This window comes from Triticum urartu, chromosome 1A (genome assembly GCF_056163025.1).
Source record: "Triticum urartu cultivar PI428250 chromosome 1A, HENAU_Tu73, whole genome shotgun sequence".
NCBI lineage: Eukaryota > Viridiplantae > Streptophyta > Magnoliopsida > Poales > Poaceae > Triticum > Triticum urartu.
The window spans coordinates 254,127,831-254,199,919 of record NC_141873.1 but is presented as its reverse complement, the minus strand read 5'-3'; the positions used below and the strand labels follow the sequence as shown (position 1 = coordinate 254,199,919).

The window sequence follows — 72,089 nt, the reverse complement described above, 5'->3', positions numbered from 1 at the left end:
TTGTGCGAAGAAAAAATAGTTTTCAAAACTGCTCTTAAACCGCTTATATTTTGCCAAAAATTTAAGTTGGGTCATGATATTGGGGTCCATAGCTTTCCAACGGTATATCGCAAACCCCATTTGGGCAATGTTGGCGGAAGTTCAACCTAGTTCACAGGGAAGTTCAACGTACTACTAGCGGGGCAGGCCAGGTTGTGATCAGAATATTGTTCTGATCCCATGATCAGAATAGTGTTTATGTATATATATATATATATCCAATTGGATGTAAGGCATCATGAACTATTATTGTTGACATTACCCTTGAGGTAAAAGGTTGGGAGGCGAATCTATAAGACCCTATCTTTCTCTGTATCTGATTAAAACTTTGAACCCATAAATATTGCGTGAGTGTTAGCAATTGTGAAAGACTAAATGATAGTTGAGTATGTGAAGTTTGCTGAATCAAAGCTCTGACATAGACTCTTCCTGGAAATAAGATGAATTGTAATTGTTTGATGACTAATAACACGGTTTGTTAGTTCTCAAGAAACTTTATGATCTATACTTTAACATGTGAATAGTTTGTTACTTGATCATGAGAAGCTTTATGACATGAGCTATTGTTATGACATATAATGATGCTAGAAAAGGTGATTGAAATTATCATTGATCAAACTTGTGCACCTGCTAGCATTCACACTTCATAAACTATTTCTTTTATCATTTACCTACTCGAGGACGAGTAGGAATTAAGCTTGGGGATGCTGATACGTCTCCAACGTATCTATAATTTATGAAGTATTCATGATATTATATTATCTGTTTTGGATGTTTATGGGCTTTACTAAAAACTTTTATATTATTTTTGGGACTAACCTATTAACCAGAGGCCCAGCCCAAATTATTGTTTTCTTGCCTATTTCAGTGTTTCGAAGAAAAGGAATATCAAACGGAGTCCAAACGGAATGAAACCTTCGGGAGAGTTATTTTTGGAACGGAAGCAATCCAGGAGACTTGGAGTAGACGTCAGGGAAGCTTCAAGGAAGCCACGAGGCAGGGAGGCGTGCCCTACCCCCCTGGGCGCGCCCCACCCTCGTGGGTCCCTCGTGGCTCCCCTGACCGACTTCTATCGCCTATATATGTCCATATACCCTAAAAACATCAGAGAACACAATAGATCAGGAGTTCCACTGCCGCAAGCCTCTGTAGCCACCGAAAACCAATCTAGACCCGTTCCGGCACCCTGCCGGAGGGGAGAATCCCTCTCCGATGGCCATCTTCATCATCCTGGCACTCTCCATGACAAGGAAGGGGTACTTCACCCTCGGGGCTGAGGGTATGTACCAGTAGCTATGTGTTTGATCTCTCTCTCTCTCTCTCTCGTGTTCTTGAGTTGGCACGATCTTGATGTATCGCGAGCTTTGCTATTATAGTTGGATCTTATGATGTTTCTCCCCCTCTACTCTCTTGTGATGAATTGATTTTTCCCTTTGAAGTTATCTTATCGGATTGAGTCTTTAAGGATTTGAGAACACTTGATGTATGTCTTGCATGTGCTTATCTGTGGTGACAATGGGATATCACGTGATCTATTTGATGTATGTTTTGGTGATCAACTTGCGAGTTCCGTGACGTTGTGAACTTATGCATAGGGGTTGACACACGTTTTCGTCTTGACTCTTCGGTAGAAACTTTGGGGCACTCTTTGAAGTTCTTTGTGTTGGTTGAATAGATGAATCTGAGATTGTGTGATGCATATCGTATAATCATACCCACGAATACTTTAGGTGACATTGGAGTATCTAGGTGACATTAGGGTTTTGGTTGATTTGTATCTTAAGGTGTTATTCTAGTACGAACTCTATGATAGATCGAACAGAAAGAATAGCTTCATGTTATTTTACTACGGACTCTTGAATAGATCGATCAGAAAGGATAACTTTGAGGTGGTTTCGTACCCTACCATAATCTCTTCGTTTGTTCTCCGCTATTAGTGGCTTGGAGTGACTCTTTGTTGCATGTTGAGGGATAGTTATATGATCCAATTACGTTATTATTGTTGAGAGAACATGCACTAGTGAAAGTATGAACTCTAGGCCTTGTTTCCTAGCATTGCAATACCGTTTACGCTCACTTTTATTACTTGTTAACTTGCTGTTTTTATAGTTTCAGATTACAAAAACCTATATCTACCATCCATATTGCACTTGTATCACCATCTCTTCGCCGAACTAGTGCACCTATACAATTTACCATTGTATTGGGTGTGTTGGGGACACAAGAGACTCTTTGTTATTTGGTTGAAGGGTTTTTTGAGAGAGACCATCTTCAACCTACGCCTCCCACGGATTGATAAACCTTAGGTCATCCACTTGAGGGAAATTTTCTCCTATCCTACAAACCTCTGTACTTGGAGGCCCAACAACGTCTACAAGAAGAAGGTTGCGTACTAGACATCAAGGTGCTTTTGTACCCTACAAACAATTTCTATCTTTTGTTCTCCACTAATAGGAACTCAGCAGTGATTCTTTGTTGCACTTTGAGGGACGGTTATATGATCCAATTATATTAGCATTATTGAGAGATTGCACTAGCGAAAGTACGGACCCTAGGCCTCATTTTTAAGCATTGCAATACCATTTTTGTGCCCGTTTACTATTTGCTACATTACTGTTTTTATTTATTCATATTATAAAAAAAATATTTCTACCATCAATATTACACTTTTGTCACCATTCTTTACCGAACTAGTGCACCTATACAAATTACCATTGTATTTGGTGTGTTGGGGACACAAGAGACTTTTTATTATTTGGTTGCAGGGTTGTTTGAGAGAGACCATCTTCATCCTACACCTCCCACGGATTGATAAACGTTAGGTCATCCACTTGAGGGAAAATTGCTACTGTCCTACAAAACTCTGCGCTTGGAGGCCCAACATGTGTCTACAAGAATAAATTGCATAGTAGACATCAAGCTCTTTATTGGCGCCGTTCCGAGGAGGTGAGTGCTTGAAGGTATATCTTTAGATCTTGTAATCGAATCTTTTAGTTTCTTGTTTTATCGCTAGTTTGGTTTATAAAAAGAAACTACAAAAATAAATGGAATGAGGTTGCATCATATTGTTCATCTTTATAATGTCTTTCGTGAAAATGATGGAAACGAAAATTGTGCTCAATTGTTAGAAGAAGAATGCTATAAAATGTTTGGCATAGAATCCATGAACGATGAGCATGATTGCAATGGTGTTGGTATGAACTCTTTGAATATCCATGATGCTAAGAATATGCAAAGCCATAAGCTTGGGGATGCTATGTTTGATGAAGATGATATTTTTAGTCCCCCAAGATTTGATGTGCAAATTTGTTATAATGATAGCATGCCTCCTATTTATGATGTTTATATTGATGAAAGTGGATTTGGAGAGGTCATGACTTTATTTAATGATGAATCTACTATTTTGGAAGAGGTTGCACTTGATTATGACAACAAAGTTCCTATATATGATGATTATGGCGATGACATATATGTTATAGAGAATAATTATAAGCATGAAACTTGTCATCCTGATTCTTATTTTCAATCCCATGATAGTTATTTTGTTGAGTTTGCTCCCACTACTATTCATGAGAATAAATTTGCTTATGTGGAGAGTAATAAAATTTCTATGCTTGTGGATCATGAAAATAATGCATTATGTGATAGTTATATCGTGGAATTCATTCATGATGCTACTGAAAATTATTATGAGAGAGGAATATATGCTTCTACATATTTCAACAATATCAAGTTTCCTCTCTATGTGTTGAAAATCTTGAAGTTGTACTTGTTTTGCCTTCCTATGCTAGTTGATTCTTGCTCCCAAAAGTTATTTGCTCACAAAATCCCTATGCATAGGAAGTGGGTTAGACTTAAATGTGCTTGCCATGTGTTTCATGATGCTCTTGTTATGTTTCAATTCTTATCTTATCTTTTATGCGAGCATCATTGAAATCATCATGCCTAGCTAAAAAGGCATTAAAGAAAAGCGCTTGTTGGGAGACAACCCAACACTTTTACCTACTGTTTTTGTGTGTTCACATGATTATGCTACTGTAGTACTCATGTTCTATTGCTTTTTTTGACAGAAAGACTGTAATGGAACCCCTTACAGTATAATTGGTGCAACAAACCCAAATTGCAAGTACCATGCCTTGAACCTGGGTGGGTGGGAAGGCATCAGCCCCTTCCCAACACTAGGCTATGCCTTAGTCTGCAAGTATCATGTTCTATTGCTTTTGTTTCAATAAAGTGCCAAGTAAGACCTTTGGGATGGCTTACAGTGATAGTTGATTTGATCTTACTGAAAAATAGAAACTTTTACACTTAGGAAAAAAATTCTCATTTTTAATAGAAGCGCGATAAAATGCTGATTCTTTTTGAACAAGATTAATAGACAAATTACCCAGGTTTTCCTATTTGTTCATAATTTTGGAGTAGAAGAAGTATGGTTGGAGTACAGATTACTACAGACTGTTCTGTTTTTGACAGATTCTATTTTCAATGCATAGTTTGCTTGTTTTCTAGTTTCTATGGATTATATTGCTCAATATAAATTGTGGAAATGATATGCTACATTAGGAATTGTGTGAGAAAAATTATTAATATTGTCTTTGACAGTACCAAAGTGAAATGGTTTGCTCTTTATCATACTAACCTCTCTCACGAAGTTCCGTTAAGTTTTGTGTGATTGAAGTTTTCAGGTTTTGGGTGAGATGTCGATATGAGGAGAATAAGAAGTGACAAGACCCTAAGCTCAGGGATGACCAAGGCACCCCAAGGTAATATTCAAGGAAGATCCAATCAACTAAGCTTGGGGATGTACCAGAAGGCATCCCCTCTTTCGTCTCCAACATTATCGGTAACCTCACTTGGAGCTATGTTTTCATTTGTCACATGATATGAGTTTTGCATGGAGCGTCAATTTATGTTGCTAGGATTTTATTTCTATTATTTATAATAATGTTTTATATCTTTTAAGTGGCAATGATAGCCTTTTCCATGCTTATTTTGCAAGTATACATGTTGCTGTTTGAAAACAGAAAGTTTACCGTTGTTGCAAAAATCCCTATAAAAGTCAGAATGCGATAAAATGTTGAAACGTTTTGCAAAATAAGCTCTGATAAATTTCCTACAGTATGGTAAATTTTCATAATTTTTGGAATTGGGGAAGTATTGATGCTCTCGCATTCTTTACAGACTGTACTGTTTTGGCAGATTGCTGTTATGTTTGCATTGTTTGCATATGTTTGCTTATTTAATGGTTATATTTGAGGATAGGAGTATTAAATATGAAGGGGCATTTAGTATGCACTGTTAATAATAATTTTAGTGATTTTCTACAGTACATAATGATAAGGTTTTTGCATTTGTTTATACTAACTTATCTCACGAGTTCTTGTTGAGTTTTGTGTGGATGAAGCTTTTGAGATTTAGGAAAACCGTGATATGAGAAGAATTAAGGAGATACAAAAGCTCAAGCTTGGGAATGCCCAAGGCATCCCAAGATAATATTTCAAGAAGTCTCAAGCATCTAAGCTTGGGGATGCCCCGATAGGCATCCCACCTTTCCTCTTCAACAATTATCGGTTAGTATCGGTTGAGCCTAAGTTTTTGCTTCTTCACTTGAGTTGTACTATTCTTAGAATGTCATTTTATTTTCATTTTTCTTTCTATTTTAATAAAATACTTAGACATGAAAGTTTTTAAATAAAATAGAGCCCTCAAATAGTTGCTAGGGAGGCTAAGTAAGCGGCATTCACATCCCATCAACGAAGCTCTTTTCTATGGAATTGTTCTAGTGCTTCACTTATATATTTTTAAGCACGGTGTGCTTTAGTATTTTTGAAGAAATTCTCTCTTGCTTCACTTAAATTAATCTGAGAGAAATAAATATTATGCTCATGATCTTCATTTATATCTTTTTGGAGTAGCTTGTCATTTACTCTTGTGCTTCACTTATATCCTATGAGTAAATTGTTGAATAAATTGAATGTCATGAAGTTAAAATCATATCATGCCTAGTGGTAGCTTCACATTGGGTTTAGAAACTGAAATCTTTTGAGGATTAACAATCACAATATTGGTCATAGAAGCAATTCACGAATAATTAGTATAAGGAAGAGAACTTTCACATGCAAATACAATATCATGTAAATCTTTAGTGATTATGAGCCCCCACTAGTGCGTGTAGGTGCTATACAAATGGTTTTTAACCCCTTTCCGCGACGACATTTGGGACCATCGCCAAGTGAGTGTGTCCGATAGGGTGTCCTTCCCACATGACCCAGAAACCATCAGGGATATGGAGCAGTGATCTAGAGGCCTTCCAAAATGTAATCATGTGCGATGCAGCACACACTAAATTCTTTCGCATGTGTGGTATCGGTGATTAAGCGTTTCTAATGACACAGTGAAACCATACGGTCTGTCGTAAAGAACCGTTTGAGAAACAGTATGTAAGGCACACGGGCCAACATATGAACTGTGTGCGATTTGTGCCCCATCGCACACGACTTTTCTGCGTAACCCGTCTGCCATGCTAGACTCCATCGCACACATTTGCCAACAATTACCATCTGTGATAATGTTCTATCACAAATGGTTCAGGAGCCCCTTTGCACACATACAAGTCCTGCAGACCGTTTGTGATTTGTTGGGTATCACCGACGGTTGCTGCAAGAGTGACATGTGCTTTTTGTTTGGGATCCCACACGTTTCCTGAAAAAATTACGACTGGGATTGTATTTTGCATTGGGCACGGTTTACTCCCAGTTCTCATGTGCGATAACGCAATATCACAAATGGTTCCGGAGACCCTACGCACACGTAGTAGCTCTGCAAATCGTTTACGATCTGTTGTGTATCACCGATGGTTCCGCTATGTTTGACGTGTGCTTTCCGATGTGGATTGCACACACTCATTTAGTTGAACCGTGTGTGGAGCAATTGCCAGGTTAAAACAAAAATATCCCATTTTGAATCGGCATGCAAAAAGAAAACTTGCCACAATATTCAATTGAACAAATAAACAAAAATATCCCATTTTGAATCGGCACGCAAAAAGAAAATTCGCCACAATATTCAATTGAACAAATAGTGTCCAGAGGAAGAACATTCATCAGATTTTGCAATAATTGCAATTGAACATATGGTAGCTAAATTCCAATGATTTGTCCACACATATATGCATTACATAATTAATCATAGTGTACGAAATACGAAGACCTCATCAGATGGAAAACAATGGATCCATGCGTTATATGTTTAGCGGCTAACTCTTACTCAATGTTTCAGGAGAACGCATGATGAAATCTTCATTATCACTAGTGGGATTGATGTAGTGATCCTGGAAGAAGTCGCTGATAAATCTCCGAACCATCAGCAATTCACCAGCCGGGAGCGGTTCAGGGGTCCTCGGTTTTAAGATGAGCTGCAGTATTTTTAAGATCAGAATGTGCCATATGCGTGGAGTAGAAGATATTAATTAAGATAGACTTACTCATACTAATTCACGAGGATTGTCACAACTATCAGCAGATTTGCAGATGGAGATCATGTGTCTGCAAACATAGTATCCATAAAGGTTGGTCCCTGCTTCTTGCTGAGGACACTGAAATTTTTTGTACAAAATTAGTCATGTATTTCTCCTATTAGGAACAACCTAACCGGTGTTAGATGTATTATTTTTTATTTGGACAAAATAGAAAGAGGTTTATTTAGAAGCTTGAACATTTGACTAGCGTAAGGAAAGGTATTTGCAGACTCTTGGATAAATTTTCCAAAAATAATGGATTTCGGTGTGTTACCGGAGAAACGATCTCGTGCTGCAGAGGTTGTTCCGCATGTTCCCTGGTTTAGTTTTCCACAATGCGAGCACACTGCAAATGACGATGAATTTTGACAACATTAATTATTGAACCAAATATGAATGCAAATTAATTTCAACATCATGGAATTGAATACATATCCAAGAATTGCTGAACATGTGTCAAATCCTGAGCATTTGTTGACTCTCTGAGAGAATCGATGTAGTAAACTATGTTCTTCTTTGGAACAATGAATACCAATGTCCAGTGATTGCTACATATTAAGAAAGCCATGAACTTACGAATGATGTCGAAATCTGAAAGACAATCAGTGTATGCATGGTTGTTTACTTGACTTACCGTTCATGATATGGCCAGAGAAATGATTGTGCATGGGACGTGTTTTCAAAGATACGGACGAGCATGTTAATGGCCCAGTCTCGTCGGTCCTTACCATCTAATGTTGTGCCATTAGCTAATGCAGGATCTATGAAATACACACTCTCCCTTTCTCTTCTCTGCGTGTTCAATCCCCTGCAAGGAATAAAATGAAGTTAGCTATTTATCATTTACAACCTTGTCTGGAGAAGTTGATCAGAGTTTGTTAAGTACTTACAAAATCAGGCATCTAATAAGAGTGGCATCGAGCACGTTGAAGTTGAAGAAGAGACATAAGTCCTCGAAACTCACATTGATGGAACCAACATTGTGTTGGAAATGATCTCTTTTGTAGTGGACTAGAAAACCATGATGACCTTCTAACATTTGATCCATGCAATATTCATGTAACTCGCGGCAACTGGAGCTGCACTCATCAAAGTATTCACCAACAAGAAATGGCTGGCCATGGACGTACTTGCGTGCTTGAAGTACGGCTGCTTTACTTTTAGCAAGCAACACTTCTACTTCTTCATCATCCATGGCGTCAGAAATAACATTACTCCCCGATTCGAACAAGCTGCTATTAATTTGGTTATGGACGATGAGTGCTTTAAGTAAGAGGCAATCGTTCTCTTTCCTCTTCACTCTCCCGCTGCGCTTCCTCGTGGGTGTAGCCTTTTTGGCCACTTCCTTCTTGGTACTTGAAGCATTTCTAGCAGAACATCTGGTTGGTTACAAGGTAGACTGCCGAGCAGACGGTGAAGCTTGGACGGACTACTTAGCAGACGGTTTATCTATGCCAGACCACTGAGCTAGCGATGCTGCTGTGACGGACCGCTGGGCTGTAAGAGCAGAGGCATCAGACTGCTGACCATGCATTGAAGCTATGTGGGGTTTCTGCATAGGTGGTGCCAACTTGTCGGTATGCTGAGGAGGTCGTGCCAACGCGTTGGTTTGCTGAGCAGGAAGTGCTGACGGACCGATGGACTGATGAGCAGTCGGTTCTGGACCTACAGACTGCTTAGCAGTCTGTTCCACCAGGTTGGTATGTTGAGCATGTGCTGCAGCTGGGTCTCCCCCCGCTGCTTCAGCGACCGGCATTTGAAGCGGTGGTGCGTCATCAGCAGTTGTAGGCCTTACCACTGGCTGCTTTGGGGCGGAGGATGACATGGCCTGTACACCACAAAGTCGGGCCGGTTGATCATAGATTGATGCATCAGCCTGTGAGAGCTGCTATGGCAAGGAGAGCGTCACCGGTTGAGGGTGGCAGTGGTTGCTATTGGCGGGGATTCAGGAATCTCAACGATGAACTCTATTTCCTTTCATGGCCACTGGATGTGATGTAACAATGTTTCTCCCAAGGTCCTTTGCTCATTGAAGTCTCCTAGGACATTCTTCAAGGCAAATTCATTGAATCCAGGCTTTACTTCAGTCACGTAGCACTTCACACAGCTCGCCTTCAATGGCACATTGTCCAAGAAGAGGCCATCTTCCAAGAAGGGTGGGCAAACCCAGGCTGTTCACATTTTAATGTACCTTCATAATGTGTAAGCACGTCCTTCAGTCTGTCTTTCATTCCAGATTGATCAGATATAGCATCATCACGAGTAGCTGCAGTCTCAATGTCGCTGGGGTCAGCTGATGCACAACTACTCTTGTGCAGTGTTGCCACGCAATAAGAAGCATCCTCCATGCCCGCCTCCCCTCCCATCTGCTGGCTATCTGTCAGTGTTAGAGTCTTCTGCATCATCATTGACTCCTAAACATCCTCTCGAACAGCCAGATAAATCTCCTTCTTCAACCTTTCATACAATGCATTCTGCTTCATTTCACTCCTCGCTTTTTTCATGCCAAGCCTCTCTTCTTTGCTGAGTGTGAAAGCCCTCTTGTGCGGGACATTAACACCTATACCCCTTGCATGGCCAGGGGGGTCTTTTGTGTACAGAGCAATGGACAGAGTGTTACATGGCCCTGAGTTCCTATAGAACCTTCTAGGGATCTTGGAAGCCTCTAACATCACTTCATACAGTTTGCCGTCACGCGCGTTTTCAAAGTAATAAGTTCCATCATCACGCCTCTTTGCACGTGCCCGCAAGTAGTCTCTGGCGTGTTCACCTATCATTTCACTAAAGGTCGGATTCCCACCCGCCGCTACTGCTTCTTTGTCCTCCTATTCCCATATCAGTTTCATGTCGTAGTATCCTGCCACACCCATACGGGTGGGGGTGTATGTTCTTCTTCTGAAGTTTCGATTGCTTGAAACTCTTCTCAATAAACTCTTTAGTTACCCTGACACTTTTTTATTCTTCCCAGTATGCCTTTGTAATTTGGGGGTATGCGGGTGAGGGAGTCCTGGATTAGGGGGTCCCCGGGCATCCAGGCTATGTGACATGGGACGGACTGGTGGGCCGTGAAGATACAAGATAGAAGGCTCCCCCCCCCCCCCCGTGTCCGGATGGGACTCTCCTTGGCGTGGAAGGACAGCTTGGCGTTCGGATATGAAGATTCCTTTGTTTGTAAACCGACTCTGTACAAACCCTAGCCCCCTCCGGTATCTATATAAACTGGAGGGTTTAGTCCGTAGAGGTAGTCATAATCATACAGGCTAGACATCTAGGGTTTAGCCATTACGATCTCGTGGTAGATCAACTCTTGTAACCCCTATACTCATCAAAGTCAATCAAGTAGGACGTAGGGTTTTACCTCCATCAAGAGGGCCCGAACCTGGGTAAACATTGTGTCCCCTGCCTCTAGTTACCTTCGATCCTTAGATGGACAGTTCGGGACCCCCTACCCGAGATCTGTCAGTTTTGACAGCGACGTTGGTGCTTTCATTGAGAGTTCCTCTATGTCGTCGACAAAGGATTCGATGGCTCGTTCGATCATCCACAATGATGCTGTTTCGGGGAAGATTTCCGCCCGGGCCAAATTTTCGTGTTCGGCGGCTTCGTGCTGCGAGCCAACTCGATTGATCACCTCGAGCAGATCGACAGCTATGCCCCTGGTCATCAGATCAGTTTCGGGAACCTAAACTATATTGTCAAGATCCGAGGAGATTTGATCCTCGAAGGGTTCACGACCCTAATTACCGCTCTGGCCTTAGATCCAGAGCAGGCCGTCAGGTCCGAAGACGGGAGTCTAGAGCCCATCGGACTCTCTGCACTTATGGAGCTTGCAACCGGAGAAGCGCCGGACACTCCGCCTGACTCTAAGTCCGAGCTCTCGAGGTCCATGCCAAGTGGGCACCGCCAGGAGGCTCTAACTCCGGACAACCCCACGGACTCTCACTTCTCTATCCAACCCTCGCCTATAAATGAGGCTCTGGACTTAATGCGATCACTCACCATTGCGGAAGGATCACTTCTGAATTATGCCCAGCCCAGAATAGGGGCTAAGAGCGGGGAATTTTACGTCCCACACACCACCCACTTCATAGCCACTGTCGAGGATCTAACCGACATGTTGCACTACGCCTCCGAAGACATCGAAGGTATGGACGACAACGCCGGAGACGAACAAGGCCAAAACCCTTCGTTTACCGGAGGATGGACGGCCACCTCCACATATGACGTGTACATGGTGGACACCCCCAAAGAGGATGGCGACGACAGGAAGGAAAATCCGGTTGAGGACAAGCCTGCCGAAGCACCTCAAAACATGAATGTCAGCGGTGCCTCTCAAAATCGCGTCGCCAAAAAGACATCAATACCGGCACCGAAGAGAATGACACTCCGGGGAACGCCAAAGACCCTGAAGCCCCTGTAGATCCAACATCTGAATAGGATGATTGGGAGGATGGGCAAGTAAACCCCAACAATCCTGTCGGGAATGAGGACTCGGAGGACAGTAACTACCTACCGAACTCCGAAGAGGATACGAGCCTCGGCAACGAAGATTTTATCGTGTCGAAGGAACCCCTCGAACAAGAGCGCTTTAAGTTCCGGCTAATCGCCACTTCAAGAAGCACGAAAAGGAAGCAGCAATAGCTTTAGGCTGATCAGGATTTGCTCAATGACAGATGGACTAACATCCTGGCAGCCGAGGAATACGACCTCGTACACCCAACAAAGAGCTACTCGAAACGTAAGTTGTTACCCCAATTCGACGATGAGGTACTGGAGCCCATACCGCCAACGCGTGACGCTGCTGACAGACCTGGCCGACCACTGCACGGTCGAGACAGAGTGGCAACTCAAGCCGAGCACCAGCCTGCACCACCTCACCATAAAAGCAGGGGAACGACGGCTCTAGAATACACATATGAACTACGATAGGACCTGGACAATAGAGCCGGTCAAAACGGATCAATCTATGGATCAAGGGGACGTGCCCCAGCGTGAGAAGATGGCCGTTAGTCCTGGCGCGACAAGCACAACCTCACTCGGGCCGAAAATCGCATACAGACTTCTTTCGAACTGCTTCACGACATTGCCTGATACAGAGGCGTTGCACACCCCCCTATGCTTCACCGATGAGGTCATGGAGCACCAATTCGCAGAAGGGTTTAAACCTATGAACATCGACTCATACGACGGCACGACGGACCCCATAGTCTGGGTTGAAAATTTTCTTCTCCACATACACATGGCTCGCGGTGACGACCTACATGCCATCAAATATCTCTCCTTGAAACTTAAGGGACCAGCACGTCACTGGTTAAACAGCCTCCCAGAAAATTCTATTGGCAGCTAGGAAGATTTGGAAGATGCCTTTAGAGACAACTTCCAAGGTACCTATGTACGGCCCCCGGACGCCGATGACCTCAGTCACATAGTCCAGCAACCCGGTGAGTCAGCCCGGCAACTCTGGACAAGGTTCCTAATAAAAAAGAACCAAATTGTTGACTGTCCGGACGCTGAAGCCCTCGCGGCCTTTAAATATAGCGTTCGCGACAAATGGCTCGCCTGACACCTCGGCCAAGAAAAACCAAAGTCCATGGCAGCCCTTACCGCACTAATGACCCTTTTTTGTGCGGGAGAAGATAGTTGGCTAGCCCACAGAAGCAATAGCACCAGCGACCCCGGCACCTCTGAAGCCAGGGATGACAATAGCAAACCACGACGCAACAAGCACAAGCGTCGAATCAACAACGAAAGTACCAAAGACACAACGGTCAACGCTGGATTCAGCGGCTCTAAATCCAGTCAACAGAAGAATCCATTCAAAGGAAATAGAGATGGTCCATCTAGTTTGGACAGAATACTTGATCGGCCTTGCCAGATTCACAGCACCCCCGATAAGCCTGCCAATCATACCAACAGAAACTGTTGGGTCTTTAAACAGGCCGGCAAGCTTAATGCCGAACATAAAGGGAAAGGACCGCCCAGCGAGGACGACGATGAAGAGCCTCGCCCACCGAACACGGGGGGACAGAAGAAGTTTCCCCCCAAGGTAAAAATGGTGAATATGATATATGCGACACACATCCCCAAGCGGGAGCACAAGCGCGCATTAAGGGACGTCTATGCTGTCGAGCCGGTCGCCCCAAAATTCAACCCATGGTCGGCTTGTCCGATCACCTTCAATCGAAAGGACCACCAAACCAGTATCCGTCATGGTGGTTCGGCAGCTTTGGTCCTCGATCCAATCATCGACAAATTCCAGCTTACGCGAGTCCTCATGGACGGCGGCAGCAGTCTCAACCTGCTTTATCAGGACACTCTCCACAAAATGGGCATTGATTCATCAAGAATCAAGCCCCACAAAAACTACCTTTAAAGGAGTAATATCTGGTGTAGAGGCCTAATGCATGGGCTCAATAACATTGGAAGTCATCTTCGGTTCACCAGATAACTTCTGAAGCAAAGACTTGGTCTTCGATATCGTACCCTTCCGTAGTGGATACCACGCATTACTCAGACGAACCGTTGTCGCCCGTTTTAACGCGGTTCCGCACTACGCTTATCTAAAGCTTAAGATGCCCGGCCCACGTGGCGTCATTACAATCAATGGAAACACAGAACACTCCCTCCGTACTAAGGAGCACACTACAGCCATCACGGCCGAAGTACAGAACGACCATGTCAAGCCGCACACCTCATCGGCCATCAAGCCGCCGGACTTCATAAACAAGACCGGTCGGTTCCGCCTGCCGATAGCTCGGTAATTCCAGAGCTGGACTAGCAGTTTCGCCTCCGTCGATCGCCACACACATCTGCGAAATTCGTACCACGTGTGCATAATTATGCACTCAAAATACGTTGGGCATCAGCGGAGGCACAATATGGACAGGCCCATAGTAAGGTTCAACCCTATATGGCCTTCCCCTTTTTCTTAATTATTTTTTCTCTCTTACCACAGGTGAATTAAAACCTATCCGTCCTACGGACCTACAAGGACTCTTATCGAGCCCGGTTTCAAATAGCCAAAGATGATTCCTCTCAAGGAATTTCTCTCTCAAAGGCAAAAGCGGCACATACATGCGGCAGGAGGTCCAAAGGATTTTGTAGACTAAAACTTTATTTAAGAACCTGTATAGAGCTTTTCCCCTTCTTCTCAGACCCCTGGCATGTAAAATGGCCTTGGTGATTATGGTGCCCTCTCTAAGATCATGTTTTGACATACCAATCAGCTTTCAGTGAAAACAATTTTTATTCGGTATCGCCTTTATTCATAGACTCTATATCGTCTCCTTAGTTGTCTCACTCACCTCGGCAAAAATTGCCAGGGGCTCTATATGGCCACACATGTGTTGCCAAACAAAATCCCGAATAGCTTTATAGCATAATTTGGTGTCCCGAGCTTGGCATTATATGCATCGACTCTGAATCAAGTCTTTGGTCAATAGTTGGGCTGCCGGGCTCCTGTGTTTGCTACCTTACGTTCCGTTTGTTCGGCTAGGGTAGTAAAGGGAGAACTACTGCGATTGTGTTTCTGGTTCGTCCGGTCAAGCACCTCAGTAGAGAAAGCCAAAAATTGACTGTCATGATGCGGCGAGAGCTGGTCAGCCACTCGGCGACTTATTAAAATCTTTAGCGATTGTTTCTGTATTAGATGAAGGACCGATGTTCCAGTAACATATGTAACGCATCCGCATCCGGATAGCCGCGTACATACCAGGGGCTATCTTCTAGCCTCATCATCAAACTCCTATGGCTAAGTGAGAGTGGTAAAGCCACATGGTCCGATTGCCTGGTTTGCCGCACTGACACCTCCTTCACGGACCAAGACGTTGGGTTAAGTGTGATCATGTGCTATTCTGAACACCCCCGTAGTATCTACATGGGGGCCGAAGCCGACGACTAGAAAACTCTCAGGAATACAAAAACAACCACACAGGAGGAAAGAACTTTCATACAAACGCACAAATATATGACAAAGCCTTCATATATAATAAAAAGTCTGGGTAATTCAGGTACATTTATTCAAACATAATGTCGTTTGAGCATTGACCCTCTATCAAGCGGGCACCCTCTAGGACGTCCTCTAAATAGCGCTCCGGCATGCAGTGGTTCTTGCCTCCGGGAGAGCCCTCGACAGCCACTTCGGCAGCCTTCATCTTCGCCTAGTGCATCTTGATGCGGGCGAAGGCCATCCGTGCACCTTCTATGCACACCAACCGCTTGATTGTGTCGATTCGGGGCACTGCATCGACGAGTCACCGTGCCAGGCCAAAATAGCTGCTCGGAATGGGTTTGGCTGGCCATAGCCGAACTATGACGTCCTTCATGGCCGCTTGGGACATCTTATGCAGCTCAGACCATTGCGCCATTTGGTCGTTCAGCAATGCTGGTCGCTCCCGCGCCGCGAACTATGACCAAAACAGCTTCTCCGTTGCATGTCCCTCCTGAGTCTGGAAGAATCGCGCGGCATCGGCGGCACTCTTCGAAAGATCCCCAAAAGCGTCTGGAGAACTCCATAGTCGATTAAGCAAGGCATAGCTCTGATCGTCAAACTTAGTCTATAAATGAAACGGCTTACCAACCGCTATCTGTCCGTCCTGTCGGATCTCCTCATGACCCGCCCTAGATTCGGATCGCGCCTCTTTGGCTTCCTGAAGGGCCTTGGCGAGCTCGGTCACCTTGGCTTTATTCTCCTCCTCGAGGGACTTGCACTTGCGGGCGGCATCCTTGATCTCTTGCTCTACTACAGATACCCGCTCCTCGACCTGGCGCCGGGCGGCCTGTTCGGCCTTCAAATCTGCAGATACTTTATCAGCGGCCACATTGTTCACTCTCGCCTGCTCCTTGGCCCAGGCAAGTTCACCCGTGAGGGTCTCGACCTCAGCAGCGCCATCTGCAATTTCACACATAACAAAGTCCAAGTTTCAACTTGGCATTCGCACATTCATATAGGCACAAATGGGATGTCCGCAGCATACCTTGTGCCTCGTCGAGCTGCTTGTTAATAAGGACGATGTCCTCATCGGCATGCTTCAGTTGCCGCTTCAGTTCGGAAACCTCCGCGGCCTGGGCGGTTGCCGCTAACAGTGAAGCCTGTTTTTCCAGCCAAATAAGTATGTTATTTCCTGCAGATATATATAGATCCTCTGTTCGCCCTTCTTCCTGGGCCGACCAGAGTCTCAGGGGTTACTATCCATATACAGGCATATTTTCCATATGGAAAGTGGCTAAAGACATTACATCGCATACCTCGAAGCATGTTAGCAGGCTCGTAAATGCTTCATGCAGCCCACTTTTAGCGGACCGAATCTTCGCAGCCACCGTACCCATCAAGGTGCGGTGCTCCTCCGAGATGGACGCACTCCGCAATCGTTCCCTCAGCATGTTCGGCGCCTCTAGATTCATGGAGGTCACCGCAAGAATAGGTGATCCCCCTCCATGGAAGGGGGCCGCTCACTCGACTCCGGATCCGTCTCCGGAGTGGTATTCGGCTGGGGGTCGAACAATACGGAGCCCCCATCCCCGGTCTTCACGGGGGTCGCATCCCCCGTGTCCTCAACGGACGAGGTATTACCTTCCGGTGTCGTATTGATGGTCCCCTGCACCTCTCGGCGATCCGGAGAAATCCTCTGCGATGACACCTCGATGTCATCATCCCTAGGGGGCGAGGACACTTGTGGAGGCGTCTCTCTCTACATCATCTCCGGCGGCAAATCCCCTGACGAGGAGGATTGTTGAGGGAGATCGCGGGCCAGACTGAAACACATGATTTAATGTTATTCTCACGATTCATAAAGGAGCGGATGTATGTAAAGCGTCCTTAGGTACTTACGATTCGGCAAGGGGCTTGGTCTGGGGGCGGGGCTTGGGGATATCCTCGGTGTCCGTATCCGAGTCATCCAAAAGGGATAACTTTCCCCTTTTGGATGCCCTCGCCTCCGGGTCTGTGGAGGCCACCCTCTTTTTTCCTTTGAGAGGAGGGTTATCTTCTTCTTCCTCCTCCTCGTCCCCATTTTGGTCACCCTCGTGAGAGGAGGGAGCCTCGGTCCCTCCGGACATAGCATCTGAGGTACCCTCATGGTGGAGGCCACTTTTGGCCTCCTTGTTCTTCTTCTTCTTGTCCTTTTTTACTGGCACCTGGTATGGTACTGGGACCAGCATCCTCATTAGGAGGAAATCGGCTGAGCCTTTGGGAAGGGGGGCCGGACACCTGATCCGCTCTGCCTTCTTTGTCCAGATCTGTTTAAAGGATGGGATAGTTAGTGTATCCCCTGGATTTACAAACCAAGCTATAGGCGGAAGCTTAGCCCTTACCGAGGGGGCAGATGGTTGCAGTCATGACTAACATCTTCAAACGTCTCCGACCATGACTTTTGAGATTTAAAGAGCAATTTCCAGATCTCTTTGTGCGTCGTGCCGAAGAATTGTCCCAGAGTTCGCATCCCTTCCGGATTAAACTCCCATAAACGGAGAGGCTGTCACTGGCAGGGAAGGGTTCGGCGGATGAGCATCACCTAAATCACGTCAGTGAGGCGGGTGTTCTTCTCTATGATACTTTTGATGTGCTTTTGCAGCATTAGCACCTCATCGGTCGATCCCCAGTCTAGATCCTTGTTGGTCCATGAAGCAAGTCGCAGGGGGGTCCGGATCTAAATGCGGGATTGGCCGCCCACTTGGTGCCACGGGGTTCGGTGATATAGAACCACTCCTGCTGCTATGTCTTAACGGTATCCACAAAGGCCCCTTTAGGCCAAATAGCGTGAGGAAGCTTGCTCACCATGGCTCCGCCGCAATCCGCGTGCTCCCCATCGACTACCTTCGGCTTCACGTTGAAGGTCTTGAGCCATAGGCCGAAGTGCGGAGGGATGCGGAGAAATGCCTCGCACATGACGATGAACGCCGAGATATGGAGGAAGGAGTTCGGGGCTAGATCGTAAAAATCTAGCCCGTAGTAGAACATGAGGCCGCGAACAAAGGGGTGAAGGGGAAACCCTAACCCGCAGAGGAAGTGGGGGATGAATACGACCCTTTCGCCAGGCTCTGGAATAGGTACGATTTGCCCCTTTGTTGGAAACCTGTGTAAGATTTCCGCAGTTAAATACCTCGCCTCCCGGAGTCCCTGGATATCCTTCTTCATCACGGAAGAGGCCACCCACTTGCCTTGAGAACCGGATCCGGACATGGTCGAAGCGCGTGGTGGCAATGGAGAAGGATTGGGACTTGGGCGTTGGAGATCAAAGATGGGAAGGCTGAGGAAGGAGAAGGCGCGGGGTAAAACAGGGGTCTGTATCCCTTTATAGAGGCAACGAATGTCAAGCGACCCTGCACGAGCCTTAAAATTTGCCTATTCCCAAGGGATCGAGCGGATGGCGCGGTTGGAGTACCCAACCCATCATTGATGAAAATCCCGCAATAAGGGGACACGATCTCTGCTTTGACAAGATGTGTCCATGAATACCGCGTGTCGAAACACGAAACGGGAGGCTGGAAAACGGTTCGAAATAATAATAAGGCCGGAACACAATACCTCGCCAAAAAAGTTTTCAGAATACATAACCTATTTTTGTTTAAAGTGTTTTGCTCTCATGGCCCAGGGTTGTAACTATTGTATAGAGCAGGATATAGTTCTTTTGATCATCTACTTTGGAGTATTCGGAGGAGGAACCCACCTTGCAATGCCGAAGACAATCTGCACGCCGGACACATCATCATTGAAGCCTGGTTTAGGGGCTACTGAGGGAGTCCTGGATTAGGGGGTCCCTAGGCGTCCGGGCTATGTGACGTGGGCCGGAGTGGTGGGCCATGAAGATACAAGATAGAAGGCTTCTCCCCGTGTCCGGATGGGACTCTCCTTGGTGTGGAAGCCAAGCTTGGCGTTCGGATATGAAGATTCCTTTCTCTGTAAACTGACTCTGTACAAACCCTAGCCCCCTCCAGTATCTATATAAACTGGAGGGTTTAGTCCATAGAGGCAGTCATAATCATACAGGCTAGACATCTAGGGTTTAGCCATTACGATCTCGTGGTAGATCAACTCTAGTAACCCCTATACTCATCAAAGTCAATCAAATAGGACGTAGGGTTTTACCTCCATCAAGAGGGCCCAAACCCGGGTAAACATTGTGTCCCCTGCCTCCTGTTACCTTCGATCCTTAGATGCACAGTTCGGGACCCCCTACCCAAGATCTGTCGGTTTTGACACCGACAGCGGGGATTGGGTCCTTTCCTTCACTCAAGTACTTCTTGTACATCACGTGCTTCGAGTTTCTCCAAGCATCCCTAGCCTTCTTCAGTGCAGCATGTTCCACCTGCATTCTCAATTGCTCTGGAACATTGAAGTGATCCATGATCTCCTGGACTATCCTTCGCCGTGTTTCTGTGTCAGCCTTCCGAAACCCCGGCAGATTAATGTTGAGCCTTACCCTACCAACAAATCCACACACACTCCTGAACCTCATGCGTGCTTTATCTGGTTTAGTTGGAGCCCAGGACTTTAAATCAATCTCGGTTACTTCATATACACCTTTAGGCTGGTGTGTGGGCTTCCTTCGAGCATTCCTCCGTGTCCTAACTGGAAGGGTAATTGCTGCAACTCTATCCCGTTCAAGACTACTCGATCCCTCACAATCTACTGAAGACCTAGGGTTGTCCGAATCAGATGAAGATACATGGCCTGAATGAGTGTTGTCGCTGCTACTCAGCATCTACAGAGAACACATGCGAAACTCAGGAAATGAAGATAGGCATAAAACTAACAACTTGGTATCAAGCTTTCTAAACATGCCATGCAATAATTTAGAAAATGTACGGCTAATTTGTTAAGTTTGTGTGACTCAGGCGCCCGCGATCTGTAAATAAGCAGTAACTTATTGGAACAAATACAACTTATATGTAGTAAGGAAGGTAGATTATGAACATATATATGCTCTTCGTTATTTTATAGCCAATTTGGGAGCACAAGGAACGAAATTGGAAGAGGGATTGCGAGGAAATATGCCTCACCGTGATGGAGAGCAGTAACTAACAGGATTCTTAATGCAAACCTGGCCGGACCATAGGAGAGGCGAGGGTTACTGCATCAATATGCTCGAGGGTGGCTGGCGAGCAAATGAAGACAGCGAGGCATGGGCCCCTGCATGTTGGGAATGGCAGTGGAGGTAGGCTTGACGCCGAAGAGCAGGCACACGGCTGGGGTGAGCACGGCGGCGTCAGAGAGGGTTCTGCTATGGATCTGGGGGAGGGGGCTAGCAAAGGAGATTGGGTGGACTATTTGAGTGAAACGCGGGTGGACGGTGGGGGGTGTTGGGGACTCCGGGTGTTGGCGGCCTAGGTGAAAAGGGTGAAAAATATCCCCGGTCGCCGCGCGCGTGGAAAGGCCTATGCAAACGGTTGCCTCTAAGCGCTCGTGTGCACAAACAAAATAATTTCGTTCAAAATGAAGACGTACTAATTTTGAAATGAAGACGTGAGTTCATCATTTCTCATCTAAATTTTTCCCACGTAAACCAATCACAATTTTACAACGGGTTTGATTTGCTGGCGCATTTCAGGTCTTGTGTGCTATATGTAAGACATTTTTTGGCATTTACCGTGCATGTTGGCATCTAAATCAATTACTAGTCGGACTACATTTCCTGTCAAAAGGGATGAGGATTGCCGTTCGATCTGGGAGTATCCAATATTGCAGACATACGATCCGTGGGGTTTGGGTTCTGGACAATCAGAACGCACGACTCAGATCGCACGTGCAGCAAGGGGGGCATCAGCCACGGTTTGGTAGGCACACAACTTTCGTGTGTGAACCGTGTGCTATTTGAAATCATTTTTGGGGGGAGGGGCTATTTGAAAACATTTACATGTGTTGTCGAAAGGGATGAGGATTGTCGTTCGATCAAGGAGAATCCAACGATGCAGACGTACGATCCGTGGGGTTTGGATTCTGGCCAATCAAAATGCACGACTCAAATCGCACGCGTGGCAGAGGGGTGGGGGTGCATCAGCCATGGTTTAGTGGACACACGGCTTTCGTGAGTGAACCGTGTGCTCTTTGAAAACATTTACATTACCTAACATCATATTTTTGTTCGAATGAAAACATGAGTTCATCATTTCGCCTCCAATTTTTTTCCGTGGTAAGAAATCATGAGTATAGTGGAGAGTGTCATATACTAGTATCATGAATATACAGTATATATGATACTACCTTTAATTAATTATAGCGCATAGTATAATACATAGATTATATTATCATATATAGATCATATTTATTGCCATGCACGACACAAATTAGCATCACATTTAACATGATACAGTATCTACCTATATGTTACTCTAACCCTCTTTATATATATTTAATTCTTTGCCACATCAGCATACTTGTTATTTCCGAGTGCATGGCATCGTTGGCTATGATACCACCATTATGGACAGCCTTATATAGTTGGGAGTATCATATATATATATATATATATATATATATATACTATTCTGATCACGGGATCAGAATAGTATTCTGATCACAACATGAACTTCCCGAGTAACGCGCTTGACCTTCCCCGAGTACTAGGTTGAACTTCAGCTAAAAGGTGTCCAAATGGAGCTTGCGATATACCATTGGAAAGCTATGGACATCAGTATCATGACCCAAGTTAAATTTTTGGCAAAATGTAAGCGGTTTCAGAGCAGTTTTGAAAACCGTTTTTTCTTCATACAAAAAACGTGAATCGTATTTTCGATCGCATTTTTAAACCGTTTATCGGAATGAGGCAAATAATATGGCGTTGGAAAGCTGCTGCAAAAACGCTCCTTCCACATGTTGAAAGTTTTCTCTAATTCCCTACAATTAAAGAGTAATTCAGAAAATCGTAGAATTTCGCAAATGGAACACCCGGGTTTGTATTTTCAATGTCATTTCTAAACGGCTAATCCAATTGAGGCAAATAATATGGCGTTGGAAAGCTTATGAAAATGCGCTATTTTGAATGGTTTAAAAGTTATTTAGAAACTGATACAAGTTCCACCGAGTTCGTATTTTCGAGCTAATTTTTTAACCGTACGTCCGAATGCAGCAAATGATATGGCGTTGGAAAGCTTGAACAAATGCGAAACTTTTTTCTATATATTGTTTCTCCTAATTCCTTACGGTTTTAAGTCAATTTGGAAATGGCTAAAAACATATTTTCCCCGTAATTTCTACAAACTTTATCGGAATGAGGCAAATAATATACCTCTGAAAAGCTATGAAAAATGCTAAACTTTTCGATCTTGATGGTTTTCTCTGATTCCTAGCCGTTTTCCTGTAATTTTGAAAACGGCGAGATCATTCGTTCTGCCTGTATCGCGAAACAGATTTTTTGAAAATGCACCGCGTGAAGAACCTGAACTTCTCGCCGCGTGTACCTGAACTTCACTCTGTTTTTCACATGATTTTTTTGCTCGTAGGTCTCCATCCACTACTCATAACTCTCCATCCACTCACCGGAATTGAGCAAGTGATATACCAGTGGAAAACTGCTGTAAGCACATAACTTTCCCGTGTTGATCGTTTTTTCATACTCGCGATGGTTTTAAAAGTTTTTTATCTGAAATTCATTCAGCGTAGTAGTTGAACTTCATGCTGTTTTCACGTTGAACTTATGTGACGTATTTTCATTTGTAATTTTCTCATCCATTCGTTAGTAGTTACACAAATGATACTCCTTTTGTACAAACCCCTCTCACAATAATTTTTTTAACTTTCTTTGACCGAGGAGTTGCACTTATAACAACAAAACTTTTAGTCTTTGCTTTTTTTATTTTATTTTTAATACAAAATGCACACCGTGTAGTACGTGAACTTCTAGCAGTTATCAATCGAAGTATTCTCGGTTACGTGAAAATATCTGAGTTTTTTATAAATATTTATTTGAATTTCTTAATCCTTTTTTATAAAATTTTAAAGCGCTCTATTTTTAAAAGTTGAACTTCTTGTTTTTTATTTTTGAACTTCTTGTTTCCAATCTTTAATAACGAGGAAAATCTGAGTTTTCTATAATCATCGAACTTCTTCATCTTTTTAATATGGACTTCCTGATTTTATTTCTTTAATCTTTTTATGAATTTTTGAAGCACTCTATTTTTAAAAGTTGAACTTCTTGTTGTTTTATTTTTGAACTTCTTTTTTCATTCTTTAATAACGAGAAAAATCTAAGTTTTCTATAATCATCGCACTTCCCGTTGTTTTCACTTGAACTTCTACCATTTTTTTTGTTCGTAATTTCTCACCCGTTCATCAGAGTTGCACAACTGATATATAGTGCCGATTGCCTCTCTCACAAGAAGTTTTTGAACTTCCCCGTGCTGAGCACCTGAACTTCTAGCAGTGAAATTTTTATACTTTAACTTTTTACTCTATTTTCTCATATGAAAACACACACCATGCAGCACGTGAAATTCTGGCCGTTTTCAATTTGAACTTCTCTATAAAAAAGTTGTCCTTAACTCCCAAAGCACTCGTCGAATTTGAGCAAATGATAGCATTGGAAAGGATTTTTTTTAACAAATCATGACTAGTTAAGAGCATATTTTGAACATGCTAAGACTTGTTTTGAGCATATTTTAGTAAGGAAAAAAAATCTAAGATGTTTTAAATGTCGAACTACTTTATTAATTGAATTTGAACTTATCAACATTTTTATTTTGAACTTCTATGTATTTATTTTATAAATGTGGAAAACAAAACCGATGTGTTTATCCCTATAAGGAATATCATGGGTTTATTTTGATTCTTTAGTAACGAGAAAAATCTGAGTATTTTATTCACACCGAACTTCATCGTTTTTTAAATTTGGACTTCTTGTTTTTTTAGTAATGGGAATAAACCTAGTTTTTAGTAAAATCGAAATGCTTTATTATTTTAATTTGAATTTCGAGAGTTTTTTATTTTAGAAACGCTGAAAATCCTTTTTTATTTTACTTTTTCAAATTTAACTTCATACTTCTCCGCGAAATGAGAAGAATCTCATTTTTTTTGTATACATCGGACCCTCCGTTTATTTAAAGTGAACGTCTTGGCTCTATTATTTGGTAACATGGACTTTTTTGTAAATAAACATAGAACCACTTCATTTTATAAATTTGAACTTCTAGGTTTTTCATAGAAAAGGAGAAATATTTTTTAAAAAAATATTTTTTGAATTGATTTGTTATCTAATTTGACCTTCTCAGAGTTATTTAAAACCATGAAAAAATGTTTTCTAGTACATATATTGAATGACTTTGTCATTTTAGTTTGAAATTTTTGGTTATCATTTTTCAATAACGGGAAAATCCATGGGATTATTTTTAGTACAACGATAACATTTTCTTTGAACTCTCTATTTTATGAAATTTGAACTTCTCAAGTTAACACTATTATAGTTGAAGCTTTGTTTTTCTTCATGGTATATAACCATCGAACTTCTCGGTTATCTTAATTTGAACTTCTTGGGTTTTATTTTTTATGAACGAAGAAATCCAGGTTTTCTTATAAACACTGAACCGCTCTGGTATTTTAATTGAGCTTCTAGGTTTTTTAGAAACAGGAAAATTTTGCTTTTTAAAAAACTTTTTAAACTGCACTATATTTCATTCTTTTTAAAAATAGAGTGAAATTTTTTCCACAAGAAATGTTGGACATTTTGGTAGGCGAACCTGTACAGTTTTTCAATTGGTTTGCATGTTGAACAACATCAATGTTAAAAACTGAACTTCTCTTTTCTTTTTCTTCTAATAAAAACACACACTATAAATTATAATCTCTGTTATTTTAATCTCAACTTCTTAGTGTGGATCCATGTCGGCAGTGCGTGATTGGCCAGATTCGTGGAGGAGTAGGGGCTCCGACCAATGTAGCTGACAACAATTGTACCACTGACATTTTTCTTCTACAAACTTCCAGCGTTCTCATATTACTTGAACCTCTAAAATTATACTTATTGAACTTCATCTGGTTTTTGCAAAGAACTCGCTAGCATTTTTTGTTTTGTTGAATTCCATTTTGCTTTCCAAGGCTTTTTTAAACATAAAAACTTTACTTGTTTTCAATTAATTTTTATTTATTACAACAAGCACCCATGGAGCATGCGCACTTTGCACAACCAATTTTGAATGAAGTGCTATTTTGTGTGCACTTTTAAAATACATATAACACGGTGCCAAACTGCAAAAAAATGCCAAATCCAAACTGCCCCCGTATACATTACCGAGCTCAACCTCAAGCATGGAACCTCAAGTACGGCCAAACATCAAGACCAATAGTCAGGAACCTAAAGCATTATGCCACTACTGAAGCTATACGGCCAACTAGCAATTTGCAAAACAAAACAAAACAAATGGAACGGCCAAGTGCTCCATCAAAGGGAACAATTTTTTCTTTGAGACCACCTCTAATTTGTTGCAAGTCTACAAAAATCATAAAACACAACATTTGAACCTACTGTTGTTTTTTCTTCTTCTCCAATATATATTGAACTGCTGAGGTGGCATAGTTGAACGGTCGAGGCATTGCGGGGCCGGCTGTAGGTGGTGGCGCGACCAGGTGCAGGTCAAGACCTCCCCCATCTGCAGATGAAGCCACTCTAACGCAGCAACGGCAAGATGATAGGTAGGTCTTTCGAAAAACAAAAGTGAGAGAGACATTGTTTGCTCCTTAGGCATTACACCGAACAACTGTGGAGCGCCATCTTTGGCCACTAAAAAACAAAACCCAACAAAAATCAGGCATGGACACTTCGCTGCAGCACATGGTACATCAGTGTGAAAATTAAGAGCTTGTGGATCATTTTACCTGTGGATCTTGAGGGGTTGCAGTACAGTTGGAATTTCGTCCGTCCGCAGCTATGGCATGTGAACTTCATGTGGCGGTGCAGTCGACCTGCAGGAGCATGGTGGAGGAGACCAAAAATGGATCCCTAAATGTGGTGGTAAGCCTAAACACCCTTTTTACATACAAAAATAAAAAATAAAATGTGTGCCACGTGAGAAATGTGGCCTTCTCTGCACCACATGTTGCATTTCTATCTTGTCAAGCTCTGTCTACTGAACTATGTGCTCTTGACCAAAGGTAGCATGGCAGGAGCAACTAGTACTTGCTTCATTAGAACAAAAAAAGAGCTAAGCACAAAATGCTTCAGTTCTAGCACGCATAATAGCAAACACATAGAGTGCACCCGGTTCACATTCATAATACATAAAGATTGGCTTTCTGGCTAAGCATCAGCACATGAGACTATGAGTGAACCTCCGGCACAGTTTCCCTAGTGCTATCGAGAGGAGAAAAATGCAGGTAGGTACCTTTGCAGTGGGTGTACCCATCACCGTCGTAGCGGACGCCATTCACCATGGGGCACTCGCACACCCTGCCTCGGTACGTGTCCCTCCACACTGTCATGTTCGTCACCTCGTCCTGCCAGCACCCGCCATTCCTGTGCAGGCACTCGTTCGTCTCCATGTCTGCAGAGAAAAGCTCGTCAAAAGTTCATCGTCGATTCACCCTTCTTGTCGTCGGAAATGAAGGCCTTGGTGCTCACCATGGCTCAGGCAGACTTGCGGCTCGGTCCCCTCCTTGAAGCCGGCGCACACAGCCTTGAGCACCGCCGTCCTCTCCAGCTTCCCTGCACGCACACACCACACATCATGTCAGTTCTTCTGTCGCCGGAGAAATGAAAGAGACGGCGCAGCAACGGCCAATGGGCCAACCCACCTCTGTACTGGACATCGTTGATGACGAGCGTGGGCAGGATGGTGACGTCCCCCGCGCGACCCATGCCCGATCTGGTCCTCCTGCTCCTTGGACAGCACGGCATTGTCAGCGTCGGCATCGGGGTCACCCATGCACGCCCGCACCTTCTCCAGCGACAGCCCGAGCGAGGCCACCACCTCCTCAGCGCATGCCTTGTTGTACTTCTCCTTCATGGAGCACCGCAGCTTGTAGTCCATGGTGAAGTCCCACCATGCCCACGACCGCCCGCTCTCGTTGGCCACCCGGTGCACGCACAGCTGCCGCAGGTTCTCCACCACCACCTGCTTCCCCTCGTACCCCTCCCCGAAGTCCTCCTCCGGGTCCGGCGCGCAGTACCTGCACGCCCAACCACATCGTCTCAAGCTCTTGCCATGGCAGGTACCAGAGAAAGCTTCCTCGACCAGCAATGGCGTGCCAAACTGAGAGTAACAAAATCATTTTTTGGGTGTGCCAAACTGAGATAAGAGAGACCGAGAGGGCAGCATCAGCACATGAGACTATGGAGAGAAAGAAAGAGCTTCAACCACACATCGACACATGCCCAGAAGCTACGTGGGCAGTGAGTCGAAGTAGGAGCTCACTGTTGGCTTTGAGCCAGCTGGCTGCATGAGTTGAACGGCGTGGAGGGGCTGCATCGAACTGCTGCATCTCCCGCCGGCTCGAGCCACCTCCTCGTGACACCCTTGCAGCCTGGATAGTTAAGTTCTGTGCAGTTCAATCAGTCGACACGGTAAAGTTCAGTTAACAAAACTGCAGAAACAAGAGAAGACATGCATTAGTTTTGTACAGAAGAAACACAAAATCCGACAACCACTAGTCGAGGTCGGCGACATTCGCTGCGGGAATGAGATTGCCGTGGCTAGTGGGAGCTCGGGTGTGAGTAGCCTCAAAGCAAACACCAGCAATCGAGTAGATCCTAATAGAGCAGCAGGGGCGATCTTGATTCCTCGTCCAAAAATGGCCAAGTTCTGAGTGCGTGGAAGAAGGACGCAGCGGCAGGGGGGAGAAGGTCGTGGTGGCAGGAGCAAGAAGTTCGCGGCAGCAGGGGAGCCTGAGTGCGTGGCGTCCCGAGTGGCGGCGCTTGGAGAGGTGGAAGAAGGTCGCTCGTGGTCATCCGCGGCATGGCGGCAGCGCATCGGGGAGGTGTCCCGCATCGGCGGCGCGCAACAGCGGTCCAGGGAGGAGAGACGGGGCGTCGTGGGTTTTGGCTGGGAGCGGGGTGGCAGCGGTGGAGTGGGGAGGATGGCGCTCCGGTGGCCAGGGAGCGGGGCGGCGAGATGCAGGTGCGGCGCCCGGGGGGTCGCGCGCATCACGGTGGATCGGGGTGGAGTGGGAGGAGAAGCGCTGTCGGATTGGGAGGTTGCGCTCCGGCGAGAGGGGCACCGGCCGTGTGGAAGGAAGTGCGGCGGCGACGCCGGTCAGAGGGAAGAAGCGTGCTGGAGCCAGGGGTGGCGACGGGAGGTGTCGGGAGATCCGACAGAGGTGATGCAGGAGGTGGGGTGGGGTTGGGAATGTGCCAATCGGGCTTTTCTTTTTTTTGTGTGTTTTCGGAGTTTGGGAACGTCTGATCAGGCCCTATATAGGCCTGACGTGATCCAAATAGTTATTCTAATCCCAGGATCAGAATAGTGCTACCCTATATATATGATACTAGTGTATGATACTACGTACGTACCTTCATAGTGCATATATAGTATAATAGAGTAGTATATATCATAGATGACCATATTTATGGCCATGCATGACACAAAGTAGTATAGCATTTAATATATATATATATATATGTTACGATATCTACCTATGTTACTGCTTCTTTGCCACATCATCATATTTATATTCCCGAGTGCATGATACCGGCTATGATACCCCCGCTATGGCCACCCTAATAAGGCTGGTCGTAATATGGGAGTATCAAGCGGTATGATGCATGCCAACTAGACTTCTTGGATGATGTGGCACACAGTTAAATGAGGAAAGAAAGGGTGTGGTATCATATCATGATACCGTATCATATTAAATGTTGTACTACTTTGTGTCATGCATGACAATTAATAAGGCAACCTAAGATACTAACTTATGATACTATGCATGCGCGCATTACAGAGGTATTGCCGATCATATACTAGTACCATGCATATATACTCCCTCCTTTCCAGTTTATAGGCTTATCTCAAAATTTTAGTTTTTTTTCCATTTTATAAGGCTCAATTTGGTTGTTCCCCATCACATGTCCAGATAACAAGGTGCATTAGATCATTGCATGCAAGTATTAAGAGAAAGTTGACCAATGCATGTACTTTATGCATGCATGTATTGCAATTAATACATTGTAAAACATAATTTTTTGAGGAAAACAAAAGCATTAATTGGGTGTTTTTGCAAACTACAAAAAGTATTCCACCACTCACCATCTACCTTAGTTGGTGAGATTTTTGAATTGAGCCCTATAAAGCTGGTTGTAATGAGGAGTATCATATACTAGTATCATGCATATGATAGTGTATGATACTAGCTACTTCCGTAATGCATAGTATCATAAGTTAGTATCTTAGATTGCCTTATTAATTGTCATGCATCACACAAAGTAGTAGTACAACATTTAATATGACACGGTATCATGATATGATACCACATCCTCTCTTTCCTCATTTAATTATGTGCCACATCATCCAAAAAGTCTAGTTGGCATGCATGATACCGCTTATGATACTACCATTATAACCAGCCTAAACCAGAAAGGAGGGAGTATGAGACTAGCCACAATGGAGAGTAACATACACATACCCCTAGACTATGTTACTACCTTCATAGTGGGTAGTAACATAAGTGTAGTGTCATGCAAAGCTTCCTTTATTAGGTTATAGACTCATATTGCATTAGGACATGTGATGTTACAGTAACTAGCTAAGTTACTGAAACTATCTCTCTCCTCATTAACTTATTGCCACATAAGAAAGTTTCCTGAGTTGGAGTCGATGTTACTGCTGAAGTTACTCCCACTGTGGCTAGTCGGATACTAGCTAGCCGTCTATGATATACTACCTAGCTCACTAAGAGCATGGTTAATAATACAGCCAAGGGTCGGCTATAAATTACGTTTGGAATACAAATAGTTACATTCATATTGATTCACTACATAAAATTTGGTATAAGAAAACAAAAAAATAGATTATAGGACCAAAAATATCACATTTTTATGTATGTTTTTATGTTCGTAACTTTACATAACATAAAATATTTTTTACGACAAGTATATATTTTCTTACGTTTACTTTTTACGTATGAAATAGGACAAAATACACGAAACCTAAAAGTACGGTGCATTGACGTCAAAATAGATCACCCCCCCTCTAATTTACCATCAATGCACCGTAATTTTACGTTCCGTCAGTTTTGTCTTATTTCCGACGCAAAAAGGGACAGTAAGAAAATATATAATAGCCATAAAAAATATTTTATGTTATGTAAAATTACAAACGTAGAATCATAGTCTAAAATACACATAAACTGTAAATTTTCTTGTCTTATGACCTATATTTTTATTTTCTTATGTCAAATTTTACGTAGTGAATCAATAGAAATGTAACTATTTGAATTCGAAACGTAATTTAATTATGAAATTTTACGTAGTGAATCAATAGAAATGTAACTATTTGAATTCGAAACATAAACTGTAACAAATGTAATTCTATATATATATATGGACACACACACACACATCTGGGCTATTCTGTTTCGCGTAACAGAATATTATTCTGTTACCCTACTTGAACTGATGGTTTCAGGCGGTTGTACTGATGATTTTCATCTCGTCGGACTGATCGTGTTTTCGTTGGAATGGGGCGTGTAATATATCATTGGAAAGCTCTTAATATCTACATTACAGTCATATATGATTCTTTTGCAAAATCATCACGGTTTAAGAGCAGTTTTAAAAAATCGTTTTTTTCAAAACCGAAAATGCGAATCGTATTTTGGACTCAATTTTCAAACTGTTTGTCAGAATTGAGCAAATAAGATGGCGTTGGAAAGCTGGTAAAAATCCGCATCTCTCATGTATCTACTATTTTTTCAAATTATATACAATTTAAAAGTAATTTGAAAAATGGTGAAATTCTGGGCGAAACGTATTTTCACGTTTTTTTCAAATGGTTTGTTGGATTGATGCAAATGATACGGCATTGGAAAGCTATGGAAAATGCGCAACTTTTTCATATAGAAATGTTTTTCTAATTCCTTACGGTTTAAAAACAAATTCGAATACGGTCAAATTTGATTTTGAACGCGGTTTTTTTAAAGTTTATCGAAATTGGCCAAATAATATACCATTGGATAGCTATCAAAAATGCGAAAGTTAGTCATGTTGAACGTTTTCTCAAATTCGCAATCGTTGATGAGTAATTTCGAATACGGTGAGACACGTCTTGTTGTTTTCCTATAAGAAAAACAGAGTACTTGTACTGATATGTGTGTGTGTTTGTACTGATGTATTTTTTATAGAGTAATTTAGAAAGGTTTCAAAAAAAGTGCACTTGCACTGATGTCCGTATAGTTTTGTACTAAGCATGTTTTCACGAGAATTCCTTTTTTTCTTTCAAAAGAGTAGCAACATACCCTTTTTTGACAAATATCTCCTCCTTTATTCATTGATCAAAATAGTGGTATCATCGTCCCCGAACTTGCCTGGTTTATATCGTTGAACTGAATGTTATTTTCTTAAAAAAAAGAAAATGTATTGTGTGTCTCTTTTTTTCAACTAGAACGATGGTCTGGACTTCTCTCATTTTACATCCTGAACTTTTACCATTTTGAATTTCTGTGGGGCAAATAATATACATGCCCTCTAGAGTTTGTACTGATGTGAATCCTTTCAAACTTGTGTGGCTTACATCATTGAATGGGCTGTATTCTTTTCACATCACCATTGTTTTATCCATTTCTTTTCGAACTTGCGTGGCTTACATCATTGAATGGGCTGTAGGTGGATATGTACTAATGAAGCGACAAAAGAAACACAATACACATGAACTGATAACAAACTTGCACAGGACCTAACAACAAGAACACACATGAACTAACAACGATAACAAATTTGCAGGCGACCTGACAACAAGAACACAAATGAACTTAAAACAAAAATATAAACGGTGACCAGCTCGACGGCATACTGCAGCACGCAGGAGCGGCAACCAATTAGTCAGCTCGTCGAGGCCGCCAATACGTAGGAGAGCATGGTGAGGACAACAATAGAGGGAGGCTGCGTGTGGTGGTCGTGGAAGCACCATGGGGGTTGAGCCACAACTGTGGTTGATGGCAAGCCGGCACGACACGACGAGCAGCTTGAGGACGAGTGGGCGGTGCACGACATGTCACTTTAGATGCGCCTATTGGACTGATTTCCTTCTTCCATCTGGACGGATCAATTGCAGAACTTGCTATTAGAAACAGTAAAGATACAAAATAGTCGTGTGCTCAAACTTGAAGTAAGATACGATTTCATGTCCTTATCCATTAATAAAATCATACTATGTACATTTGTAGAATACTTGCTCTTAGTACTAGTCATTCTACTTAGTTATCCAAAACGGTTGTGAATGCTGCATCCATTTTTCTCAAGAAAATGTAACATATAAGTTTTATACAGACAGAAATATGCACCCTCAAGAAAATGTAACATATAAGTTTTATACAGACAGAAATATGCACCAAAAGATATACCCAAAATTCTAGTTTTACAGCATCGGAAGAAACAAATAATTTGATGCCAACCTAAGTGAGCACTGAAAGATGCAAAGAAGAGCCTTTTTTGAGAATTTGACTCTAGTACATGTTTTGCTCTACAAATTGATAAACCAAGAGACAGTATAGATGCTCATTTCTCATGCTTAACCACAAGCACACGTTTGTTCTATAGGAAGCTGGAAACATAAAAGGGAAATTGGACTTATGACGAGGAAGTAGATGTACTAAAAAGCATATGAAAGATGAACTGAAAAAGTTGAAGCTCCAGATCCTCATGACGAACTGGACCATACTGGAGTTGTGAATGGTGGTGAAGCTTTGCATCCTTCATTGTCAACGAGCTCCTGCCATGAGCCAAAATCACAAACTTCAAGCAATTTATAAAGGAAACAGTTCTTGAAATTGGGTTGAGCTTAAACTGTTTAGATTTTTTAACTACTGCAGCAGCTATACTTGAACTTGCGCGACACATTTTTGAAAGCATCTGATGTTCAGAATACGCTATATGAAAAGAGGAAGGGGTAACACACTAAGAGACATAAGCAAAAGAGAGAAACCCATGATCTATTAGCTAGGTGGTTGAACTGGCCACACCGCTGCACCATGTCGCCCAGCTCCTTCTTAATGGCCTACTTGTGATTGTCGATGAGCACTCGGGGCTTCACCATGAACCTGGTTAAAAGATATATGGGACTAGACGCTGTAGATTTAAATGAACTCTCACTAGAAGTAATTTTTGTACTTCCCATGTAGTACTACATGGACTTGCTGTAAAATACATGGACCATGTAATAATTTTGAAGTTAATTATATGATCATCTGAAGGAGCTCAAGTTGGACTGAAACTCACTCGATAACTGAAACAACTAGGGTGAGGGGTGGGATCTAGGGTGCTGCTGGCAATGAACGGCCAGGGGTGGTGGCGTTGAACGACCTGTAGTGGTGGATGTGAACGGCCAGGGTGCTCCGGCAGCAGAGCCCCACCGGGAGATGGTGATGCAATTAAACTGTTGTGTAATCAAAATTACAGCTACAAGCTAGCAAGATACTTTAGTTTTTTGTTTTGCACTATGGTCATGGAGTCAAATCAGATCAAACATGCCGGGCATATAAAATTTGTTGTTTGATGTTACCATGAGCAGTGGTTACATAGTAAATTCAAAGAAAAACAAAACATGGCAGCACCATCGTAGATAGTAGTAACGACAATTCACTTGGAAGCATCTGCTACCAAAAGTGTACTAGCAACGACAAATTAATTTGGAAGCAACTGCTATATATATGTGATTCCAAAAATGTTCCCCAAGCTATACTGAGCAGTTTCAGAACCTATACTGACAATGAACTGATCTGTTATGTTTTAACACATAGATTGTACTGTTCATTACGGACTGTTGATATAAATACATATTGAACTTCTACACTAAAAGAAAATTCACTAATAAATAACACTTCTCTTGAGCAATCAAATAAGTGTTGCATGAAATACATCAAATACTGAGAGCAATCTAACAAGTGTCACATGAAAATGGAGGAAAGTGCAAGAACTATTAAAGCAAGGAATACGTTTGAAGTAACCAGGAAGACGGCATCAAGAATTGAACTGAAATAATTTTTAGTTTTTGAACTGAACAAAAGAAATTGGATGCGTGATGACTCTGACTCTTATCCATGATCACATGATAGTGTCTTTGAACTGAACTAAGCACTCCCCCGCTGTAGCAAAATTGTATGGTCAAAATTCATCTAGAATATAGGAACAACAACATCAAATTTTATCAAAATAGTTTGATTCTCGTAGGCATTTCGACTAGCAACTATAGAGCATCAAATTTAGCACATAAGTAGCATGAGATTTGCATGAGCATCAGCAAAAAGAAATAGCAACTCCCTTTGTGGCGGAGGTGAACGGCTTTGTGCCGGTAAGGGTGATATCCTTGAGCGTTGCGTCGTCAAACGGCCTTGTGGGGAGGCAGTGAATGGCCTGGGCAGTGCGCACAGAGAGTGCCAGGCACGGGACCGCAGCGGCTGCCGGCGACAATGGGTTGCACGAGCAGGGCAGTGCCCAGATCAAACTTACGTGGAGATGGTCACCAGCGGGAAGCAGGGCTTGCGCGACGGCGGGATGCGAGTCCATTTTTCCCCCATGCTTGATCCACCACCTGATGGGGCACGTCAGTGTCTTCAAAGTTCATGACGTCGGAGGAAGGGCATGAGCCATAGGGGAAGACCTATAGAAAAATCAAAAGAGAAATTTTAAGGAGAAGAACATTACCAGTTTGCAACCATTGAAGAATTAAGTTCCTATGGCTAGTAGCTATGCATGTTTTAAGTGAGGAGGCGCTCGTCTGGTGGTGTTATCAAGGAGAGATTGCGGTGGCACGGTGAGGCCATGATGCGGGCGTCCCTGAACTGATGTGAATTTTCTTGCCAAACTAGTGTGCAATCATGGAGTGAGCTACCATATAATATAAAGTCAAACTGTAACACACATCAAAATATTTTTTACGGTTGTTCTGTATGAACTAAAGACAAAATACACATTGAACTGATAACAATGTATTAATTTTTCATATAGGAAACATATTCTTCTCCACATGAACTGATATTCTAACACATAGAGAAATGTTTCCATGTTTTTCTAAGAACAAAGGATAGAATAAATAGTGATTTTCCAGGGTCTCATTGCAGCCCTCCTTCCCATTTAATTGAGGATTCATGTGACACTTGCTTCCCATTTTCATCAGTACTAGTACGACTCAACAATAAGTTCAAAATTGTAGACGGCATCCTTTTCAGTACGACGCAACAGTACTAGTGCTCTTTTTTCCAAAAAATTGTGTGTTATAATAGAAGCATTTTTCCTATATGGATGTTACTCTTTACATTAAGAATAGTACCGATCAGTACTAGTATTTGTGTAAATTGTACTGATCAATACTGCTGCTTATCATACTGATGAGCACTAGTACTGATCTAGCTAACACACAAAATTTTTCATCTAGTGGACTTTTAACATTATATTAGAAAAGGCGAGCTAAAAAAACAACTAGATTAGAATAGAAGCATTTGCTTACATTAGAAACGATGAGCTACAAAATAAACAACCAGATGTGAATTTGCTTCAAGTCAGGTTTGCTATTTTTTTGAATTTGATGCATGTTGCACTATAGGACTGCTACTAGTTTGCAAGTTGGACTTGAGTACTTTTAAATTGTTTGCATAGTTTACTGCCGAAATCTAAACCACAAAAAAACACATCTGAATTACCAATCGTATATAGAAAAACTGAACTTTTTGCATCTACTGTCGTTTTTACAGAGTGGACTTATGTTTTCTTATGTACTTGAACTATTAAAGTTTTTGAAAATTGCCACTATCACACTTGTTATACTCTGCACACCAAAGAAATTTGATGGCTTCCTGCAGCAGCTGTCTGTTAGTGGTAAGGTCACTCGTCAGATTGTTCTCTCATCAAACTTAGTTATGGCTTGATAACATGATCTTCAATGGGCAACTTCCGTGAGTTTGTGCTAACAATCATAACTTCTTTCTCACCCTCTCTTTGCTTTGAAGTGTCAACCTAATTATCCACGGTGATAGCTCAACCACGACTAAGTACTTAGAACAATTTAGCATGCAAGAAACTAGTTATACCAATTCTTCGAAGCAAAATGCTGAGAGAAATATAGAACAGGGACGTACCATGGCACTATTCTGCAAGCACAGATAGTCCATCATATCTTTAATCCACAATCGGAAGTCACATCTCATTGCCCTCAAGAATGGTCTAAGACTTGTGGGTTCCACTGAACTATTGTTTTTTCTTCTGAAAAAACATTTCTCAACCAGTCTATTCCGTCAGACTCTACTTGCCTTCCGTCCTCCAGTGTATGTCATTGCATACATTGTCCACACAATTCAATCACCATATCTTATCTCCTACAATTCCAACGTACATCGTCCCCAAAATTCAATCACCATATCTATCTCCTACTGTTCCTGTGTGCCCAACTAGCTTGCCTTTATCGCTGTTCCAAATTTCTAGCCTTACAATTCACATACTTTAACTTTGTAGACCAGTAAAGATTCTAGAGGAACCTGCAAATTTTAAAAAATCAAACAAAGACAGCCCGTCGATGGGTGAATGGAATTGACTGATGTTATAGAAAAAAGAAAAGAAAAAAATTATAGAAAGACTGACATAAGGCAGATTCCACGCAGAACAGCTAAGTTTCGAAAAAGCAAGGAATTCCCTTTTTCACATTGTCAAGGTTTAGTCCACCCAGTCACATGGCATCGCACTCCCTTGGCTGCATCTGTTTCGTTCTAGTGGACCATTTTCTCTTTTGAAAGTTCCATCTGCTGCTGAACAATCAACGATCAATCAAAGTCCTTCATTTCCCTGCTATTTACTCCCTCCGTCCCGAAAAACATGTCGCCGTGACATTTTTGCGAAAACCCCTCTGCGAATTCCCTACACAACCCGTAGTCCCTGGTCGTCTCCCTCGCAGCCTCACTCGTCTCCCCTGCGTGCCGGAGCCCTCCCTCTCGGCTCCCCTCGCGCTGGAGCTCCCCTGCTCGGCTCCCCTACGCGTCGCCGGAGCTGCCTCGCCCCATACCTCCATCACGTTGCTTCCCTCTCCTTGTTCCCTTGCTCGTTCCCCATGGTGAACCACGGGAAGGAGAAGGCTCGATTTTTGTTCTCGATCTGCTCTCCGGTGGCGGCCTTCCCCGAGCTTGGCGAGCTGGAGCTGTCCCTTACCGTCGTCGATCTGCTCTCCGTGATGCCGCCTGCCTCCCCGGACCATCCCCTCTCGCTCAGCCGTGACTCCCTCCCTGGAGCAGCCGCTCCCACCCAACCCAAAGCCGCCGGCCGAAGCTACGCCGCAGCACGCTCCCTCCCCCCCCTTCTTGGGGACCGAATTGTGGCCGAGGAGGAGCTTGCCCTTGTCGCCCAGCAGCTCCCGCTCCAACGGGCTCGTCCACAAGTCCGGCAGCACCAGCCGCTCTTCCCTCTTCCGGCCCGCCCTCCTCCCTCCCCTCCCCTCCTGTGGCATGCTCTATTCTATTATCTTCTTTCTTTGTCCTGATGATTTTTACTGATGGAGTTGTACACATAGGCGACTCAAATCCAACATTTTAGTAAGATTTGTACTGTCTCAAAATTCACCCACGAACTCTGACTCTGAAATTAGTACTGTCTCAAAGTTCAATAAGATTTGCTCATTGTTGCGCAGTACTGAATCATGGATTATATTATGGCTCTGCAGGTCTAGCCCATCGACGACGACGGCTCCTCCTCATGCTCATCGGACTCGTGCACAAGTGCTCTGCAAGTCTGCATTGGGTAAAGTCTGAATTTTTCATTTTTACTACCGTCAAAATTCAGTTGTCAAAGAAAGTGCCATCAACATGTCAATGGCCATGCTAGACAGAGTTCTTATTCATTTCTAGGCAGAGTTCTTATTTATGACAAAACTGGATGTCTAGATAGAGTTCTTATTCATGTCTAATTATGTTGACAGAGTTCAATGTACTCTGTCAATATAATCAAAACTGATTTATTACCTTCCCATATGAACTTTACTGAAAAAATCAGTCACCATTCTAAATTTTGACAGTACTCTACAAACTGCTTCTAGGCAGGAAGCAGATACAATTTTCTTGGTGGGCGTGGTTTTGGAACAACCATGTCTTCTCTAATTTTGACCGTGCTTGAGTTTAGAGTATGGTTATACTTTTGCTTAGGGTAAGTTAACACGTCTCTTTCTACAATTTTTAAATGCTTCTTGTCAGGAAGGGAATTATGTTTATAAGGATAATGTATTTTGCAAAGGCTTTTGTACTTGCTATTTTTATGTCTAACTACCAACTGTTTATTCTTAAATAAAAACAGCAAGGTAATTGCTTTTCTTACTCGTGCTCCTGATTATGAAGATGGTCAACTAGACACTAAGAGATATGGTGAGCAATATGCTAGCAAAGGGGAAGATGTTGACCTCATGTTGCTCCCTGAGCAGATACCTTCCTATAGAGATCTGGTAAGCTTGTGCTTCTTTTGCAGTAAATTTTTTTCTATCCATTAGTGAAATTTTGAAACAGGCCACTGTGGTGCTGTTGCTGTTCAAGCAGGAGTATGTGTACACATATTTGCAGGCGAATGCTATCCTGAGATTGACTTACAGTTAATTGCTATCCTTAGATTGACTGAACTTCAGTACATTACTTCTCTTCTGACTTGAAGATGTCCTCGAATGCCAAATTGCTCTGCAGACTTTGAACCCCTTTCATTTTCTTTCATGTAAAGTTTTTTTAAATGGCAGTGGATGTTGAGTAATCTATGCTAGCAATGTGATGTTAGAGAAAGGCGTATTTCTAGACCTGCTTGTAAATTACTCCACACAAACAAGTGCATTTTTCTAGACTTGCTTGTAAATTACTCCACACAAACAAGAAAATTCAGTAGACATTTTTACAAGAATTCAGTAGAAAATTCTGATGATCAATCCACATACACAGTCTGCTTTAGTGAGTGAAGAGAAGTTGGTGGTGTTCTTGGGTCTCACTGAATGACTGACGGTGAACTCATCTTTTCAGGCTTACGATGTCTTGGGCCTATACCACAGATTAGGCCGCACACTCTTCAGTCCAACCAGTGTAAGCACCATCACTGCATATTTCCCTTCAGAATTCTGATCATGCAACTGTTCATTCAAAAGCCACTAAAATGTTGATCCCTGCGTGCAATGAAGGCTAAAATATACTCGAGGCTCGACTACATCAATTCAGTTAAACTTGGACATGACTGCAGCCCATTTAAACTTGGACTACAAATATTGGATGGATCCATTTAAATTGATAGAAAACTGAATATTCACTGTAGTCTTAGTTAACTGAATTTTCTGAAGCCATTTTCCTGCTCACAAGTTGACAGAAAACTGTTTGAAACAAATTTTGACAGTAGCAATAACCTATCTTTTCAATTGCTCCACTGCTCGTTTATTTACCGTATATCTATTTGTTACGTAAGTCATTTTCTTTAGTAAAGTATAGACAGTATTATTTCTTGCAAATTATTGTGTGACTATTCTGGAGATGGTCTTTAAGTGTTCCTATCTAGACTTTTTATTTTAGGCTATTGGCTGATCCATTCCATGAGATATGCTAGATTTTAGCATTAGTATTGATGGACCTTTGATGAAACTAAAGAAAAACTAGAAGTGTCCTTGATAGCATGAAATGGACCTCTTAACTAAATAGAACCAAATTCAGTACTGCTCCAGCTTACTCAAAACTTTAGAACATGTTCAGTCTTCAGTTAACTCCATACAAGGAACATGTTCAAATAAATCCAAATGACCCAAATTAATTCAAATAACGCAGATAATTCTAATCCAAATAACCTAGATAATTCCAACAAGGAGTTGATATACAAGTATTAGACAAGGTATACACAAGGACATGACATAAGGGCATCTTTGTCCCCTCTTGACACAAGATTACACAAGACATACACAAGGAGCACCTGACTACATGACATAAGGGCCTCTTTGTCCCCTCTTGACTACATTCTTTTCCTTTCTCTGGCCACTTCTTCCATTCCCTTCCCTTTACTTTTCTTTCGTTTCCCTTCTCTAGCTAATTCTTTCCTTTCATTTTCTTTTCCTATTGCAATTTCCATTTCTTCTATAATGGCCCTCGTATCAACAACTACCCGACTGTCGCAATATACACCGGTTATTTCCATTCCAGCATTCTGAACGCGATCCTTGTGCAAGTGGGGCAACTTATATTAATTTCCTCCTTTGGCTTTCATAACTTCAAACATAACTGCTTCTAATGTGATAAAGCTTCTGTGCAACTTGTCGGGATCGTAGTTCTCGAATTCCTCTTCCACACCCTGTACCAGTTCCTGGATGATTGTAGGTGACCTGCAGTCGGTTAGAGACTGGAGAGAGTTATGGAAGCAGAGGTCCAAACAATTTAACTCAGGGCTATTTGGGGGCTGTTGTAGCAATCATATGTCAAGATCAGTTTGTTCCACAGGTTCTCGAAAAGCTACATCATTGGGAAGGACATGAGGCTTTGCGTTATCCTGTTGGATGAATATTGTCGCTCCCTCATCATCGTCAGGCCACTTATCCTGAATTGCCGGGATAACCTTATTGATTAGATAATCTCTGCACACAGGCCTGGTTACTTTCACTGATGTCAACACTTTTGTTCCCTTTGTTCTGTTTTGACTTGTCCGCTTCGCCTCAGTCTCTTCGACGAATGCTCAAATGCCGATCTTCTCATCGAATGTTAGCTCCCCCTCATTGTTATATCGAGGCTTGGCAACAACTGTTAGGAACATCACCTTCCCAATGTTGTGAGTGTTTCACACGGTGCGCTTCGGTTCAGGTTCTCCTGGAAGTACATAGTAACTATTCTTCACTCTCGTCATGTCAAACCACTTCTCATCGATGTGAACCATATTCGTCATTGGTTTTAACATAGCCCGAGAAGTTGAGATCGAATTGTCATCGACCATGGACATACAAAATTTCAATCTCGCAAGCTTGTTCTCTAGCTTGAGGTGAGGCTTCACGGTGCTTGTGATGCGGTTGAGCTCATTCAACTGGAACCTCTTATGTAGGGTCGATCGGGCCACACCTAGAGACCATGCCAGAGATTGAATCGTTCTTCTTTTATTCAGTGGGATTGTTGAGGTCCTCTCTAGATCTAGCTCCTTTCTCTTTCGGCCAGATCTTCCTGGCTTCTTGCTTGAGACATCTACTTCTTTGCCATCGGCAATTTGCTTTTTAGCCTGTTCCCAGATTCTTTCAACAGATCGTACACCTATGTCCAACAGGTTTGAGACTAGCAGCTTGTCATCTGGTTAAACAGACCCATCTCTGAGCTCGATTACCAGCAAGGCAAAGTAAACACCATGCCTCTCCTTATCTGACAATTCTCTTCTCTTCTCTTGAAGTATCCAATTCATAACTTCATCCTCTTCCTCTTGAGCTTCATCCTCTTTCCCTTCATCTTCTTGAGGCATCCAATTCATATCTTCATCGTCTTCCTCTCGAGGCATCAAGTTCAAATCCATAACTACATTCTCTGCCACTTGAGGTTCCTCCTCTTGAGGCATCAAATTCAAATTAATACCTTCATCGTCTTCCTCTTGAGGCATCATGTTCAAATCCATACTCCTGCTAGCAATGACAAAAGATGAGTACATCATGGTACCATAACAAGGATATAGACACAAAAAATGAGTAGAATGACAGGAGCCTTGCAATCATTACAAAAATGTGAACTACTGACTAAGAAATGTTATGACAGGAGCCTTTGTAACACCATTTCATTTCTTATGAAACTTAACTGAATTTTGACCATGTCTTGTTCCTTTCTTGCTTGCTTGCTTCTCTTGACTTCCAATGGGAAGTTACTTTCTGTATGTGTATATATTGTCAATTTCTGTAACAGGATTTTGTCAGAGAAATGCATTCAGTGTACCTTCATGTCAAACTAATCTAGTTTACTGAATTTTACTCTAGTTAGAGTAGTTTTGCTGAACTTTACTCTACTTACAATAGTTTTAACTGAAGTTACTCTACTTACAGTAGTTTTAACTGAAATTACTCTACTTACAGTAGTTTTAACTGAATTTTACTCTACTTACAGTAGTTTCTACAGCCATTCTCTTGTTTGTTCCTCTAGTACTGATAGAGGTCCCAGAGCTAGTAGCAGTTCCTCTAGCAAGTGCCATATATAACTACTCTACTTACTTATCATCTCATGATTCTGCTCCTAACCTCTTTTTTACTGCCATGAATGAATTTGTCGTATTTCTGCTACTTTGGAGCAGGTTTTTCCTTCTCTGTCTCTGAACTGTGATGTGCTCTGCTAAAGTGCTAATGCCACTAAATCATCTTGTTCTACCTGGCTTAACAACTGGCCCATGTTTTTTCCCTTCATTCACCACCAACTTTACTCTACTTACAGTAGTTCCTCTAGTAACAGTTCTAGAGACAGTGTTTGTTCAGATCATAATTGCTCTGCATCTACTGATTTTTTCTGTGCCATGTCAAGCATAGATAGGTTCAATTAATTTGCTTGAATTATCAAAATTACTGTCACTACTACTGTATGCTTTGACACTGTCGAAACTGATTTAGTGTGAATATGTGCCTTATGTTTCATGCATTACAAATTTGCATTCAGAAAATTTGCAGTCAGCAGTCACACACAATTGCTTCCAACACTATCAATCACACAATTTAAAATTTTAATCTATCAGGCACCCATAAATTCTTTTTGGGGTTGTAACAGTGACTGAATTTGAATTTTCGGGATCTTGTAACTGGATTTGAATCATTTGATCTACTGCAATTACAGTAACAGATATTTTTAAATTTGACTGCAAAACAACACAGTCATTTGATCTATCAGGCACACAATTTTCAGGTAGCAGTACCTTCTTCAGAGATAAGACAGTAGCACCATGGTCACTTGGATCAACAGCAGATGGTCAGCAGCAGCAGCACGGGCGATGGAGCATCAGCAGCAGCAGCACTGCAAGCAGTTAGCAGGAGCAGAGTAGCAGCACGATGGGCAGGCTCACGGGAGCAGAGTAGCAGGTCCTGCGCCTCACTAGAATCAATTTTCTTGAATTTCTCACTAATAACACTAGAATCAATTTGTTTCCAAAAATTCTGGAATCACTTTGCTTGATTTTCTCACTGGAATCAATTTGTTTCCAAAAATACTGGAATCATGTACAGGAATCACTTTGCTTGACACTGGAATCAATTTATTTCTTGTGGCAGGAGAAATCACCTTGATCGGGCGGGGATGGAGCAGCGTCAGGGAAGCAGCGGCGGCGACAGCCTTGCCGCACGGGCAGCGTCGGGGCAGACGAGCAGCAGTAGCAGGGGAAGACGAGCAGCAGTAGGGGCACACGAGCTCCACCGGCGGCAGGGGAGAAGCAGCTGCACGGGCGCGCGGGCAGGGGAGAAGGAGCAGCAGGGGCTCGCGCGGGAGATCGAGGAGGAAGCACGCGAGCTCCTGGTCCAGTTTCCGGCGACGCCCGAAGGGGATCACGGCCGGGAGGAACTGCGGCAGCGCACGCGTGGGAGCTCGAGGAGGATCCGCGGGAGCTCAAGGAGGACGCGCTGGAGCTTGAGGCGGGCGCGGGTACATGGCGACGGCGACGGAGGACTTCCTGGTGGGCGGCGAATCGCGCAGCTGGGCGGCGCCAGCCCCTGTCGACGGCAGAGGAAGGCGGAGGAAGAAGACGGGGATGGAGGGACTTATTTGAGATGGTTTTAAATTTGCGAGGGCTTTTTAGCAAAATTACAAATGAACTGAGCCTGCGACATGTTTTTCAGGACGGAGGGAGTATATTGGTATATCATACACACAAGACGCAATTCATCACCAGATCTCAGATGTCTCCAACCAGCTTGTTGCTGCCGTTGTGTGTATGCTTCGTTTGAATCACATCCATTAGACCAGGCGTGCAAGCCCAAGAAGCCTGCGAACCTGCGCGATGTGGCAACCAGACCATCTCTTCTCTGTTCAGGCTCGTCTTTGGGTCAGAGAAGAACAGGTGATCTGGAGCATTTTGCGAAGAGAAATCCTTTGTAAAGCAAGCATTTTGCCAGGAAATTGGTACTTCGCTTGTAGTACTACATGGACTTGCTGTAAAATACATGGACCATGTAGTAATTTTGAAGTTAATTATATGATCATCTCAGGGAGCTCAACTTGGACTGAAACTCACTCGATAACTGAAACTCCTAGGGCGAGGGGTGGGTACCAGGGTGCTGCTGGCAAATGAACGGCCTGGGGTGGTGACGTTGAACGGCTTTGAGTGGTGGCTGTGAACGGCTAGGGTGCTCCGGCGGTAGAGCCCCACCGGGAGATGGCGATGCAAGCATGAGGTCGGGAAGCAGTGGTGCCGGTGGTCGGGGTCGTCCAATGTTCATGGCACAACTGTACAGGAAGTTGATTTCTCACCCATCCACAGTTTTTTCCTTTTTGGAATCCATTGAACTGAAAAAAAGCTACAATGTGAGCTGAAAGTATGAAAACAACATATCTCTGAAAGAATAAAGAACTAGCTTTAACATATCTATGAAAGAATACACCTCCGAGGAACTAGCTTTGAACATATCTCGGAGAGCATGCAAAGTTCAAGGAATGAATAAGCAAAATGGCACACTAGTATGCAGTAGTACGAGTCAAGTCTTGTACGTGCTAGTATTAGATTTGAATAGTAGCTAGAATTGAAGTTCAGGTAACCATAGCACACACATCATACAGTTTCAGTCATGTACGCACACACTGTAATAGTAGCTGCAATTAAAGTTCAAATAACCACAACACCCATAACAGAACAAGAATCCGGCTAGCAGCTAGGCAAGCAAGGAAATGTGCTTGCCTAGGCAGGTGGCCATCAGCACGCATAAATCAAGGCCGTCAGTTCAAGCATTGTGTGGCCAGAAGAAAATGTGCTTGAATCTTAGCTGAACTTTGTACAGGGATCTAAACTTACCTGAACTCATTTTACATGGATTTGCACAGTTGGCCGGTGATGAAGGCAGGGCGAGCAGAGGCAGAGGAGGACCGCTGGATGTTGTCACCATTGCCATCCTGCTCGAGTGGTGGATGACGCTGGTTTAGGGGTGCAGGGGAACGAGCCTCTAGGGGCGCTGGCGCTGGCGCTCGGAACACGTCGGGAGTGCGGCGGCCGGTGGTGAGGACCGGCCATCAACAGGGAGCAGCAGCTCCCCTTTTCCCTCGGCGGATCTTGGATCCACCACCGTGGCTAGTCTCAGGACATAGTTGGCGCGGGAGGCAGCGGTGGCCAGTTGTGCGCGAAGACCGGCGGCGCTCGGAGGTAGGTGGTGGCGCACGGAGGCAGGGGTAGGCGGCGGCACGCTGGGGGAGGGAGGTCGTGGAGGCGGCGTGCTGAGATAGTGGCCGGCCGAGGCGCGCTGGGGAGGGGGGACGTCACTAAGCAGGTGGCCGGCGGTGGCGCGCTCGGCAAGGGGCATGACGGCGGCGCGCTCGGTGTGGTGGGATCGGGTTGGGGGAATCATCCGGGACAAGGGTCCAGGACAAGAGGAGGCGAGCCCGTCGGCGGGTAGGCGTGCGGATGGCCGGCAGCGCGTGAGTCGGAGGAGCGACCCGTCACGGCGCCGCGGGCTCCCTCGCTCCGGCTGCCGCCGTCGCTCGCTTGTCCGTGACGGCTGCCTCCAGCGGTAGGAGGCGGGTTGGGGAGTTTCTACTGTAGTCAGCGCATCGCGTCCTTATAGGGCCGGGGTAACATAATATTATTCTGTTACTAGTAATAGAATAGCCAGCCTCTTAGCGGGCATGTACAATAATAAGTTTTAAATATGTACTAGTTTATCAATAGTTGGTCCACTTTATATTCTCACAAAGTGTCTTGAGTCTCGTGTTGCAGCTCGCTCTACTAACAAAGAGCCCGCTTCTCTTCTCTTTCCTCCAACTAATAAGGCTGATCATAGTGGGAGTAACTTATACTAGTGTCATGCATATGACACTAGTCTAAGTTACTACCTTCATAATGCAAAATAACATAATAGTAGTATCATAGATGGCTTCATTTATTAGCTCGTAGACTCATCTTGTTTTGGAAAGCGCTATATTACAGTAACATATTATGTTATCATCTCATTAATTACTTGCCACATAAGCAGAATTTTCTCGAAGTGTGCTATGTTACTAGCTAAGTTACTCCCACTATGACTAGCCTAAGCACATATATATTATTATTTTTCTTATAGTCTGCTTAGACTACCCACAGTGAGAGTATCATAGGTAGTAACATCACACGTATTTAGATAAAATAGATGATGTGGCAAGCAATAAATAAAGAAAGAGAGGAAAGTAGTAACATAGGTAGTTAATAGTAGTATGAGTAACATCACATATCTCAACGCAAGATGAGTCTATAGCCTAATAAATGAAGTGTTGCATGTTACTACACATATGTTACTTCCCACTATGGAGGTAGTAACATAGACTAATAACATTCAATGTTACTACCCATTGTGGCTAGTCTTATGTCACTCTATTGTGTACTTGATCTAATGGATAGTATCATAGAATAGCTATCATATGTAGTACTTTATTTATATTGTCATGCATGACACATAGTAGCATAGCATTTATTATGATACGGTTTCATGACATGATACTTAAGCCTCTCTTTCTTCATTTAATTAATTCTATATCAGCTCATCAAAATTGCCTAATTGACATGCATGATACTAGCTATGATACCCCTTTACTCTCAGCCTAGCAAAGAAGGTGTACAGATCATTTGTGCGTTGCTTTGTGAGTTTTCATCTGTTTGTTCGAGAAGCGGGGAGAAGTTTCAAACATTTCGGCCGCGAGGTGCGGCCACTGGCGTAGGCCTAGTTGGTATTTTAATTATAGGAAATTTAGATGGAGTTCAGACATCATCAAAATTGATGTGTGCCCGTGGCGTGGTCTCACGACCCCGTGGAAAAAAATTGGTAAAGTTTGGCACAAGTTTTGATGACCGCTCCTTCCAAAACGGAGCATCTCACATGAAGGATCATGGTTTTCCAAAAGGAGACGTGTCAATTCAAACTCCTGTGGCCGGTGACTTCATCGTTTGGCCTCATAAAAATTTCCACGATACGCAATCACCATTATACCATGGGTTTGATTTTCTAGAGCATTTCAGGTATCGTTAGCTATATTTAAGACAATTTTTGACATTAACATGCATTTTTTGCATAAAAATAAAATTACAACAGGAACTGCATGTGTTGTTGAAAGGGATGAGGATCACCGTTCGATCTGGGAGCATCCAATGGTGCAGACGGCCGATCCGTGGGGTTTGGGTTCTGGCCAATCAGAAAGCACGACTCGGATCGTGGGCAGGGTGGCGGGGTTTGTTCGGCACACGACTTTCATCAATGAACCGTGTGCTATTCGGAAACCAGATTGCATATTTTTGTTCACACATACTGTAGTGAGATCAATTGAGTGTGCTACCTCTATGATATAATAATAATAATAATATTAATAATAATAGCAAAAAACAGTTCATATTCATTGCCTAAGCTGACAGCATATCAAGGTCAACATATTAACAATTCTTACATCAACAAAAAACCAGGCATAACTCACAAATTCAATACACGCGACAGTTCTAAATTAAACGAATTAAGTTGCAGGGTAGGCATAAAGACTAGCCTTACGGCTTAATTCCCATGTACATGGGGGAACTGGGATCATTAAGTTGACCCCGAATGAACTTTGGGGTTTTTGATGATTTTACGCTGCTCTGTTACACGGGTGTGGGAGCCCTTGGCTGGCAACTCATCAAATTCATCGTACTCGTCCTCATCGGCAACATCGTCAACACCCAGTACTCTTCTCTTCTCATGCATCTCTAAATGGTCGTTCTTATACAAGGGGTCTTCCACAAAGAAAATCTGGGTAGCATCGCTGGCAAGAATGAATTGGTCCGCGTGATATGCCATCGTTGTCCTGTTAACACAGGTCTTCCTGTACTCATCAATCCTTACCTGACCAAGAGGGATCCATGTGCACCTGAATAATGCCACCTTAACTTTCACATATTCAAGCTCCCAAATATCTTTGATGGTTCCATATTATACCCTTTTATCAGCTTCATTTACAGTCATGCATTCTATTCGAACAGAGCTGTTCTGATACGAGGTCTTCTGATCACGTTCCTCGGTGTAGAACGTGTATCCATTTATGTCATATGCTTGGTACGTCAACACCATAGGTGATGGCTTTTGTGCCAAGCACGTAGCAATGTCATCGATGGATCCTTGTGCCAAACAATTCTTCAGCCATTCGGCGTAGTTTTTAGTGTGCTCCTTCATCTCCACATCTGATGAAGGCACCATTGGTAAGAAGCTTAGGCATATCTTCGCCAAGTGTTCTTCGGCATAAGCGATGAGAATTGGACTGTTAAGCAGTTCCGTCAAATGGGCTTTCTCTGCCAATTCTCTGGGTGCAGCCATTTCCGTGCCATCAAGGACCGGCTTACCTTTCAGCCTTCCCTCGTGGCGAGAGAGGGTCAAACCTATAGGTATTTGTTTCATGTATCCGATGCAAATCTCAACCACCTCCTCCGCGGTATAACCTTGTAGGATGCTTGCCTCTGGATGGTTTCGGTTCCGAAAAAAGCTCTTAGGTATTCCCATGAACCGCTCGAAGGGATACTTGTGGCGAAGAAACACATGACCATAATACTTTACCTCATCGACAAGGTGCAAATTGAGATGGACCATGACATCAAAGAATGACGGTGGGAAAAAACACCTCTAGGTTGGACAATGTTCTTGCAATATCATCTTGCATATGATCCATCTCTTCAGGATTTACAACTTTCTGCCATAGTTGGTTGAAGAAATCATAGAGGTCAATGAGTGTGTTTCTTATATCTTTGTCCATCAGATTCCTGATGGCCACCAGGAGGATTTGTGTCAACATTACGGGGAAATCATGTGACTTCATGTGTCCCAAATTCATTTTACCTGAGCTCACATCCATGAGACTTCTGATGTTTGCGCAATAGGAAGAGGGTGTCTTAACTGACAACAAATAGGTGAACAACTGTGTTGCTTCTTTTGTACTGAAATTGTAAGTCTGGCGAGCTTTGATGAATTTGTCATCATCTTCTGCTTCACTCTTGCGTTTTGATTGACCAGCAAGCATATTGAGTCATGAACCATCACCATCCTTTCTTTTACCTTTAATCTTGAGCATAGTACCAAGGATGCTTTCACATACGTTCTTCTCTACGTGCATGACATCGATGCAGTGACGTACACGTAGAATCTCCCAGTAAGGTAATTTCCAGAACATCGATTTCTTCTTAAACACTTGACTCTTGGGTGTTTGTTTCACCGTCAAAGGGTGGTTCTTGCCAAGCACAACATTAATTTTTTTAGCCATGTTGTGGACCACCTCCCCGTCATAGGGTCTTGGGCCCACACCTGCCTCTGCTGTACCATCAAATTCAGCTTTCATTTTTTGGTATGGGTGTTTTTTCCGCAAGAACCTACAATGACGCAAATACACTGTTTTGCGCGAGTTGGGAAGTCTTCTACTGGCTATCCTATCCATGCATGTGACACACCCTACATCTCCCTTTGTTTTCTGCCCCGGTGTGTTACCTAATGCCGGCAATATCTTGAATGGTGTGCACTAGCATCGCATGTAGATCGGAAATCTCCTTTCTGTAAGCATCATAACATTTTACAGCAGGCGCATCTATCCACACTGTTAGCAGTTCTTGTACCAGTAGCTGAAAGTAAATGTCGATGTCATTTCCAGGTTGCTTCGGGCCTTGGATAATCATTGACATCATAATGTATTTTTTCTTCATACACAACCAAGGAGCTAGGTTATATACGCACAGAAGCACTGGCCATGTGCTGTGATTGGTGCTCATATCGCCAAAAGGATTCATCCCATCAGTACACTCCTCGAGCCTTATACTTCTAGGACCCTTGGCAAAATTTTCAAACTTTTTGTCGATTAATTCCTACTGAGCCCCATCTTTTAGGTGCCTCATAGACCTATCCGCAATTAGCTCATCATGATGCCATCGCAACCTCTTTGCCTCTCTAGGGTTTGCAAACAAACGCCTTAACCTTGGAACTAAAGGAAAGTACCAAACAACCTTCAACGGGATTCCTGTCTTGATCTCGTCGTTCAATTTGTACTTGTCCTTTGCTCTCCTGCGCTTGTATTGTGGATGCTTGCATGTGGTACATGCACGCGAATCTTTGTACTCACCACGTTACAATATACAATCATTCACACAAGTGTGTATCTTCTGTACTTCAAGTTCCAATGGGCAAACAATTTTCTTCGCTTCACTCGTGCTTCTGGGGAGCACATTATCTTCTGGAAGAATTTCTTTGAAAAGACCTAACATCTCTGTGAAGCCCTTGTTTGATAGATCGTTTGCTGCTTTAAATCTGAGAAGCGCAAGGGTGGCACTCAACCTAGAATATTTCTTTTTGCAACTTGGGTACAATTCTTTCTTGGAGTCCGCATCAATGGTTGGCAGATCCTTGCACCCAATCATATCCTTTTTTGGGCCCTCGAAATCTGCAATCATAGCAGCAAAATCTGGCATATCAAGATCGTCGTCATCTGCGTCGACGTCTTGGTTTTCCAGTGGGAATTTCGGCTTTCCGTTGTTCCATTGGTAGCGTGATGCCCCTGCCCCGATGTTAGATTCAACATCCATGTGACACTTATCAGGGTTTGGCATCTCGCTCCCTGGGTATCTTCATCCATGACCTCCTCTTCACCGTGTCTGGTCCAATGTGTATATCCATCCATGAATCCCCTAGAGACTAAATGCATCTGGACATCTGCAACTTCATATGACTCTGTACTGGCACAATTAGTACATGGACACAGGATGTACTCCGCATCACCAATTGCCCTCTTTGTAATTTCAGCCAAATTCATGAACTTTGTCACGCCATGATGTCTACTACACAACATTCTTCTTGTGGACGTTGTTCGGCCTCCAAGTGCAGAGGTTTGTAGGATAGTAGCAAATTTCCCTCAAGTGGATGACCTAAGGTTTATCAATCCGTAGGAGGCGTAGGATGAAGATGGTCTCTCTCAAGCAACCCTGCAACCAAATAACAAAGAGTCTATTGTGTCCCCAACACACCCAATACAATGGTAAATTGTATAGGTGCACTAGTTCGGCGAAGAGATGGTGATACAAGTGGTATATGGATGGTAGATAAAGGTAATTGTAATCTGAAAATATAAAAACAGCAAGGTAACTAATGATAAAAGTGAGCGCAAACGGTATTGCAATGCGTTGAAACAAGGCCTAGGGTTCATACTTTCGCTAGTGCAAGTTCCCTCAACAATACTAACATAATTGGATCACATAACTATCCCTCAACATGCAACAAAGAGTCACTGCAAAGTCAGTAAGCGGAGAACGAACGAAGAGATTATGGTAGGGTACGAAACCATCTCAAAGTTATTCTTGCCAATCAATCCGTTGGGCTATTCATATAAGTTTCACAAACAGCCCTAGAGTTCGTACTAGAATAACACCTTAAGACACAAATCAACCAAAACCCTAATGTCACCTAGATACTCCAATGTCACCTCAAGTATCCGTGGGTATGATTATACGATATGCGGCACACAATCTCAGATTCATCTATTCAACCAACACATAGGACCTCAAAGAGTGCCCCAAAGTTCTACCAGAGAATCACGACGAAAACGTGTGCCAACCCCTATGCATAGGTTCATGGGCGGAACCCGCAAGTTGATCACCAAAACATACATCAAGTGAATCACGTGGTATCCCATTGTCACCACAGATACGCACGGCAAGACATACATCAAGTGTTCTCAAATCTTTAAAGACTCAATCCAATAAGATAACTTCAAAGGGGAAACTCAATACATTACAAGAGAGTAGAGGGGGAGGAGAACATAAGATCCAACTATAATAGCAAAGCTCGCGATACATCAAGATTGTGCCAAATCAAGAACACGAGAGAGAGAGAGAGAGATCAAACACATAGCTACTGGTACATACCCTCAGCCCCGAGGGAGAACTACTCCCTCCTCGTCATGGAGAGCACCGGGATGATGAAGATGGCCACCGGAGAGGGATTGCCCCCTCCGATAGGGTGCCAGAACGGGTCTAGATTGGCTTTCGGTGGCTACGGAGGCTTCTGGCGGCGGAACTCCCGATCTATTCTGTTCCCCGATGTTTTTAGGATATATGGAGATATATAGGCGGAAGAAGTACGTCAGGGGGCCCACGAGGGTGGAGGGCGCGCCACCCTACCTCGTGGCCTCTTCGAAGGTTCCCTTACATGCACTTCAAGTCTTCTGGGCTTCTTTCCTTCCAAAGATGAGTTCTGTGAAGTTTCAGGTCAATTGGACTCCGTTTGATTTTCCTTTTCTTTGAAACCCTAAAACAAGGTAAAAACAGAAACTGGCACTGGGCTCTGGGTTAATAGGTTAGTCCCAAAAATGATATAAAAGTGTATAATAAAGCCCATAAACATCCAAAACAGTAGATAATATAGCATGGAGCAATCAAAAATTATAGATACGTTGGAGACGTATCAGCATCCCCAAGCTTAATTCCTGCTCGTCCTCGAGTAGGTAAATGATAAAAACAGAATTTTTGATGCGGAGTGCTACTTGGCATAATTTCAATATAATTCTTCTTAATTGTGGCATGAATATTCAGATCCGAAAGATTCAAGACAAAAATTCATATTGACATAAAAATGATAATACTTCAAGCATACTAACTAAGCAATTATGTCTTCTCAAAATAACATGCCAAAGAAAGTTCATCCCTACAAAATCATATAGTTTAGTCATGCTCCATTTTCGTCACACAAGAATGCTCTCATCATGCACAACCCCGATGACAAGCCAAGCAATTGTTTCATACTTTAGTAATCTCAAACCTATAAACTTTCACACAATATATGAGCGCGAGCCATGGACATAGCACTATGGGTGGAATAGAATATGATGATGGGGGTTATGTGGAGAAGACAAAAAGGAGAAAATCTCACATCAGCGAGGCTAATCAATGAGCTATGGAGATGCCCATCGATTGATATTAATGCAAGGAGTAGGGATTGCCATGCAACGGATGCACTAGAGCTATAAATGTATGAAAGCTCAACAAAAGAAACTAGTGGGTGTGCATCCAACTTGCTTGCTCATGAAGACCTAGGGCACTTGAGGAGGCCCATTGTTGGAATATACAAGCCAAGTTCTATAATGAAAAATACCCACTAGTATATGAAAGTGACAAAACAAGAGACTCTATATCATGAAGATTATGGTGTTACTTTGAAGCACAAGTGTGGCAAAGGATAGTAGCATTGTCCCTTCTGTCCTTTTCTCTTTTTTCTTTTTTTTTCTTTTGGGCCTTTTCTCTTCTTCTTTTTATGGCCTTTCTCTTTTTTTAGGCCTTTCTTTTTTTATGGCCTTTCTTATTTTTATATTCCTCACTTGGGACAATGCTCTAGAAAATTATGATCATCACACTTCTATTTATTTACAACTCAATGATTACAACTCGATACTAGAACAAAAGATGACTCTATATGAATGCCTCCGGCGGTGTACCGGGATACGCAATGGACCAAGAGTGACATGTATGAAGGAATTATGAAAGGTGACTTTGCCACAAATACTATGTCAACTACATGATCATGCTAAGCAATATGACAACGATGAATGTGTCATGATAAATGGAATGGTGGAAAGTTGCATGGAAATATATCTCGGAATGGCTATGGAAATGCCATAATAGGTAGGTATGGTAGCTGTTTTGAGGAAGATATAAGGAGGTTTATGTGTGATAGAGCGTATCATATCACGGGGTTTGGATGCACCGGCGAAGTTTGCACCAACTCTCAATGTGAGAAAGGGCAATGCACGGTACCGAAGAGGCTAACAAGGATGGAAGGGTGAGAGTGCGTATAATCCATGGACTCAACATTAGTCATAAAGAACTCACATACTTATTTCAAAAATCTACAAGTCATCAAAAACCTCGGCACTACGCGCATGCTCCTAGGGGGATAGATTGGTAGGAAAAGACCATCGCTCGTCCTCGACCGCGACTCATAAGGAAGACAATCAAATAACACCTCATGTTTCAAATTTGTTACATAACGTTTACCATACGTGCATGCTACGGGACTTGCAAACTTCAACACAAGCATTTCTCAATTTCACAACTACTCAACTAGCACGACTTTGATATTATTAGCTCCATATCTCAAAACAATCATCAAGTATCAAACTTCTCTTAGTATTCAACACACTCATAAGAAAGTTTTTACTAATCTTGAATACCTAGAATATTAGGATTATTTAAGCAAATTACCATGCTATTTAAGACTCTCAAAATAATATAAGTGAAGCATGAGAGTTCATCTATTTCTATAAAATAAAACCACCACCATGCCCTAAAAGATATAAGTAAAGTACTAGAGCAAACTGTTGGGTTTTGTAGTAATTTCAAAAAAATTCCTACGCACACGCAAGATCATGGTGATGCATAGCAACGAGAGGGGGGAGTGTGATCTATGTACCCTTGTAGATCGACAACGGAAGCGTTAGCACAACGTGGTTGATGTAGTCGTACGTTTCACGGCCCGACCGATCAAGCACCGAAACTACGGCACCTCTGAGTTTTAGCACACGTTCAGCTCGATGACGATCCCCGGACTCCGATCCAGCAAAGTGTCGGGGAAGAGTTCCGTCAGCACGATGGCGTGGTGACGATCTTGATGTTCTACTGTCGCAGGGCTTCGCCTAAGCACCGCTACAATATTATCGAGGACTATGGTGGAAGGGGGCACCGCACACGGCTAAGAATATGATCACGTGGATCAACTTGTGTGTCAAGGGGTGCCCCCTGCCCCCGTATATAAAGGATCAAGGGGAGGAGGCCGGCCGGCCCTCTATGGCGCGCCAAGGAGGAGTCCTCCTCCTAGTAGGAGTAGGACTCCTACTAGGAGGGGGAAAGAAGTGGGGAGGGAGAGGGAAAGGGGGGCGCCGCATGTAGGGTTTCGTAGTAATTTCAAAATTTTCCTACGCACACGCAAGATCATGGTGATGCATAGCAACGAGAGGGGAGAGTATGATCTACGTACCCTTGTAGATCGACAACGGAAGCGTTTGGTTGATGTAGTCGTACGTCTTCACGATCCGACCGATCAAGCACCGAAACTACGACACCTCCGAGTTCGAGCACACGTTCAGCTCGATGACGATCCCCGGACTCCGATCCAGCAAAGTGTAGGGGAAGAGTTCCGTCAGCACGATGGCGTGGTGACGATCTTGATGCACTACAGCAGCAGGGCTTCGCCTAAACTCCGCTACAGTATTATCGAGGACTATGGTGGCTGGGGGCGCCGCACCCGGCTAAGGAATAGATCACGTGGATCAACTTGTGTGTTCTAGGGTGCCCTTTTCCTCAGTATATAAAGGAGCCAGGGAGAGGAGGCGGCCGGCCAAGGTGGGCGCGCCAAGGGGGAGTCCTACTCCCATCGGGAGTAGGACTCCTAGTTGGACAAGGAGAGAGGGGAAAGAGGTGGAAGAGAGGAAGGAAAGGGGGGGGGGGCGTCGCCCCCCTTCCCTTGTCCTATTCGGACTAGGAAGGGGAGGGGCGCGCGGCCACCTCTTGCCTCCTTCTCTCTTCTCCCTCAAGGCCCATGTAGGCCCAATAAACCCCCGGGGGGGTCCGGTAACCCCCCGGTACTCCGGAAAAATGCCGATTTCACCCGGAACGATTCTGATGTCCAAATATAGGCTTCCAATATATCAATCTTTATGTCTCGACCATTTCGAGACTCCTCGTCATGTCCGTGATCACATCCGGGACTCCGAACAACCTTCGGTACATCAAAATGCATAAACTCATAATATAACTGTCATCGTAACCTTAAGCGTGCGGACCCTACGGGTTCGAGAACAATGTAGACATGACCGAGACATGTCTCCAGTCAATAACCAATAGCCGGGCCTGGATGCCCATATTGGCTCCTACATATTCTACGAAGATCTTTATCGGTCAGACCGCATAACAACATACGTTGTTCCCTTTGTCATCGGTATGTTACTTGCCCGAGATTCGATCGTCGGTATCCAATACCTAGTTCAATCTCGTTACCGGCAAGTCTCTTTACTCGTTCCGTAATACATCATCTCACAACTAACTCATTAGTTGCAATACTTGCAAGGCTTATGTGATGTGCATTACCGAGAGGGCCCAGAGATACCTCTCCGACAATCAGAGTGACAAATCCTAATCTCGAAATACGCCAACCCAACATGTACCTTTGGAGACACCTGTAGAGCTCCTTTATAATCACCCAGTTATGTTGTGATGTTTGGTAGCACACAAAGTGTTCCTCCGGCAAACGGGAGTTGCATAATCTCATAGTCATAGGAACATGTATAAGTCATGAAGAAAGCAATAGCAACATACTAAACGATCGGGTGCTAAGCTAATGGAATGGGTCATGTCAATCAGATCATTCACTTAATGATGTGATCCCGTTAATCAAATAACAACTCATTGTTCATGGTTAGGAAACATAACCATCTTTGATTAACGAGCTAGTCAAGTAGAGGCATACTAGTGACACTCTGTTTGTCTATGTATTCACACATGTATTATGTTTCCGGTTAATACAATTCTAGCATGAATAATAAACATTTATCATGATATAAGGAAATAAATAATAACTTTATTATTGCCTCTAGGGCATATTTCCTTCAGTCTCCCACTTGCACTAGAGTCAATAATCTAGTTCACATCACCATGTGATTTAACAGCGATAGTTCACATCACCATGTGATTAACACCCATAGTTCACATCGATATGTGATAAACACCCAAAGGGTTTACTAGAGTCAATAATCTAGTTCACATCGCTATGTGATTAACACCCAAAGAGTACTATGGTGTGATCATGTTTTGCTTGTGAGATAATTTTAGTCAACGGGTCTGTCACATTCAGATCCGTAAGTATTTTGCGAATTTCTGTGTCAACAATGCTCTGCACGGAGCTACTCTAGTCTTATTGCTCCCACTTTCAATATGTATCTAGATCGAGACTTAGAGTCATCCAGATCTGTGTCAAAGCTTGCATCGACATAACTTTTTACGACGAACCTTTTTGTCACCTCCATAATTGAGAAATATTTCCTTATTCCACTAAGGATAATTTTGACCGCTGTCCAGTGATCTACTCTTAGATCACTATTGTACTCCCTTGCTTAACACAGTGTAGGGTATACAATAGATCTGGTACACAGCATGGCATACTTTATAGAACCTATGGCTGAGGCATAGGGAATGACTTTCATTCTCTTTCTATCTTCTGCCATGGTCGGGCTTTGAGTCTTACTCAACTTCACACCTTGTAACACAGGCAAGAAACTTTTTCTTTGACTGTTCCATTTTGAACTACTTCAAAATCTTGTCAAGGTATGTACTCATTGAAAAACTTATCAAGCGTCTTGATCTATCTCTATAGATCTTGATACTCAATATGTAAGCAGCTTTACCGAGGTCTTTCTTTGAAAAACTCCTTTCAAACACTCCTTTATGCTTTGCAGAATAATTCTACATTATTTCCGATCAACAATATGTCATACACATATACTTAAAATGATGTAGTGCTCCCACTCACTTTCTTGTAAATACAGGCTTCACCGCAAGTCTGTATAAAACTTATATGCTTTGATCAACTTATCAAAGCGTATATTCCAACTCCGAGATGCTTGCACCAGTCTATAGATGGATCGCTGGAGCTTGCAAATTTTGTTAGCACCTTTAGGATTGACAAAACCTTCTGGTTGTATCATATACAACTCTTCTTTAATAAATCTATTAAGGAATGCAGTTTTGTTTATCCATTTGCCATATTTCATAAAATGCGGCAATTGCTAACATGATTCGGACAGACTTAAGCATAGATACGAGTGAGAAACTCTCATCGTAGTCAACACCTTGAACTTTGTCAAAAACCTTTTTGCGACAATTCTAGCTTTGTAGATAGTAACACTACTATCAGCGTCCGTCTTCCTCTTGAAGATCCATTTATTTTCTATGGCTAGCCGATCATCGGGCAAATCCATCAAAGTCCATACTTTGTTCTCATACATGGATCATATCTCAGATTTCATGGCCTCTAACCATTTCGCGGAATCTGGGCTCATCATCGCTTCCTCATAGTTCGCAAGTTCGTCATGGTCTAGTAACATGACTTCCAGAACAGGATTACCGTACCACTCTGGTGCGGATCTCACTCTGGTTTACCTACGAGATTTGGTAGTAACTTGATCTGAAGTTACATGATCATCATCATTAGCTTCCTCACTAATTGGTGTAGTAGTCACAGGAACAGATTTCTGTGATGAACTACTTTCCAATAAGGGAGCTGGTACAGTTACCTCATCAAGTTCTACTTTCCTCCCACTCACTTCTTTCGAGAGAAACTCCTTCTCTAGAAAAACTCCGAATTTAGCAACAAAAGTCTTGCCTTCGGATTTGTGATAGAAGGTGTACCCAACAGTCTCCTTTGGGTATCCTATGAAGACATACTTCTCCGATTTGGGTTCGAGTTTATCATGTTGAAACTTTTTCACATAAGCATCGCAGTCCCAAACTTTAAGAAACGACAACTTTGGTTTCTTGCCAAACCATAGTTCACACGGTGTCGTCTCAACGAATTTAGATGGTGCCCTATTTAACATGAATGCAGCTGTCTCTAATGCATAACCCCAAAACGATAGTGGTAGATCAGTAAGAGACATCATAGATTGCACTATATCCAATAAAGTACGGTTATGACGTTCGGACACACCATTATGCCGTGGTGTTCCATATGGCATGAATTTGTGAAACTATTCCACATTGTTTTAATTGAAGACCAAACTCGTAACTCAAATATTTGTCTCCGCGATCAGATCGTAGAAACTTTATTTTCTTGTCATGATGATTTTCCACTTCACTCTGAAATTATTTGAACTTTTCAAATGTTTCAGACTTATGTTTGATCAAGTAGATATACCCATATCTGCTCAAATCATCTGTGAAGTTCAGAAAATAACGATACTTGCTGTGAGCCTTAACACTCATCGGACCGCATACATCAGTATGTATTATTTCCAATAAGTCAGTTGCTCGCTCCGGAGAACGGAGTCTTAGTCATCTTGCCCATGAGGCATGGTTCGCAAGCATCAAGTGATTCATAATCAAGTGATTCTAAAATCCCATCAGCATGGAGTTTCTTCATGCGCTTTACACCAATATGACCTAAACGGCAGTGCTACAAATAAGTTGCACTATCATTATTAACTTTGCATCTTTTGTTTTCAATATTATGATTATGTGTATCACTACGATCGAGATCCAACGAACTATTTTCATTGGGTGTGTAACCATATAAGGTTTTATTCATGTAAACAGAACAACAATTTATTCTCTTACTTAAATGAATAACCGTATTACAATAAACATGATCAAATCATATTCATGCTTAACGCAAACACCAAATAACACTTATTCAGGTTCAACACTAATCCCGAAAGTATAGGGAGTGTGCGATGATGATCATATCAATCTTGGAACCACTTCCAACACACATCGTCACTTCACCTTTAACTAGTCTCTGTTTATTCTGCAACTCCCGTTTCGAGTTACTAATCTTAGCAACTGAACTAGTATCAAATACTGAGGGGTTGCTATAAACACTAGTAAAGTACACATCAATAACATTTATATCAAATATACTTATGTTCACTTTGCCATCCTTCTTATCTGCCAATCACTTGGGGTAGTTCCGCTTCCACTGACCAGTCCCTTTGCAGTAGAAGCACTTAGTCTCCGGCTTAGGATCAGACTTGGGCTTCTTCACTTGAGCAGCAACTTGCTTGCTGTTCTTCTTGAAGTTCCCCTTCTTCCCTCTGCCCTTTTCTTGAAACTAGTGGTCTTGTCTACCATCAACACTTGATGTTTTTCTCGATTTCTACCTTCGTCAATTTCCGCATTACGAAGAGCTTGGGAATCGTTTCCGTTATCCCTTGCATATCATAGTTCATCACGAAGTTCTACTAACTTGGTGATGGTGACTAGAGAATTCTGTCAATCACTATCTTATCTGGAAGATTAACTCCCACTTGATTCAAGCGATTGTAGTACTCAGACAATCTGAGCACATGCTCACTAGTTGAGCGATTCTCCTCCATCTTTTAGCTATAGAACTTGTTGGAGACTTCATATCTCTCAACTCGGGTATTTGCTTGAAATATTAACTTCAACTCCTGGAACATCTCATATGCTCCATGACGTTCAAAACGTCTTTGAAGTCCCGATTCTAAGCCATTAAGCATGGTGCACTAAACTATCAAGTAGTCATCATATTGAGCTAGCCAAACGTTCATAACGTCTGCATCTGCTCCTGCAATAGGTCCGTCACCTAGCGGTGCATCAAGGACATAATTCTTCTGTGCAGCAATGAGGATAAACCTCAGATCACGGATCCAATCCACATCATTGCTACTAACATCTTTCAACACAATTTTCTCTAGGAACATATCAAAATAAACACAGGGAAGCAACAATGCGAGCTATTGATCTACAACATGATTTGCAAAATACTACCAGGACTAAGTTCATGATAAATTTAAGTTCAATTAATCATATTACTTAAGAACTCCCACTTAGATAGACATCCCTCTAATCCTCTAAGTGATTACGTGATCCAAATCAACTAAACCATGTCCGATCATCACGTGAGATGGAGTAGTTTCATTGGTGAACATCATTATGTTGATCATATCTACTATATGATTCACGCTCGACCTTTCGGTCTCCGTGTTCCGAGGCCATATCTGCATATGCTTGGCTCGTCAAGTATAACCTGAGTATTCCGTGTGTGCAACTGTTTTGCACCCGTTGTATTTGAATGTAGAGCCTATCACACCCGATCATCACGTGGTGTCTCAGCACGAAGAACTTTCACAACGGTGCATACTCAGGGAGAACACTTCTTGATAATTAGTGAGAGATCATCTTATAATGCTACCGCCAATCAAAGCAAGATAAGATGCATAAAAGATAAACATCACATGCAATCAATATAAGTGATATGATATGGCCATCATCATCTTGTGCTTGTGATCTCCATCTCCGAAGCACCGTTGTGATCACCATCGTCACCGGCATGACACCTTGATCTCCATCGTAGCATCGTTGTCGACTCGCCAAGCTTGTGCTTCTACGACTATCGCTACCATTTAGTGATAAAGTAAAGCATTACATCGCGATTGCATTGCATACAATAAAGCGACAACCATATGGCTCCTGCCGGTTGCCGATAACTCGGTTACAAAACATGATCATCTCATACAATAAAATTCAACATCATGTCTTGACCATATCACATCACAACATGCCCTGCAAAAACAAGTTAGACGTCCTCTACTTTGTTGTTACAAGTTTTACGTGGCTGCTACGGGCTTAAGTAAGAACCAATCTCACCTACGCATCAAAACCACAATGATAGTTTGTCAATTTGACTCCGTTTTAACCTTCGCAAGGACCGGGCGTAGCCATACTTGGTTCAACTAAAGTTGGAGAAACTGTCACCCACAAGCCACCTCTGTGCAAAGCACGTCGGGAGAACCGGTCTCGCGTAAGCGTACGCGTAATGTCAGTCTGGGCCACTTCATCCAACAATACCACCGAACCAAAGTATGACATGCTGGTAGGCAGTATGACTTATATCGCCCACAACTCACTTGTGTTCTACTCGTGCATATAACATCAACATATAAAACCTAGGTTCTGATGCCACTGTAGGGTTTCGTAGTAATTTCAAAATTTTCCTACGCACACGCAAGATCATGGTGATGCATAGCAACGAGAGGGGAGAGTATGATCTACGTACCCTTGTAGATCGACAACGGAAGTGTTTGGTTGATGTAGTCGTACGTCTTCACGATCCGACCGATCAAGCACCGAAACTACGGCACCTCCGAGTTCGAGCACACGTTCAGCTCGATGACAATCCCCGGACTCCGATCCAGCAAAGTGTCGGGGAAGAGTTCCGTCAGCACGACGGCGTGGTGACGATCTTGATGCACTACAGCAGTAGGGCTTCGCCTAAACTCCGCTACAGTATTATCGAGGACTATGGTGGCTGGGGGCGCCGCACACGGCTAAGGAATAGATCACGTGGATCAACTTGTGTGTTCTAGGGTGCCCTTTGCCTCAGTATATAAAGGAGCCAGCGAGAGGAGGCGGCTGGCCAAGGTGGGCGCGCCAAGGGGGAGTCCTACTCCCATCGGGAGTAGGACTCCTAGTTGGACAAGGAGAGAGGGGAAAGAGGTGGAAGAGAGGAAGGAAAGGGGGGGGGGCGTCGCCCCCCTTCCCTTGTCCTATTCGGACTAGGAAGGGGAGGGGCGCGCGGCCACCTCTTGCCTCCTTCTCTCTTCTCCCTCAAGGCCCATGTAGGCCCAATAAACCCCCGGGGGGGGGGGGGTTCCGGTAACCCCCCGGTACTCCGGAAAAATGCCGATTTCACCCGGAACGATTCCGATGTCCAAATATAGGCTTCGAATATATCAATCTTTACGTCTCGACCATTTCGAGACTCCTCGTCATGTCCGTGATCACATCCGGGACTCCGAACAACCTTCGGTACATCAAAATGCATAAACTCATAATATAACTGTCATCGTAACCTTAAGCGTGCGGACCCTACGGGTTCGAGAACAATGTAGACATGACCGAGACATGTCTCCAGTCAATAACCAATAGCGGGACCTGGATGCCCATATTGGCTCCTACATATTCTACGAAGATCTTTATCGGTCAGACCGCATAACAACATACGTTGTTCCCTTTGTCATCGGTATGTTACTTGCCCGAGATTCGATCGTCGGTATCCAATACCTAGTTCAATCTCGTTACCGGCAAGTCTCTTTACTCGTTCCGTAATACATCATCTCACAACTAACTCATTAGTTGCAATGCTTGCAAGGATTATGTGATGTGCATTACCAAGAGGGCCCAGAGATACCTCTCCGACAATCAGAGTGACAAATCCTAATCTCGAAATACGCCAACCCAACATGTACCTTTGGAGACACCTGTAGAGCTCCTTTATAATCACCCAGTTATGTTGTGACGTTTGGTAGCACACAAAGTGTTCCTCCGGCAAACGGGAGTTGCATAATCTCATAGTCATAGGAACATGTATAAGTCATGAAGAAAGCACAAGCAACATACTAAACGATCGGGTGCTAAGCTAATGGAATGGGTCATGTCAATCAGATCATTCACTTAATGATGTGATCCCGTTAATCAAATAACAACTCATTGTTCATGCTTAGGAAACATAACCATCTTTGATTAACGAGCTAGTCAAGTAGAGGCATACTAGTGACACTCTGTTTGTCTATGTATTCACACATGTATTATGTTTCCGGTTAATACAATTCTAGCATGAATAATAAACATTTATCATGATATAAGGAAATAAATAATAACTTTATTATTGCCTCTAGGGCATATTTCCTTCACCGCCCCCCTCTCCTAGTCCAATTCGGACCAGGGGGGAGGAGGCGGGCAGCCCACCTCTGGCTGCCCTTCTCTCTCTCTCCACTAAGGCCCATATGGCCCATTACTTCTCCCGGGGGGGTTCCGGTAACCCTCCGGCTCTCCGGTTTTCTCCGAAATCACCCGGAACACTTCCGGTGTTCGAATATAGCCGTCCAATATATCAATATTTATGTCTCGACCATTTCGAGACTCCTCGTCATGTCCGTGATCACATCCGGGACTCCGAACTAACTTCGGTACATCAAAAATCATAATATAACTGTCATCGAGACCTTAAGCGTGCGGACCCTACGGGTTAATGTAGACAAGACCGAGACACGTCTCCGGTCAATAACCAATAGCGGAACCTGGATGCTCATATTGGCTCCTACATATTCTACGAAGATCTTTATCGGTCAGACCGCATAACAACATACGTTGTTCCCTTTGTCATCGGTATGTTACTTGCCCGAGATTCGATCATCGGTATCTCAATACCTAGTTCAATCTCATTACCGGCAAGTCTCTTTACTCGTTCCATAATACATCATCTCGCAACTAACTCATTAGTTGCAATGCTTGCAAGGCTTATGTGATGTGCATTACCGAGAGGGCCCAGAGATACCTCTCTGACAATCGAAGTGACAAATCCTAATCTCGAAATACGCCAACCCAACATGTACCTTTGGAGACACCTGTAGAGCACCTTTATAATCACCCATTTACGTTGTGACGTTTGGTAGCACACAAAGTGTTCCTCCGGCAAACGGGAGTTGCATAATCTCATAGTCATAGGAACATGTATAAGTCATGAAGAAAGCAATAGCAACATACTAAACGATCGGGTGCTAAGCTAATGGAATGGGTCATGTTAATCAGATCATTCACCTAATGATGTGATCCCGTTAATCAAATAACAACTCCTTGTTCATGGTTAGGAAACCTAACCATCTTTGATTAACGAGCTAGTCAAGTAGAGGCATACTAGTGACACTCTGTTTGTCTATGTATTCACACATGTATTATGTTTCCGGTTAATACAATTATAGCATGAATAATAAACATTTATCATGATATAAGGAAATAAATAATAACTTTATTATTGCCTCTAGGGCATATTTCCTCCACAAACAACAAACTACTCCGAAAGATATAAGTGAAGATCAATGAGTAGTTGAATAATTATGCAACTATGTGAAGACTCTCTAACATTTAAGATTTTCAGATCTTGGTATTTTATTCAAACAGCAAGAAAAACATAATGAAATAAAATTACGCTCCAAGCAAAACACATATCATGTGGCGAATAAAAATATAGCTCCAAGTAAAGTTACCGATGAATGAAGACGAAAGAGGGGATGCCTTCCAGGGCATCCCCAAGCTTAGGCTTTTGGTTGACCTTGAATATTACCTTGGGGTGCCTTGGGCATCCCCAATCTTAGGCTCTTGCCACTCCTTATTCCATAGTCCATTGAATCTTTACCCAAAACTTGAAAACTTCACAACACAAAACTTAACAGAAAACTCGTAAGCTCCGTTAGTATAAGAAAGCAAATCACCATCATAAGGTACTGTAATGAACTCATTCTTTATTTATATTTGTGTTAAACCTATTGTATTCCAACTTATCTATGGTTTATAAACTCTTTTACTAGCCATAGATTCATCGAAATAAGCAAACAACACATAGAAAACAGAATCTGCCAAAAACAGAACAGTCTGTAGTAATCTGGATGAAACGTATACTTATGAAAATCATAAAATTCTAAAATAAATGGCTGGACCTGAGGAATTTATCTATTAATCATCTGCAAAAATAATTAACTAAATATCACTATCCAATAAAAAATGGCAGCAATTCTCGTGAGCACTAAAGTTTCTGTTTTTTACAGCATGATCGCAAAGACTTCCCCGAAGTCTTCCCAAAGGTTCTAATTGGCACAAACACTAATTAAACACCTAAAACCACATCTAAACAAATTCTAGATAAATTATTTATTACTAAACAGTAGCAAAAAGTAAGGAACAAAAATAATATTGGGTTGCCTCCCAACAAGCGCTATCGTTTAACGCCCCTAGCTAGGCATGATGATTTCAATGATGCTCACCTAAAAGATAAGAATTGAAACATAAAGAGAGCATCATGAAGAATATGACTAGCACATTTAAGTCTAACCCACTTCCTATGCATAGGGATTTTGTGAGCAAACAATTTATGGGAACAAGAATCAACTTGCATAGGAAGGTAAAACAAGCATAACTTCAAAATTTTAAGCACATAGAGAGGAAACTTGATATTATTGCAATTCCTACAAGTATATATTCCTCCCTCATAATAATTTTCAATAGCATCATGAATGAATTCAACAATATAACCAGCACCTAAAGCATTCTTTTCACGATCTACAAGCATAGAAATTTTATTACTCTCCACATAAGCAAAATTCTTCTCATACGGAATAGTGGGAGCATCATAAGAGACTCCAATACTATAAATTGTTTCCACATTAAAAGAGTAATGTTCAGAAAATGGGTAACCATAATCATGAGAAGTTTTATAAATATAATCACTACTTTTTATAGCATAAGTATCATCACAATAATCATCATAGGTAGGAGGCATGCTATCATCATTATAAATTTGCATATCAAAACTTGGGGGACTAAAAATATCATCTTCATTAAACGTAGCATCCCCAAGCTTGGGACAAACATTAATTGCAGAAAATATATTCTCAAAAACATCATCTTCATCAAACATAGCATCCCCAAGCTTGGGCCTTTTCATATCATAAGCATAATCACTCTCATAATTAATAGTATGGATAGCACCAATAGTATAGCAATTATCATATTCTTCCAAGCAAGTGCCAAAAAGATTTTCAAGATTATAAGAAGTATAATTATCTTCCACAATTATATTTTCATGAGGCACAATAGTAATAGAAGCAGCATTATTTGGGAGAGATATCTTTTTACCTCTCTTCCTTTTTCTTTTCTTCTTGTTCACCACATCATGTGTGGGTTCAATCCTCCTTTTGGAGCTCCTTATTAATGAGATTGGTTGAATAGGAGGCTCTTCCTCGTTACCTGATTCATCATAAGAAATAATAGGATGGTATTGGGAAGTCTCTTCCCTTTCATTAGTATTCTCTTCATCTTCTATTTGTTTTATTTTCTTATGTAGTTGGCAATATAAGGATTTTCAATACAATTCACCGCACCGTATATATAAATTTTCTCTAGATCAAAATTAAGAAATCTATCAAGATTAAACTTTGGAATACCCTTAGTTATACGTTTCATTTCCTCATACCCCAAAAGAAGACTAAGCTCTTTATGATGCTCAAGGGTAATCAAATTATCACAATTTTTGGATACGATTCGGTCATGAAACAATTTGCATTGGATATTTAAATGACCATGTTCATTGCAAAGTTCACAAGGGGACCGAAAAATATTGAATTTTTCAGCACAATCATCAAGAATTTCTTGCAACAATTTAGTTTCTAAGTACTTATGCCTCTTGCAATATCTATCTTCCCTATTTGGTGTGTACTTACAAACCCAATGCACTCCACAAAAATTGGCATGTTTATAGGAGACATTTTCATCATAACTAGTGCAATCATCATTAGTATTATGGATATTCAAAGAATTCGTACTAACAACATTGCAATCATGCTCATAATTCAAATATTTAGTGCCAAACATTTCAAAGATTTCTTCTTCTAGAACTTGAGCACAATTATCCTTTCCATCATACTCACGAAAGATATTAAAAAGGTGAAGCGGATGAGACAAACTCAATTCCATTTTTTTATAGTTTTCTTTTATAGACTAAACTAGTGATAAAACAAGAAACTAAAAGACTCGATTGCAAGATCTAAAGATATACCTTCAAGCACTCACCTCCCCGGCAATGGCGCCAGAAAAGAGCTTGATGTCTACTACACAACCTTCTTCTTGTAGACGTTGTTGGGCCTCCAAGTGTAGAGGTTTGTAGGACAGTAGCAAATTTCCCTCAAGTGGATGACCTAAGGTTTATCAATCCGTAGGAGGCGTTGGATGAAGATGGTCTCTCTCAAGCAACCCTGCAACCAAATAACAAAGAGTCTATTGTGTCCCCAACACACCCAATACAATGGTAAATTGTATAGGTGCACTAGTTCGGCGAAGAGATGGTGATACAAGTGGTATATGGATGGTAGATAAAGGTAATTGTAATCTGAAAATATAAAAACAGCAAGGTAACTAATGATAAAAGTGAGCGCAAACGGTATTGCAATGCGTTGAAACAAGGCCTAGGGTTCATACTTTCGCTAGTGCAAGTTCCCTCAACAATACTAACATAATTGGATCACATAACTATCCCTCAACATGCAACAAAGAGTCACTCCAAAGTCACTAATAGCGGAGAGCGAATGAAGAGATTATGGTAGGGTACGAAACCACCTCAAAGTTATTCTTTCCAATCAATCCGTTGGGCTATTCCTATAAGTTTCACAAACATCCCTAGAGTTCGTACTAGAATAACACCTTAAGACACAAATCAACCAAAACCCTAATGTCACCTAGATACTCCAATGTCACCTCAAGTATCCGTGGGTATGATTATACGATATGCGTCACACAATCTCAGATTCATCTATTCAACCAACACATAGGACCTCAAAGAGTGCCCCAAAGTTCTACCGGAGAATCACGACGAAAATGTGTGCCAACCCCTATGCATAGGTTCATGGGCGAAACCCGCAAGTTGATCACCAAAACATACATCAAGTGAATCACGTGGTATCCCAGTATCACCAGAGATACACACGGCAAGACATACATCAAGTGTTCTCAAATCTTTAAAGACTCAATCCGATAAGATAACTTCAAAGGGGAAACTCAATCCATTACAAGAGAGTAGAGGGGGAGGAGAAACATAAGATCCAACTATAATAGCATAGCTCGCGATACATCAAGATCGTGCCAAATCAAGAACACGAGAGAGAGAGATCAAACACATAGCTACTGGTACATACCCTCAGCTCCGAGGGAGAACTACTCACTCCTCGTCATGGAGAGCACCAGGATGATGAAGATGGCCACCGGAGAGGGATTGCCCCCTCCGACAGGGTGCCGGAACGGGTCTAGATTGGCTTTCGGTGGCTACAAGGCTTCTGGCAGCGGAACTCCCGATCTATTGTGTTCCCCGATGTTTTTAGGGTATATGGAGATATATAGGCGGAAGAAGTACGTCAGGGGGCCCACGAGGGTGGAGGGCGCGCCCCCCTACCTCGTGGCCTCCTCGAAGGTTCCCTTACGTGCACTTCAAGTCTTCTGGGCTTCTTTCCTTCCAAAAATGAGTTCCGTGAAGTTTCAGGCCAATTGGACTCTGTTTGATTTTCCTTTTCTTCGAAACCCTAAAACAAGGTAAAAACAGAAACTGGCACTGGGCTCTGGGTTAATAGGTTAGTCCCAAAAATGATATAAAAGTGTATAATAAAGCCCATAAACATCCAAAACAGTAAATAATATAGCATGGAGCAACCAAAAATTATAGATACGTTGGAGACGTATCGCGCCACTGATAAAATCTACGGTTTTCCGATTCTTCATCCATCGAGATCGTCCCATCTGCAGCACACGAATGGTAATTAAAAACAAAACAAAAACATTAATACACGGATTAACTGCTGCCCAAAGATGCGTGCATAAATAACAAGGTTTTATTTTTATAATTATCGAGGGTGCTCCGTGTTGTTATGCAGACGTGCAATGATAAAAATTAATGGCCAGTCAATTTACACGCAGAGTACTAGTACAACACTACCCTTAGGAATTGAATACCTTAATTAAGCCACTCATGAAAAGAATACCTTAATTAATTAGCCGCGCGGCGATCTCCACCCAGCAGACAGACAAGCGTGATGCGGCGGCACGCTGAGACAGCATGGTCGAGGAGCAAAGCTTAGTGCGGCTGCCGCGTGAAGTTGGACCTCCACTATCCCGCCATCGACCGCGATGGATGTGCTCGAATCACGCCACCGCCGACCTCGATGGTTGAGCTCCTCTTATCTCTCGTCGCAGACCGAGGATTGACCTCCTATGACGCCGCCACCGTCCACCAACCGAGGATTGACCTCTTCACCGGTAGCCGCTAGCTAGGCCACCGCCAGCATCTCTATACGCAGAGCGGCTGTTTTTTTACTGATATCCGCAAAGTGGCTGTTTACACGGTATCTCACCGTAACTCAATTATATGGACAGGGTAGTACATCACATACGGTTATTTAACGGCAACCGTGTCTAACCTACATTGTCTTCTCACACGCTTTGGTGCCGAAATCATTTGTGACGTAGTAATACTGTCGGTGTCAAAACCAGCGGATCTCGGGTAGGGGGTCCCGAACTGTGCGTCTAAGGCGGATGGTAACAAGAGGCATGGGACATGATGTTTACCCAGGTTCGGGCCCTCTTGATGGAGGTAAAACCCTACGTCCTGCTTGATTGTTCTTGATCATATGAGTACTACAAGAGTTGATCTACCACGAGATCGGAGAGGCTAAACCCTAGAAGCTAGTCTATGGTATGATTGTATGTTTTCCTACGGACTAAAACCCTCCGGTTTATATAGACACCAGAGGGGGCTAGGGTTACACAAGGTCGGTTACAAAGGAGGAGATATACATATCCGTATTGCCTAGCTTGCCTTCCACGCCAAGTAGAGTCCCATCCGGACACGAGACGAAGTCTTCAATCTTGTATCTTCATAGTCCAACAGTCCGACAAAGGATATAGTCCGGCTGTCCGGAGACCCCCTAATCCAGGACTCCCTCAGTAGGCCCTGAACCAGGCTTCAATGACGATGAGTCCGGTGCGCAGTATTGTCTTCGGCATTGCAAGGCGGGTTGTTCTCCAAATCTTGAATATCTGTAAAGTAGTGTCCGGCTCCTATAAATGTTGGACTTCTAGGCTTCTGTGCCCAATAAGTGCCACCCTCGCGTCGAGCGAATGCGAGGAGCCAGGGCGTTTTTACATTCGCCCCCTAGCCAGGTAAATAAATTGTCTATTAAAGGGATGGGGATTCTTAGATCCAATCCACACCCTCCTCCCCCAGCGAAAATCCATCGGAGCGTGCTCGGAAAAAATCCATCTCATCATGGCCAACCACCGCAGCTCCTCCTCTCGCCCGCACAGTCGTTTGGTAGAGCTGCAGACCCAGGGATTTCTCCCTTCAACGTATTTGGTCCCCGTCCGAGCCGGGCTTGCCACCTATAATGGCGGGGAGCAAGCAGAGAGCTTCCCCAGCCCCTCCAAGGGGGAGCGGGTGTGCCTTGTCCCTTACTTACTAAGGGACTCGGATTTCCAATTCATCTGTTCCTCCGCAGGCTCCTGGAGTTTTACAGCCTCCAACTGCACAATTTCACCCCTGCTTCCATATTACACATCGCCGAATACGTTGCCCTTTGCGAGCTATTTCTGGGCTGCGAGGTTCATTTCGAGCTGTGGAAGAGGTTATTTTGCCTTGTGCCCCGCACACAAAAGGGGTCACTTTATCAGGTGGGCGGAGCCGAAATATGGCGCATCGCCAAAACCGGATACCTGTCTGGTACTCCGAAGAAGATGTCCGAAGATTGGCCTTCACAGTGGTTTTATATGGAGGACGTCCCCCTTCCAAACCCTGTTCGGCGGGGTCTTCCTGAGTTCAACAATGCTCCTCTGAAGAAACGCCGAAGCTGGCGCCCACGGAGCCGCTAGGAGGAAGACAACGGAGAAGTCCTCTACCTGATGAACCAGATTAAAGCGCTGGCTCAATCAGGATTGAAAATAATCGAGGTTATGTC

General features: G+C 43.0%; 1 protein-coding gene and 1 long non-coding RNA gene across 3 annotated transcripts; both read right to left on the bottom strand.

Annotated features, from left to right (window-relative positions):
* Positions 1-26,003: 26,003 nt before the first annotated feature.
* LOC147990745 (vacuolar-sorting receptor 1-like) lies at positions 26,004-27,375 on the bottom strand. Its single transcript, XM_087531205.1, has 6 exons — positions 27,273-27,375; positions 27,100-27,183; positions 26,864-27,022; positions 26,358-26,444; positions 26,164-26,262; positions 26,004-26,107 (listed from the first exon to the last, which is right to left on the bottom strand). Exons 1-6 carry the CDS (start codon positions 27,373-27,375, stop codon positions 26,004-26,006), a joined length of 636 nt encoding a protein of 211 aa, XP_087387331.1.
* Positions 27,376-40,455: 13,080 nt separating this feature from the next.
* LOC147990744 (uncharacterized) lies at positions 40,456-46,346 on the bottom strand. Of its 2 annotated transcripts, XR_015600599.1 has the most exons (5): positions 45,604-46,346; positions 44,866-45,101; positions 43,884-44,747; positions 43,522-43,687; positions 40,456-42,253 (listed from the first exon to the last, which is right to left on the bottom strand). It is a non-coding gene; the product is annotated as an uncharacterized LOC147990744 (long non-coding RNA). The 2 variants fall into 2 exon arrangements; XR_015600598.1 differs by having other exon boundaries at positions 40,457-42,253; positions 43,884-45,101.
* Between the last annotated feature and the right edge of the window lie 25,743 nt (positions 46,347-72,089).

Bases quoted from the DNA above. Each gene is read 5' to 3' on its own strand.
- LOC147990745 (XM_087531205.1), bottom strand. From the start codon at position 27,375: ATGCCGTGCTGTCCAAGGAGCAGGAGGACCAGATCGGGCATGGGTCGC. The intron at 26,445-26,863 runs GTACCTACCTGC...ATGCTCCTGCAG, and splicing joins TGGGTACACCCACTGCAAAG to GTCGACTGCACCGCCACATG. The intron at 26,263-26,357 runs GTAAAATGATCC...TTTGTTTTTTAG, and splicing joins CAACCCCTCAAGATCCACAG to TGGCCAAAGATGGCGCTCCA.